The 72,089-nt window shown below is 32.6% G+C and overlaps 6 protein-coding genes across 7 annotated transcripts; 3 read left to right on the top strand and 3 right to left on the bottom strand.

The window, feature by feature from the left end:
• Nucleotides 1-975: 975 nt before the first annotated feature.
• Nucleotides 976-2,657, top strand: LOC108327209 (uncharacterized). Its single transcript, XM_017560939.2, has 3 exons — nt 976-1,864; nt 1,941-2,046; nt 2,144-2,657. Exons 1-3 carry the CDS (start codon nt 976-978, stop codon nt 2,655-2,657), a joined length of 1,509 nt encoding a protein of 502 aa, XP_017416428.2.
• An 11,506-nt stretch (nt 2,658-14,163) lies between these two features.
• Nucleotides 14,164-14,991, top strand: LOC108327208 (probable CCR4-associated factor 1 homolog 9). The gene has a single exon (XM_017560938.1). It carries the CDS (start codon nt 14,164-14,166, stop codon nt 14,989-14,991), a length of 828 nt encoding a protein of 275 aa, XP_017416427.1.
• A 12,105-nt stretch (nt 14,992-27,096) lies between these two features.
• LOC108329143 (uncharacterized) lies at nt 27,097-41,484 on the top strand. Its single transcript, XM_017563203.2, has 23 exons — nt 27,097-27,469; nt 27,921-28,028; nt 28,152-28,300; nt 28,881-28,962; nt 29,096-29,511; nt 29,737-30,169; nt 30,249-30,472; nt 30,723-30,918; nt 31,032-31,177; nt 31,553-31,727; nt 31,863-31,916; nt 32,706-32,885; nt 36,267-36,379; nt 37,059-37,238; nt 37,365-37,422; nt 37,882-37,941; nt 38,032-38,073; nt 38,174-38,301; nt 38,392-38,527; nt 38,619-38,696; nt 39,603-39,719; nt 40,824-40,886; nt 40,984-41,484. Exons 1-23 carry the CDS (start codon nt 27,323-27,325, stop codon nt 41,068-41,070), a joined length of 3,372 nt encoding a protein of 1,123 aa, XP_017418692.1. The 5' UTR covers nt 27,097-27,322; the 3' UTR covers nt 41,071-41,484.
• Nucleotides 41,485-43,496: 2,012 nt separating this feature from the next.
• Nucleotides 43,497-48,531, bottom strand: LOC108327207 (ferric reduction oxidase 2). 2 transcript variants are annotated; one of them, XM_017560936.2, is made up of 9 exons: nt 47,993-48,527; nt 47,007-47,239; nt 46,793-46,898; nt 46,477-46,665; nt 46,063-46,297; nt 45,061-45,388; nt 44,650-44,893; nt 43,869-44,551; nt 43,497-43,710 (listed from the first exon to the last, which is right to left on the bottom strand). In XM_017560936.2, exons 2-9 carry the CDS (start codon nt 47,197-47,199, stop codon nt 43,571-43,573), a joined length of 2,118 nt encoding a protein of 705 aa, XP_017416425.2. In that variant the 5' UTR covers nt 47,200-47,239; nt 47,993-48,527; the 3' UTR covers nt 43,497-43,570. The 2 variants fall into 2 exon arrangements, with proteins under 2 accessions (XP_017416425.2, XP_052728376.1); XM_052872416.1 differs by having other exon boundaries at nt 43,623-43,710; nt 43,843-44,551; nt 47,993-48,531.
• A 15,540-nt stretch (nt 48,532-64,071) lies between these two features.
• Nucleotides 64,072-65,813, bottom strand: LOC108329287 (probable receptor-like protein kinase At5g24010). The gene has a single exon (XM_017563432.2). The coding sequence runs from the start codon at nt 65,665-65,667 to the stop codon at nt 64,288-64,290; it is 1,380 nt and encodes a 459-aa protein (XP_017418921.1). The 5' UTR covers nt 65,668-65,813; the 3' UTR covers nt 64,072-64,287.
• A 1,114-nt stretch (nt 65,814-66,927) lies between these two features.
• LOC108329286 (uncharacterized) lies at nt 66,928-69,764 on the bottom strand. Its single transcript, XM_017563431.2, has 3 exons — nt 68,640-69,764; nt 67,333-67,872; nt 66,928-67,232 (listed from the first exon to the last, which is right to left on the bottom strand). Exons 1-3 carry the CDS (start codon nt 69,483-69,485, stop codon nt 67,134-67,136), a joined length of 1,485 nt encoding a protein of 494 aa, XP_017418920.1. The 5' UTR covers nt 69,486-69,764; the 3' UTR covers nt 66,928-67,133.
• Between the last annotated feature and the right edge of the window lie 2,325 nt (nt 69,765-72,089).

Genomic DNA, 72,089 nt, shown 5'->3' with positions numbered 1-72,089 from the left:
TATGTTATTAATTTAAATTAAAAAGTGTTATGTAAAACTAAATTTATTTATTAAGTTCCTTATTTTTGGTGCATAAATTAATTTATTTGCTGAATGCAACATTTGTTATAAGAATGCTTATTTTTATTTATTTTTTCCTTTTCTCTGGCTAATTACATATCGGTCCCCACCCATCCACCATAGGAGTAAAAAACTGGAAACTATGGTTAAATGTCTCCGTAGGTTCCTATTTTGGTCATGAATTTCAAATAGGTCCTCTTTCTTTTCGGCGTATCAATTGAGTCCTTGTTTTTGTAAAATTGAATCAATTACAGGCCTGCCGTTAAATTGGACAAACGGCCGTTACAGTATTGGTTACGTGGCATGGTTCAGTGCAGTTACTAATCAGACGTGGCATTTAAAACGATTTTTGTATTAAATAATTGGTATGCACAGATGTATATTCACTTTTGGGTAAGGGCATACTAGGAAAATTGAAAAAATTAAAGGGCAAGACATTTTAATTGAGGAATGCAACTGAGATTGGGGAAAGAAATTGAGGGTTTTTATTATTAGGGTTCGCGTGAGAGAAGAAAAATCGCGATCCTAAGTTCGAGCTGAAGTGGCAGAGTGCATGCAGGGGTTCGTGTCTCGGTAGGTCAGATGTGGGTCCTTTTGTTGTTGGAAGCAAGAAGCTGAAGCACGTGGTGAGTGGAGGTTAATCTCAAGGAAGGTCAGTGTTTCTGCTTTATTGTCTTCGTTTTTATTGAATCGAAACTACAATATTCGGTGGTGGTCCCCCATTGATGTATGGTTTGGTCTCTGGTTTTGATTGCATTTTGGTGGTCCCCCATGTATGTTTAAAGTTATTTGACTTTGTCTGAGTGCGTATGTTTAAAGTTATTTGATCTTTGTGCCTGTTTTAATATATATTTTTTTTGTCGTGATATGTTTTCATAATAGGTCTGTAGATATATTTATGTTGTGTTGTGCGTAATGGAGGACGCTATTGTGTGTGTTTTCCACCATGGAGGAAAGTTCATTAATGATAGTACCCTAAAGTATGAAGGGGAGACAACAACTTTGTCCTTTGACCCTGACATGTGGAGTTTTTTTGTGGTTGTCAGTGTAGTGAAAAGTTTACGATATGAGAATTTTAAAGATTTATGGTATTGTTTAGGAGGGGGTTTAGTGTTGGAAAATAGGTTGGAACAATTGATTGATGACAGAGGTGCCATGCATATGGCTAACTTAGCTAGGCTTAATGGTGAAGTTCATTTATACGTTGTCCATGTAGTTTCTGATCTCGAAGTCATTCATATGCTTGAAGACATTACTAATGATGAAGGAGAAGTTGAAGGTAATGGTACAGTACAAAAAGAGGGTGAAGAAGATGGTGATTCTGTTCAAGTAAATGGTGAAGGTGATGGTGACTTACAAGAGGTGAATGTTTGTGAAGAAGATGGTGACGGTGTTGAAGTAATTGGTGTAGTTGATGGTGACTTACAAGAGGTGAATGTTTGTGAAGAAGATGGTGACGGTGTTGAAGTAAATGGTGTAGTTGATGGTGACTTACAAGAGGTGAATGTTTGTGAAGAAGATGGTGACGGTGTTGAAGTAAATGGTGTAGTTGATGGTGACTTACAAGAGGTGAATGTTTGTCAAGAAGATGGTGACGGTGTTGAAGTAAATGGTGTAGTTGATGGTGACTTAGAAGACGTGAACGAGGGTGAAGAAGATGGTGGTGCTGTTGAAGTAGAGGTTGAAGGTCATGGTCACGTACAAGAGTTGCATGAGGTTAAAGAAGAGCAAGAGTTGAATGTGTGTGAAGGAGTTGTGGAGGATGAAGTTTATCTTTGTAGTTGGAGTACATCTACTGAAGAAGGTGATGTACATGGAAATAATGAGTGCTTAGAGGGCCTAGTAGATGTGAGTGTTGAATGTGATATAATTATTTTCAGGTCTAAGATACAGGTCTAAGATACAATCATTTTCAGGACCAATTTGTGCAAAGATCCAGGCCAGATTTACAAAGGAATCCCAAGCAACCAAGAACTGGATACCTAGGTAACTTTCTTCATAACTTCATAAATGTTTATTCATTCCTTGGTAAACTTTATGTTATTTAAATGTGTTGTTTAAATTTTTTTTTATTTCTTTATAGCTGGTCAGCACACAAACTCTTTGAAGTAAGACACGTCTCCCAAAGTGGAGAAAAATTTGTTGTAAACATAGACGAGTTCTCATGCTCGTGCAGGAGATGGAGCATCACAGGAATTCCATGTTGTCACTCTCTAGCCGCAATGAAGTTTCTTAATATTGATGGCCAACAGTTCATTCCGGCTTGCTTTCTAAAGTCCACCTATGAAGAAACCTATGCATCAATCGTATATCCCATCAACGGAAACAACATGTGGGACCTAACACCATATCCGGATGTCATGCCTCCTAGGAAAAAGGTTATGCCTGGAAGACCTAAAAGGAAAAGAAGACTGGAGCAGTTGGAGATCAGAAAGGATGATTCACGAGTGAGCAAGGGTGGTTTGCGGAAGAGATGCGGGCTATGTAGGGAGGTTGGACACAACAGGAGTCGTTGCCCCAAAGCAACCCAAGAACCAATCATGCCATCATCACAGTTATCTGAAGTTTGTATGAATGACCAGGAAGCTCAACTATAGATGTGTGTATAAATGACAATGATGCCAAGTTTAAGGATCTTATTATGTAATAGTCTAAGGAACAAGGTTTATGGTTTTACTGCTATGTAATTTAATGAATGACAATGATGCCAACTATGTATGGTTTTGGATGTATTACAATGTTTTGGATCTATTACAATGACCAGGAACTATTTTGTCAATGACCAGGAACTGTTTTGGATGTATTACAATGTTTTGGATATATTAGAATTTCCTTCTTTGACGTCTTATATAGAAGTGAGGCCGAACGGTATCGATCGTAAAGGTCGAACGTTGGAAGGCAGGGAGCAGGGGCTGGAAAGTGTACAAGAGAAGAAGGTGTGGGAGGGAGAGAGAGGGGGACCGAACGCTAGAGGGAGGACGACCAGACCGAACGGTTGGGAACAGGGAGGTACTTGGAAGAGCGATACAGGAGGGTGGACGACCAGACCGAACGGTCTGCAGCACGGAGGTAGTTGGAAAAGCGATACAGGAGGGTGGACGACCAGACCAAACGGTCTTGAACACGGAGGTAGTTGGAAAAGCGATACAGGAGGGTAGACGACTAGACTGAACGGTCTTGAACACGGAGGTAGTTGGAAAAGCGATACAGGAGGGTGGACGACCAGACCGAACGGTCTTGAACACGGAGGTAGTTGGAAAAGCGATACAGGAGGGTGGACGACCAGACCAAACGGTCTTGAGCACGGACGTAGTTGGACGAGCGGTAGACGAGGGAGGACGACCAGACCGAATGGTCTTGAGCACAGAGGTAGTTGGAAGAGCGATACAGGAGGGAGGACGACCAGACCGAACGCTCGGGAACATGGAGCTAGTTGGACGAGCGATAGACACGGTAGGACGACCGGACCGAGCGTTAATTATTATGTAACATTGCTGTGAATAAAATAAACATTAAACAATTTTCAAAAGGCCTTAAAACCTGCTACATTAAACCAAAACCTCAATTTATTATGTTTATCACTTCAGTAACACAACTTCATTCCTTCACATCTCGTCATATACATAAACAGTTCCATCCTTACAAACCGAAAAACCCGGCTAATTTCTTCCTAAGAAAAAGATCAACACTACTACATTATGGATTTATAATCCATATTGAAATTACAATAATATTAAGTAAAAAAATAAAAATAACCAATCCTGTCAACACCTTCATCCATTTCTCCACAACGTTGACAGATTTAATCAAATCACTCATCATCTTCGATCCACCTCCCATTTCTCCTGTCTTTGACAAACACTCATGCTTTTCTTCCCACTTCACATTCATATAGCTTTTGTCATTACCGTCTTCACAACACCATTTGAAGAAATTGCAACCACCTTCATGTCCAGTCTGTGAAAAAAATAACAATTAAAACGACTTTCTACTCAAACAAAACACTACTTCTACACGTTCTTACCTTGTACTTAGGGCAGCTCCAGAATTGCTTCCCTCTGTTCTTAGCAGTTCTAGCTATTCTTACCACTGTTTTCTCTCCACAGAGGCAAAGGGGTGATACACCATCAATCGTAGATACTCCACCACCACGAAAAACGACATCACAGTTTTGATTCCGCCACCCATTGCATGTCGAAGATGAACAAGAATGCGACTTCTGCACTTCATTATCCATCACTTCGAATCGAACAAAGAACGCGCACCCTCCCACTTCCAACTACATAATCTTCACCCACGAACACCAGCGCTTCGAATCGAAGAACGAATGGGATTTTTTCCCTCACGCGAACCCTAGTAGTAAGAACCCTCAATTTCTTTCCCCAATCTCAGTTGCATTCCTCATTTAAAACGTCTTGCCCTTTAATTTTTTCAATTTTTCTAGTATGCCCTTACCCAAAAGTGAATATACATCTGTGCATACCAATTATTTAATACAAAAATCGTTTTAAATGCCACGTCTGATTAGTAACTGCACTGAACCATGCCACGTAACCAATACTGTAACGGCCGTTTGTCCAATTTAACGACAGGCCTGTAATTGATTAAATTTTACAAAAACAAGGACTCAATTGATACGCCGAAAAGAAAGAGAACCTATTTGAAATTCATAACCAAAATAGGGACCTACAGAGACATTTAACCGGAAACTATAAAGCATTAAAGCAGGGAAAATGAATCGGAAACAAAAATAGAGAAATTCAAGAATCGAATCATGCATCTCTTTTAGAGAAGTCCTAGGTTCTCACTATCTAAAGTTTTGCACTTTTAACTAATACTTAAGATTAAGGAAACATAATTGAATACATTAACCTAAATTATTTTCTTATCATATGTTTTTGGTTACCGATATGTACATAATTTTTTTATATAATATTTATTAGTTCAATTTTTTTCTTGAAAATTTCGCATGTTTCCGTACACTTTTTTATTTAATTAAATATTTATCAAAGCATTGTAACTATATTTTTAGCCACCAATTCTTTTGTTTCTGTAAATAATTTTCCATTTTATTGTTGTCTCTTAAAAAAATTAACTTGATGTAAAATATCTGTTATATATTATTGTTATTTTATTTTAATTTTTTTAATATACCTACTTTTGTTGTCCCTAAAACATTGTGCTCATTTTAAAAGAAAATAATGTACACGTTAATTATAATCGAAAAGTTGATACATTACAATTATTAAAACAAAATGAGACGAACATAAATTAGAAGGATCAATAGTATAACAAAACAAAATTTGAGATGAAATAATATATGATTATTTTATGTAAAGTATGAATGAAATCAAACTCACGAATATCATTTTAGTCTATTAATTTAGATGCAAAACTAGTGTCAACACCCAATTTCGTGTCCGGGTAAGTAAATCAATAAAAATAAAAAAAAAAAGAAAATAATAATTAATGGTAGATAAAAAGGGATAAAATAATAACTTTAATACCAAACACAATATTTTTGAAATGTTAATTTAATATGGTAATAATTTGAATTAATATTATGCTAATAATTATAAACAATAATTAAAATAGTATATTGATATAATTTGTTGCATCAGTTGCTTTTAAAGAGGAAAATATGATTTTCTGACAATAATTATAATCAATGTTTTGAATATTATTTAATTTGTTTTCTGGCAAACCATGACCATTTCTTTCCCTATTTTGTTTTATTGCCAATTAATTCACAATTAAGGCAAGATTTCCATAATATTACAATGTGTGTATATAAATATGCACTCCGCTATAGATAGAAAGAGAATATAGAGAAGTATGTCACTTTTACACCATTCTTTTCCTCTTTTTATTGTACTCTGATGTTTTTTTTTCTAAAACCAAGGTTAATTCTTGTCGGGTTCATAAAACAAAAAATATTTTTTTTGTTTCTTAATAGCTTTTTTTATTTATTTTTTTTACTTTTTTAGGGAAATTTAAACATTTTGAAAAACCATGTTAACTTTATACATTTAATTAAAGGTACTGCTTTTGGGCAGGCATGATAGGGTGCTAATATCTTCCTTACGCGTAACCGATTTCTGAACCTGAAAATCTCTTTTCGTATACCATGTCTTATTTTTTGGTTTTCCCATAGTTCTTTCCATAATAAATTATGGTGGCGACTCCACAAATATATTTCTCAAACCCGTTTGTTTTCGGTTCGTCGTCCCGTCGCGATCTTGGTTGCGACAACTAAAATTTATCTTTTTTTTCAAAATTTTATATAATTTGATCCTTAAATTTTAAAAATAAATAAATTTAATTTTTTTAATGAAACTACTTTTATGTGATAAACTTTATTCAAGTTTATGTTTAAACGGTTTACATTATTAACATGTTTTCAATTTCAAATATCAGTTTAGAATACCATTTAACACTTAAAAAACAGTTCACGTTAGATTAAATAACTTATATTAATTTATTTTTAAAATTTAAAAATTAATGTATCAAAATTTGAAAAAATAAATAAATTTCAATTTCATATTGAGAAACTATAACTATATTTAAAACTTTAAAATAAATAAAACCATTAAATCAAACGTATAGTTAAGCATATATACTGCTGGTAAACTAAAAACATTTACTACATCATCAAACAGCATGTTTAAAAGACCAATTGAAGTAGACAACTACATAATTTATTATAGTATATATATATATATATATATATATATATATATATATATATATATATATATATATATATATATATATAATGTCTTACACTTTGTAAACATGTTGCAGAAATATTGAGCTGTCATTTCATTAAGAAAAATATAATGAATAAATGGTGATAGGAAGAAGTTTTTGTGTCTAATTAATTATGGTGTCAGTGGTTCACTTAATTAAGTACAGAAAGAAAGACAGGAGAGTTCAAACTTGAATCACACTCTAAACATTGGTTTATTCGAGTAAAGAAAACAACAAAAGTCGACATAATTTCGATGCAGATGTAGTTTCTGATGGTGAAACCTGGCCTACCTTGTGAACTGTCTCTGATCACAAACAAACACACACACACATAAATACATATATATATATATATATATATATATATATATATATATATATATATATATATATAATGGCTTGAACGCTGCTATGTTGACCACACGAAGAGAAAGATACAGATAAAGGGGGATTAACCTAACGAACAGACACACATGAGGGACCAAAGTGAACAGAGTTGGACATGTCCATTCAAAAGGACAAAGGGAATCAAATTTGAAAAGGCAGAAAAAAATGGAAATGGAGCATTGGTGATGATGCATATAGCAACATGAAGGGTTGCTATGGAGGACATGATCACCCTGATGAAAGTGATGAATGTGGCTTAAAATGTGTGCACCAGAATCAATGCATGAATGGTGTGAAGTGATAGGAAGTCACAGCTAGGGTTTCAGGTTTGAAAGAAATGTGAGGTTTTGACTATGCCTGGCCTCGCTAAGACATTAATGGCCCCAATGGTTAGAATTCCATATTACAAGGTTTAGCTTTTCTCTCAACTTTTTCAATGTGGCCAATTTTCTACATATGCTGACATGAAATTGAACTGAAATGTATTGCTTATGGCTCAGACATGATTGTCAATCATATTTCCAAATTTACCTCAAAAAAGTAAGCCATCATCATTTCCATCAACTAATAATATTCTTAGTTAGGTCAGGCTATTATTATCATTTTGTACATGCCCTAAGGAATCCCAATTTTATTTTTCAGAGGTTCTCACATTTTTTCTTATAAATGTTGAAAATTTTGGGAGAAGAAATTAAAAAAAAAAGGCTTTTAGAATCAAATAGTGTTAATGGAAAATTTATCACAAATATTTAATAATATATAAATGTCAAAAAGTGTTCAGTTCAACATAATTAATTATAATTCATTACTTTCATAAAAAATATTATAAAATATTCAATATATAAGTCATGCACGATTACAGACTTAAAAAAAACCACAGTTTCATGTACTGTTGTAACCATGAACTTGGTTATAACTTTTCTTGACTTTACAATGTAAGGGTGAAAAAATTTAGTGATGGCTGTTTTAAGAAAAATAACTTTTTCGGTATGATTTGATAGAAAAAATTAAAAGTAAACTAATTTAAATACGTGACATTGTGTAAATCAACACTCATCAGAGCATTTTTATTGCTATCAATTAGTAAAAGTAAAAACGCAATATTTTTAATTTATAATTTACAATTGATTTTCATTTTAAATTAAAATATTGAGTTTTAAGATATATGATTAAAAACAAAAGAAAAAAAGGAGTTTTTCATTTGTAAGCAACTAATTTTTTTTTAAATACAAAGCTTAACTATTTTCAATAAGAAATCCTCTTTCATATAGATTTGCTTCAATAAAGAAGACAGAAATATTGTATTTTAAAAGATAAGATACTCCGAACAAGTAATACTCTTAATTATCTTAATAAATGAAGCATGCAGTATGAATTAATTAACCCCCAGGTTTCCTTAATACAACATTCCCTTTTGAATGATAGCATATATAATTGAATGAACTTTACTGCTAGGCTACAGTTTTTGTCGAGATTTTTTTGGAAAAGTATGGCAAGAAACTATACATGTGCCAAAAACATAAAGTGGGGGACAGAAGAACAATTCTTCAAGTAAAGGTCATTTAAACAAAGACAGAAATACATATATTTATATATATTATGTGTATGTCTATGCGTATAAATATGCTGAAAATAGTACATATATAGCATTCTCCCAAACTTTAATTGAAGATGTAATTGTAAGAAGAATATGATGAGATTAAGTTGAAAATAATGGTGGTTATAAAAAGAATATTAAGAGATTTTTAAAGAGTAGAAAGTTGGAAGTCGACTAAAAATAAGAGCAAATTATAATATATAAGTGGGATATAAATCTCATCTTACAGGTTGGTCGGTTTTGTAGGGTTGAGTTAGGTTTAATTACACGTTATAATAACAAACAAAATTATAAAGATTTTAGAGAGAATAAAAAGAGAATTGCTATTATATAGTGATGTATGATTGGTTTAAGAAAGAAGAAAGAAGGGACCCAATAGATGAAACGAATACAACATATGTTAAATCTGTGTCTCCCATTCAAAGTTCACATCAAGCATGCAAACCCACGTGCCCACCTAAGGCATTACCTTATCCCTCCATTGCTAATTCTTTGACTCTTCATTTGGATCTTTTACTATCATGTCTTTGGGTGGTCCTCATCTTCTTCCTCTCTCTCTCTCTCTTTTCAAACTCCATCATCTTATTCTTTTTCTAACTCTTTTCATTTTCACAATCATTCATCATCTCTTCATCTTATCATCAATCTTGAAGAGTGATAATATTTTTTCAAAAACTTGTTTACAAAAGTTTTAGAAGGAAAAAAATAAGAAAAAAACAATGTTGGTCTTTTAAAAAATTAGTTTATGAAATTATTTTCTGTTATCTTTCTTAAAATTAAAATTTTAACTTACAACAGATTGATCTTAACTCATAAAATCATAAAAATTATTTTACTTTTTCTTTTAAATGTATTTAAATAAGTTTTCCTCTAAACATGTTTTAAATTAGAATATCCACTTTATTAACTTTATACACAAATTAGATTGTATTTTTGAAGCAAAATCAAGTTAATTAGGATAGCATCTAACCATCGAATTCGACTTATCAATCCAATCACGAAAGAATTAACCAAGAGTCATACATGAAACTTAACATACAAACATGGAAATATATATATATATATATATATATATATATATATATATATATATATATATATATATATATATATATATAGAGAGAGAGAGAGAGAGAGAGAGAGAGAGAGAGAGAGTTATCCATTTTGATAAAGAAAATAAATTTAGATAAGAAATAAGTGAAAAAATAAATTATTAATAAAGAAAGAGTATGAAAAATATTATTTTATTTATTGAATAATTGTTAATTTTATTTATTACTGTAATTAAAAACTAAACTATAATTAATTTGTTCAGTATAATCATGAGATTCCATCACTTTCCTTTGAGTTAAAAGGCAATTGGTTATATAAGAGATTATATTGTATGTATATCAACTTTACCTTCTTGCTTTTAGGATCATAAATTAATTGTCACTTTCTTTATGACATCTTATCCTTTCTTTAACTCTTTTTTCGGCAACTATAGTACGTAGCACAGAAACAAAAGATAAATTTAATATTTTGAATGAATTATAACAAGATCCCTCAAATTAAAATATTAAATGACCCATTTTGAAATAGCATATTATTTCTAATCAACAACATTGAACAAACTCATTAATTAAAGTTTTTGTCCGTATTATAAATAATAGGGGCTATGAAACAAGAAAACTTAATTATGTTTTGTTTCTTATGTGTATGTGTATTTGTACACATATCTACTATACGTATATCTAAGGTTGTGTGTGAGTGTGACCATGTATGTATACTGATGGGTATGTGTGAATATTTTCTAGATCTTAACTTTTTAATTATTATTTATAATTATTAAAATTTAATTTATAAGTATTCATAATTTAAATTATAATATTATGTTATATTTATATTTTCAAATAAAAATATTAATAATTTAAGTTATATTATTTTTATTTTTATTTTAGTATTGTATATACACATAATATAAATCAAAAACGAATAATTGAGTCATTTTTTTAGTTATAACTTAATTAGCTAAGTAAGTTATCACATATTAATGTATTAACAATGTTAATATCTAATCTATCAAATTGATGGTTGGCATACTAAACGGTAAACCTCAAACTTAACAGGAAATTAAATTTAAACTTGTATATTGGAAAAAATAATTAGATTTAAACCTGTATATTAAAAAAAAATGTGATTAACTTATTCCATGATCCTGTAATTGTAAAAAGACATGTTTAACTTTCCAATTATATATTAGTTTTGTTTTGGATTGCTTTAATACCTAAGAATGTGTAAATAATAATTATAATTTCATTATAAATTTTTGTCTACAAATTATAGGAGATTTATCTTTATTTTTATATTTTCATTATTGGTAAAATAATGATAATATAGTTTTTTTTCAATCTTAGTATATATATATTCGATTAAATCACATGTTTCTTTTAATATACTAAATTATCTATTAATATAGTTTGTGATATTATAACTCTTGTTAATGTAAACAAAAAGCACACTCAATATTTGTTATTATATGTATCGTCCTATTATATATGAACATAAAATATTCAACTAATATGTGTGAATTTTATTATATATGTATGATGGAGAAAACTTTTTTAACATTTTTTTATGAAATGTGTATACACCCATATCAACTTATGTATTCACATGTGTGTGTAACAAAGTTTAACTATATAAAATATATGTTTAACAAAGGGATTTAAAAAACCAATGTATTTAAAAAAGTTACATAAGTTTATATACATATCCATTATATCAAAAGGTTTGCAAAACTTTGCTCATCTCACTATTAGTTAAGCTTGAGGAATAAGGTTCTTAGAAAGAGAATCTTTGTGTCACTTCTATCACTCAAACTCCAAATTCTAACTTGAGAAATGATTATTGTTGGTCACTCAAATAATAATAGTCTATACTTAAATTCATGATTATCGCTTCAACGAGATATGTATTATCTCATATATTGATCATTATCACTTGAGTGAGATAACTTTTTACTGATTGCATGTAATTTTTCTTCATTTTTGTTGACATTATCTTTTATATATATATATATATATATATATATATATATATATATATATATATATATATATATATATATATATATATATATATATATATATATATATATATATATATATATATATATTTTGTTATTTTTAGACTTGTCTTCACCATAAGTTTCTTGTAAGTAGATTAGGATTATGATTAAAATAAGTTTGACTTTATTATAATATTTTAATTAACTCTTAAAAATAATATAAATTATGTACATATATAAAATTATATATTTTATTAAATAGTATATTATAATTTTATTATATTTAAATCAATATTTTTAAATCTTACTTATTATTTTATTATTATATTATTAAATAAAATATATAATATATATTTTAATATTGATTATAATCTATTTATTAATTTTATCAATTTTCTATAAAAGAAAACTTATAATATTTATGTAATAAAGTCTAAAACACAACAAAAAAAAACATAGAGTCTAGTCAAAATATGATAATATTAGATTAATTTTAATAAAATTTACATTAAAGTTTTTTATAATTACTAAATATATATTTATTATATATATATATATATTGATTATTAAATATAAATAAATAATTGGTAAAATTTATGTATAAATTTAAGTTATAATTAAAAAAAACAAATATAAACATATAATTAAAAAATCCATAAATTTATTATTTATAAATTTATTATTTTAAATTTTCAAATTAAGATTTTTTATTTAGTTTTGATTCAGCTAGATAAATTTTTCACATAACAAATTAAGTGATTATCTTATATACTTTAAAAATATATTTAGTCAATAAAAAAAATTAAATATATTTAATCAATCAAGAATTTCAACGTCTTATGTTATTGCATATTTTAACAAAACAAATATAAACATATAATTAAAAGATCCATAAACTTATTATTTATAAATTTATTGTTTTAAACTTTAAAATTAAGATTTCTTATTTAAATTAAATTAGGTGGTTTCAATCCGGGTGAGTCGAGTTAAAAACTAACTCACATAAAGAAATTATATTTTTTTTAAAACAAACCCGGCTCAAATCTGTTGTTTCAAGTTGTTTCGCGAGTTACAACCTATTTTAACATAGTAAGAAAAAATAAAAATTTCTTATTATTACATAGATAGGTTTGTGATAATTAGTTTTACTCATGTCAATCTCTACCATGGTTAAATTTGTTTAAACTAATAAAAGTAGTAGGTGTATTTAGAAGAGTAAGGACCGAACCCAGGACAAAGTTGCATACTGTTATCAAAGAGCTGGCGGCATATAGGCTATTGCTTCCTACACCCGTCAAATTTCTCATCAACTCCATCATGAAGCTTTCCGGAATTTTTTCCGTAACAGAAGAGGAAGATTCCTTTCTGGAAAAAAAAAATCTTTCCCAAAGTGACAAGCTGCTGGAAGAAATCTCATGGATGTAGAACCTTCACGTGAAATAAAAAATAAATAAAACTAATTATTTTCTATTTATCAAAATTCCCTCATTGAAATTTAAATTTATTTTGGAAAAATAACTAACTATGAAATAATCAATATACGTAATGAAAAATAATTACAAAAAATAATAAATTTGTTTAAAACTAAATATATCTATATCCCTTATCAAAACTATAAAAGAAAAACTAAATATAAAAACATAAATATTTAAGACATATATTTAAATATTATGCATGATTATGTTGAGACGTATCAGTTATATGCTTATACTATACATTAAACATTGTCTATGTATTTACGTGGCTTATAATGAAAATTAGATTTAAAAATATGCAAATGACATTTATTTATATAGTCAAAATTAAGGATAATAAGATTATGTTGATTATTATTTTATTTTTTACGTACAAACGTGGAAATTATCCTATTTGTATTTCTTTGTTTTTATCGTATACAACTCAAAATTTTCGTTTTCATTTTGAAAATTGACAATGGAACATAAAATAGATAAAATAATTATCTACCATTTAAATATAACAATCTTGTAAGATCTTATCAAATAGATAAGTTATCTATTATTTAAGTGTAATCAAATATAAAATATACGAGATAAATGGTTAGATTTCAATATATCACTTTAAAAAAAATCATCTACCATCTAATTTCATGCTTTAAAACAAATAACATAATATTATATACATATGTATTATCTATATCTATATCTATATTTATACTTATATCTATATCTATATATCTATATATCTATATATCTACACAGATAATTTATGATTTTTTTCACAATCAATCACTATAAAAAGTGTGAAGTTGTAGTTCTATTTCATTACTTTTGAAAAAAGGAATAGTATTAGAGATACTAAGATGGCCATGTCATATGGTGCTGTGATGACACGATCAGTGTGGTCTTGTAATCTTGAAGCTGAGTTTGAATTAATTCGTAGAGTGATCAAGTTCTTTCCTTTCATCTCTATGGACACAGAGTTTCCTGGTGTCATCTTTCAGTTGGATCCAGCCTTTCGACAACCAAAAAATAACTACGCGATGATGAAAGCCAACGTGGACCGTATGCATCTCATCCAAGTTGGGTTGACCCTTTCAGATCGTCATGGCAACCTTCCAACCTTCGGAACCTCGAACCGCTTCATTTGGGAATTCAACTTTTGTGAGTTTGATGTCACACGCCATCTTCATGCTTCACAATCCATTGCCCTTCTCCAAAGCCAAGGCATGGATTTTCATAAGAATCAAAGTTTTGGAGCCAACATCATGCGATTCGTTGAGCTCTTGATGTTCTCAGGACTCCTTTGCAACAATCACATTCACTGGATTACTTTTCATGGTGCTTATGATTTTGCCTATTTGGTCAAGGTATTGAGTTATCGTTTTCTACACATGCAACCACTTCTACCTCCCAACTTAGGTGACTTTCTACATCTCGTTAAATTCTTCTTTGGACAGGAAGTATATGATGTTAAATATCTCATCAAATTTTGTCCCAACCTTTATGGTGGTTTAGACAGAGTCAGTAAGTCCCTAGGTTTGGATAATAGTGCCAGAAAAAGTCATCATGCAGGGTCCGATAGTTTGGTCACTCTACATGTTTTTAATGAGATTAAAAGACTTTATTTTCATACAGATGATGACTTGAAAAAATATGTAGGTGTTGTTTATGGTTTAGAGATGTCTTGATATTAATGTTTTAGAATGTTTGTACAACTCTTACATTCATTGTTCTCAAGTTAAAAATTGTTTAAATTTGAGTTGGTTACAACAAATAACATCTCATTTGTGTATTCTTTTATCTAGCCTTATATTTATTATTTAATGATAATTTATTTATAATTATATAAAAGAAATTTATCTCGTATATTTCTTAATTTAAGTTTTTAACAAGTAGTTCTTACGAATTTTATTTTTTAAATGATTATCTATTTAAATTTAGGTATTTTTTTTACTTGTTCACTTTTTTTAAAAAAAATTAATAGTTTTTAAATTCAAATAACTATTTATAATAATAAAATTATCTACAAACTAAATAAATATTATTTATGATATAAAAGACATTTAAATTTTATTATTTTGTATTGTTATTGTTAATAAGAATAATATATATATATATATATATATATATATATATATATATATATATATATATATATATATATTATCTATAACTATATATATATAGATGATTTTATAATTTTGTCTACATGTGAGAACTTGAAAATTTGTTTTTTATGAGTAAATTTCAATATATTAGACTAATGGAGCCAGATTTTTATTTCAGTATAAAAATATATTTTGGACAAACTTGGTTCATTAGCTTACTTCCATTCTCTCTCTAAAAACTCAGAACTCCAAGTTCCTCTGCCTTCTCTCTAACCTTCACACTCACTGACTCAGTGCATGTCCGTTTAGGTGGTGTCCAAGCGTCCATAGCGGAGAGAGCTTTATTTTGAACCGATTATTTCTTTCATTCGGACCAGTAAGTAGTTCTCCCTTTTTCCTCCTCTGTTTTGGAACCTAGGGCATGCTATTCTACTGATTTCATGCAACTAGAAACCTTCTCCTTCAATTTCTTGTCAAAAGTTAGCTCTAAAGAGTTGTTCTATCACCCATTGGGTGGTTTGTAGGGTTTGGTTGATTTCTTGTTGAGTCAGGCACTGTTGAATCAAATTGTGAGCTTAGCTGTGAAACCCTAAGGTAAGGAGAGCTAGAATACTTTCTTATAAGTTGTTATATGTTAGGTATATGGACTGATTTATGCATCATTGTGCTGTTTGGGTTGCGTTTTTAAGTTTTGAGAGTATGAATGATATGTGTTGAAATGTTCATCTGTGAACCGTGAACTAATGCTTGTGAACTGATTTAAATGTGTTGTGTGACTGCAACTAAGGAGGTTAGATGAGTAAAATCTGAGGTAGCAGTTGTATGTTGAAAGTTAAGAGGATTGGTAGTGTTTTGGATTACTTTGAGAGGAAGTGAGGTAGTGACTTTGAGCACTGGAGGTTTTGTGTGTGTTTGGGTTGTTTGGGTAGCTCAGATAGGTCAATTTTGACTTGTTAGGAACCTCAAAATGGTCTAAAACGAGTTACAAGTAATGAAATTGGATTTGGGTCTCTAAGTTGTTGATTTTGGTTTTCTAGAGTAGAGATTGAGTCTTAATCACTTTAGAATTGTAGTAGGAATGTTTATAATCATCTAGATGAGTTTAATTAAGTATAAAACACAAATTAGGAGTGTTAGAAGTTGGGGAAAATAACTAGAAATGGTAAAGGGTGTGTGAGTTGCATAATTCTGCAGATTATGCAGACTCGCTATGCGAGCTGTCTGGCATAGCGAGACCCTGTAGAGGGTGCTCACTGTCTGGGTCATTCGCCAGAGGGTACTGTTCTCTGTTTGTGGATTCGCTTGGCGAATCCTGTCGCTATGCGACTGGTGGTGGTCTGGAACCACTGCCTTTTTAATTTGAAGGGCGAGATGGGCGCAAAGCGAGAGGGTTTGGGGGTGTGGTATCTGTCTAGGCTCTCGCAGAGCGACCTAGGTGCGCTATGCGAGAGGTTTAAAGTCTGGTGCAGGCTGCGAGTTAATTGGTTATGCGAATTAAGGGGTGCGCTGTGCGAGATCCTCTTGTCTCGCCTTGCGAATAGGGTGCGCTGTGCGAATCCTCTGAGTTCAGAGTTCTCTTTTGCTCTCTTTTTGGTTGAATTAAGTGTGTGGAATGTTTGGAATGCATAGTATGATGTTGGTAATGTGATTATATTGAAAGTATGCGAGTATGTGAAACATGTTTGGTGATTGAAAGTATGTGGTTTTAAAAGTATGGTTGATGGACGTAATTCCATGGATCTCAAAGGAGGTTACATGGTGGTGCCTTATGTTATTGGACGTAATTCCATGAATCTCAAAGGGAGATTACATGGTGGTGCCCTATATTATTGGACGTAATTCCATGATCTTCAAGGAGAAGATTCATGGTGGTGCCCTTAGTGTTTAGAATGATTTGCATGGTAGCTCAGTCTTGGGGGTTATCCTGAAACTACAATGGTCAATCATTCTCAAGTAGAGAGGATTGAATCATGTCGTGAGTAGTAGCAGGAGGTCCTAGTCTTGGGTGCTTCCAATATGGCCCAAGGTAAGTGATAACGGACTAACCTCGTGAGTGTGGTAGGGTGAAACCCATTGAGAATGGCTTTGCAAAGCAGTAGAGGCCACCACGAGTACATGACCCGCCATAGCTCGGCAATCATTCTAAGTCCGGACGAGTCAAGTTTAAGTGCAACAAGTCACGTTTGTGTAGTGTAGTTTATCTGTCTTTACTTGCATGTTGCTTGTGACTGCTATAACATGATTTTTGTATATCTAGCTCACCCTTGCTTCTGTGTTTGTGTTTTGCTTGGGTATGCTTTTCTTTTGCAATGATCATCCACTTGGATGTGAGCAGAGGCGGATGAGGTGCCTCTGGAGCAGGCTTTGGAGGAAGATGATGATGCTGCTTAGTCTAATTAGGACTCTAAGTGGTTTGTTATCTTTTGAAATACTCTATTATATTTAAGTTTTAAATTATGACTCAATTTGGAATGACTGTAAGCTTAACAACTTTATTTACAGTCTACTCTAACGGTTCTCTTACATTAAAATGTGGACTTACTATATTATATATAATCTAGGATGTTACAGTACATAATTCATATGTTTATTTTATCCCTCATAATATAAGAGTTGTTAACTTACTTTTTTTAAATTAATCAATATTTTGAATTTTTTTTAATAAAGTTAATAATGAAAGAAAATGGTAAACAATTTTAATAATTTAGTATATTTAATATCTTATTTGTATATTTATATGTAACTTTTATTTTTAATAATTTAGTGTATTTAACTTATAAAATTTAAAGTAATTAGTATAACTTGTATTGTTTTGTGAAGTTAAATACGTGATAAAACGAAAATAAAAAAATACGAAAACTAAAATTATTTATAATAATTTATTAAATAAATTAATTATGTTAAATCAAATAGATTTGTATAATATATTTTTTTCACTTTAAATATAAAATAAGTAGAACGATTATATAATAAAAAAATACATATCAAAAGTCAAATATATTAAGGAATCCTAAATTTCGTTTAATAAACTTAGAAGTGTACTAGAATATTATATTTTTTAAAACGATATTAAAATATTATAATAATGTTTAGTGATCATGGCATTATTCTAAAGTGATGTATCAATTAAAAGGGTGAGATAAAGAAAAGTGTAAAAAGAAAATTAAAATATAAATATGTGTGGATAAATTTCTTGCAAATATTTAAATAATTAAATAAGTTTTTTAAATTAAAGTTAATTTTTTATAATTAAAACTGGATTGGTATAAATTGCTATAGTTGTAATTAGTTTAATTTATAGAAAGATTTATTATTCTCTTTGTTTTTTCTTCTCTTACGAGTGTTTATATATCTTTTTTCTACGATGAACGTTTTTTTTCTAAGTTAAACAAAAATTTAGTTAAGTTAAACAATAAGACAATAAAGAATTCATGGAAGACACTATATCGAACGTCATCTGGTCAAAATCTTCCTGACCGAGGCACTCAACGAAGCCACGGGCGTTAAGGTGGCGGGTTAGGGCATTAATGATCCTAACGACATCCAACTCTTCTAGGTCATGCGACCACCCGCCCAAGCTTTTATTTTCAGAGGGTTTCTTGTCCAATAAAAAGGGAACAGAGGGAGACCCGCCTCGTCATGGAATTCAGACCGACCGACCTCTTTTATTATCACTTTAAAATATCGAGCCTTGAAATTTATAAACGACTCACTATACGACTTAAGTAGAGTTCGGCTAGGAACGGAAGAAAGCGACACCCATCCTCGTTTTGCCAATGACCGGACATTGAAATAATGAAGGAAAACCGACACAGACTAAGTAATTCCCATCGCGGCACAGATTGTTACGAAGGCTTGAATGGCCGCCCAGCCATTGGGGTGAAGCTGAGTGAGGGCAACGTTCAACTCACGGAGAACGATCGCCTGAAAAGCTGTGAACAATATTCGAAGGAACAGTTGGTTGAACATATAGTTGTACACAAAGAAGAAATCTTCTTCACTGGCCCATCCGTACCCTTTGATGCGTGACCAGCCCTCAAACGGCTCAACGACTTCTTGATCTATGCGAACGCCACCCTTCAATATTAAGAGAGACATTCCATTTAGGTTTAAACCCTTTAGTTGTCCCTATTTATGTGAGTTTTTTCCAATTTGATCCCCGACTTATTAGAACCTCCAATTGAATCCTTAAAAATGCTAATTTGAATCAATTGAGCCCTTACTGTTAAATTTACTTAACAGAGTTAAATTTTTGCACAGGTGGAAGGTGATGTGTCAATTTTTGAACACGTGGCTCTCTGATTTCTCTACCTCCTCCCTCACGCCCTTCCCCATCCCTACATCGGCGTCACTTACTCCGCTCCCAACGACTCCCCCAACCATCACTCCTAGGAGGTGGGGCACATCTCCAGTGGCCTCCGGCAACTGAAGGCGAGATCCCTCAATCTACCAAAATGCTACACAAATCACCCAGTGACCTTTTCAAGTCCTATGCGAGTTATTTCATTAATTGGGAAAAGTTGTAACTTTATTTTTGAGGAAGTGAGCATTTCTCCAGGATGAAGTTCGATAGCCCCTCTGTTTTATGTGATAAAGGTATTTTTGTTCAGAAGTTCTGAGCACGTACTCATAGGTTCCTTAAACACAAAATCTCGATTCTCTTTATCATTCAACAACTCTTCACTACAACCTAAACAATAAAATATTTAACTGTTAAACAAAATGAACAAGATAGTGGCAACTGAACATTTCTATGAAACTGAATAGTGTCCCCACATCCAAGAAAATAAGATGTTCATTTCTTCTGGCCCTGTCAAAATCACCACCATCTCAGTAGAGCTCTACACCGCCTTGTCATCCCCGTTCCCGACCTCAAAGGCACAGTTTCAAGAACCCCTGGGATCACACTCTTTGGTCCGCTCCTCCAATTCTTGCAGGATACAGATTCCTGCTTCTTGATCAACCTCTAGCCTTACAACCTCTGCCCTTTGAACCCCGAGATCCCCCTCGGCATCGCGCTCTTCCAAGAATACCCTTTCAACTTCTGCAACGACTTCACCACCGGCGTCCACTACCGCAACCTCTTCGACGTCATGGTCGACGTTGTCATCGCCCTCGTTGTCGCCGGCTACGAGACCATCCCCCTCGTCATGATCGAAACCGGCTGGCCTAGCTTTAGCGCCGTCGGGAACGAGTTCGACACAAACTTTATCTACGCCGGGATTTACGAGAAGGGCCTGGTGAAACACCTGAAGTCCGAGATGGGAACGTCGTTGCTGAAGGACGGTGTTCGCGAGGTTTTCGTGTACGAGATGAAGGAACATGAAGGAGTTGGGGGATTCTCTACGCCAAAGGAATTGCGAAGGACGGTGTGCGCTTAGGGTTTTACTGTTTGGAGAAGATGAGCTAATGTGGCAGGAGTGATGTGGCAAAAATTGACCACGTCAACGTTTCAGTTTATCGAAAATTTAATTTCGTTAAGTAAATTTAAAGGTAAGGGCTCTATTGATTCAAATTAGCATTTTTAAAGATTCAATTGGGGATTCTAATAAGTCGGAGATCAAACTGGGAAAAACCCACATAAATAGGGACACCTAAAGGGTTTAAACCTTCCATTTATGATCCTTTCACCCCCATAAAATGATGATTCTGATCCTGAATATGCTTCCCTCTCGGACTTCTCGAGAGAAGACGACATCGAACTAGGAGACCGAGCGTCACCAACTGCCACATCCCCACCACCCTGGCCTGCCAACTCTTCAGACGACGAAATACTAACTGAAGACATTATTAAGTTACCTGGGAAAAAGAATGCACCGAACGATTGGAAGAAAGGAGAATAAAGAGTGAAAATGACGGTCCATGGCATCCATATTTATAGAAAATTTTCCAAAACCGTCGCATCTTCACAGTTGTTGAGATCAACCACGATCAACGGCCCAGATCGAGTGACGCTCCCACCACTCGAGAAGGTGTCCGCGTCCCGTCATGACATGTGTTCTCCCGCCCAAACAACATTTTCAAAAACCAGTAGCAAAGCTCAACCCCCTAGTCGATCCGGACGACCACTTAAACCCAATGTCACCTCCGTTGGCTAGGGCTTGGGGGGCCTAATGAACTATATGGTCGGACGGTCTCTATTGCTCACAAGCAAGACATGACCGTCTGGTCAGCAAAGAGGAAAATTGACCGGTATGGACGGCCGGTCTCATAAGTGAACATGAATGATGATTAGGGAGCTTAAGGCAAATTACGAATTAAGCTTACTGGATCAGGATTGGGCCGAGATTAAAACATCGCTAATCCTAGGCCCACGCCAGAAAACTATAAATGTAAGTAAAAGGTAACAGGTAGGTGGACACATTCACTGTGCATTAATTACTGCCATTGTTGTATTGGATAATCGGACGGTTCAACTACTGACTTTGGCATCAGAGTATCTTTAACAGGTACACACCGGCCGAAATAGCGAACTAAGGACACAAGGAGCAGGACCAGACAACAAGGAAGGACAAATTGTGAAGGTGTTTAGTGACTCAGCCCATAACCGAAATAATTATATATGATTATGTTGAGACGTATCGTTATCAGTGATATGCTTCTACTATACTTTAAGTCTATATATTTACGTGGCTTAATAAAATTGGATTTAAAAGTAGGCAAATGACATTTATTTATATAGTCAAAATTAAGGCATAATAAGATTATGTTGATAATTATTATATTTTTTTTTTTACAAATTGTATTATGTGAGGTAAAGATTATCTTGTTTGTATTTCTTTATTTTTAAAATATATATATATATATATATATATATATATATATATATATATATATATATAAAATAGTTATTTATCATTTAAATATAACAATCTTATAAGATCTTATCATATATAGAAGTTATCTATTATTTAAGAATAATCAAATATAAAAATAAAATAAGATAAATGGTTAGATTTCAATATATCACTTTAAAAAAAATTATCTGCCATTTAACTTCATCTTCTAAAACAAATAACATAATATTATATAGGGTTAAATATGTTTTTAGTCCTTCAACTATCAAGCGTTTTTGTTTTTAGTCCCTCTTTCAAAGTAAGGTACATTTTAGTCCTCCTCCTTAGGAAAACTTAATTTTTGGTCCTCAAAAACTAACATAGTTAAAAACCAACTGATGTGGCTAACGGTGGTGTGCCACGTCGTTTTTTTTTTCTGACACCCGTTAATCTTTCTCAGCTCCTCTCCCTCCCTCTCGCTCCGACTCTACCATAGCCACCTCTGGCGCCACCTCGAACATCTCTGGTGCCACCATCAACCACGAAACCCCCATGCACAACCACCCTCCACCACGCTCACCTCCATAGCCAACATAAAACATTCATCTCCACTGCCAGAAATCCAGTACCTGTTCTTGCAATTGACATTTGATATTCTCCCCCTAATTTTAATCCTATTTTAATTTCAGAATAAATAAGGTAATAATAAATTATCCTTCCCTTTTATTTATTTATCTCAGGGGGGGGGGGGGGGGTCATGAGTGGAAATTGCAAAGAGGACCTTTCGTTTTGATTGTTGTTAGAGAGAGAAAGAGTGTGTGAGATCGAAGATGAGAGAGAGATGAGGGTGAAAGGTAAGGTGAGAATGCCAATATCAGTGATGAAGGCGACGGTTTCGTGAGAGAATTGGGTTTTGATGTGTGGTTGCAGGTTGGTTGCGCGACATGGTGGCGATGGTTGAAGATCGATTCACCATTGTTGATGGTGCGACGACACGTTGGTGGCGCGATGATTGATGAGGGAGGTCGCGACGTGGTTGTGACACGTTACTGGGTGGCGTGATTTGGCTGATAGGGTTTTTGGGTTTCCTCTGGTTTTTCTGAGTGCAGGTGGTGGCTCTCGTAGAGGAAGATGACGATTCTGACTTAGGGTGGGTTCTGTAGCGGAGCGGCGCGTCGGCGCGGTTTCACGGTGGCGGCACAACATGGTGGTGGTGAGGGTGGTTCTGCTCTCGCGGATGGTGGCTTCGCGATGAAGAAGGGGAAGTGGTGACGCGATGAGCAGCGGTGGTGGTCCGGTGAGAAAGGAGGGAGAGGAGCTGAGAAAGTCGGAGGGAGAGGGAGGGAGATGAGCTGAGAAAGAATAACGGGTGTAAAAAAAAAACAACGTGGCACACCATCGTTAGCCACATCAGTTGGTTTTTAACGGTGTTAGTTTTTTGGGACTAAAAATTAAGCATTCCTAAGGAGGAGGACTAAAATGTACCTTACTTTGAAAGAGAGACTAAAAACAAAAACGCTTGATAGTTGAGGGACTAAAAACATATTTAACCCTATTATATACATATATCTCTTTATATCTATATTCATATCTATCTATCTAAATAAAAATAAAAATAGGTTGTTGTAGGATATGTCCTGAAAAGGTAATTAAAGAAAGTGAGTTAAAATCGAGAAAAAAAAGAAGATTGTTGTAGGATATGCCCATGAGGAAATGAATTAAGTAAGTTGTTGTGAAGATGAAGATGGGTGACAAAGAAAAAAATTGAAAAAGATACGAAAATGTATTAGGTGTGATTTAACGTGGATAAAAAAATTACTTTTTTTTAATCTACGAAGACCTTATATATTAATTATGATTTGAATAAAAAAATATCATAATTAACTCTTGTTAATTCAAATTATAAGTCAAATAAAAAATATTTCATAATTCTAACATCCTTTTTAGTAGTATAAAACTATTAAACTAAAACATTACATAAATAATAAACAATAACTTACCAAGAATTATAAACTTCCAGTCAATGAGAGCTTATGAACAAAACTCTATTTATGATTGTTGCTATTCTCTCAATCTCACGATGAAAAGACTAAAAAGACATTATTCCTAAACTCACACCATTAAGGTAATCATTGCAAAAAAGAAAAACATAGACAAAGACAAACAACACAAAAGCAAGGGTAAGCTAGTGTACAAATAAAACCTAAGATAATAATTTAGTTTAACATATTAGCAACATTCAAGAACAAACAATTTATACAACCACAAGACCACTATACTCACTTATTCGGATATGATGCTGATATAGACTATTGCAGACATGCACTCATGGTAGTATTTATACTCTATAGAGTTATAAACAAGGGTAACTTGACCTACTCACCATGATGTAAATCTTCTACTCCTATAATCCAGAGGGCTTGGGTGAAGATCCCCTGTCATTCTCTCTGCCATCCCATCCAACTCTACATGAGTTAAATGGTTGGTAGAATATCAGGATACCCGTGTACCGCAGTCTCTCTATCAAACATTCTCTTACAACTTGCTAGAAAATAGTATCTCTCCTTGAGATTCTTCTCATAACACACTTTTCTCATTCTCATATTACATTACACACCACTTTCATTCTCATCTAAATCATATATTTATATATACATTGCATACAAACATATATACCATTGATTATACTTCAAAGGACCATAAACAACCCCAACAAGTCGTCACAAATCACAAAAAACAATTGATGTTCAAGATGCAGAGTTGAAACTAGAGAGTTCCACAACCTAACTATGAACATTTCCACAACCTATGGATTTGTTTTGAGAGAAACAAATTGAAAACCAACAAGTTCAACAACTGAGTTGTGACAAATTTCACAACTTGTGGATTTACTTTAGGAAGTGCGAATTTGAAAATAGAGAAGTGCACAAGCAAATTGTGAATTTTTCCATGAGTAGTGGAATTGTGCAGAGCAGATACTAACCTCTCATATTAGTCCCCCAACTGCATAACAAAGTTTCAAATGACTCAACAACAGACTCTATACCATCCAATTCAACATATACCTACTCCTTTAGAGATCCACAACTCAAACCCCCTTAATTGTACCCAAATTCATGCAACACAACCTTATCAACTCTCTACTGCATTACACCAAATATTACTGGGTTGACAACTCTCACAAGTCTTGAATAACTTCAAACAGTCCCCAAACTTTTGTTTTACCCAACCAATCTTTTACTAAAAAACTCACATATCAAAACCTTCAATTTCACTCCAAGACAAGTAGTAATTGAACTCATGTTCTTTCTCTCAACTCAACACCATAACTTAACCATGTAAAAATGTAAACCAATCATAAAACACCCCTAAAACTTACCAAACCGTAGGTTCCACTTTAAACTCAATACTCCAAGAAATTGTATACTAATTCTCCTCAATTTAGACCACCAAGTGATATATTAACCTTCCTTTTTTACCAATAACATCATCAACACAATTTTACAATCCAACCGTTTTCATTTCAGCATACATACACTTGCATAACATTCATATATTCATAAAATCTCAAGGCACATAATTAATCACACACAAATACTATTTTTATCAGAAATCACATTCCATCTCATCATTCATCAGTTTTCACATCAATACACAACATATACAAACAACTCAACATACTATATTTCTTAATTCAATGCAATTTCACAATTCAACCAATACTTCCCCATACCAACATTAATTATGACTTTCCTAACAAACAAAATCAAATAAAACTAGCTTTAATTATCTTTTTAGAAAACCAAACTGTTATAGAAGTCCTTATACCGCTTTCACAACTCAAAGAACTCTATCTGCACCTATAGACCACAAAATCATGATATGGGTACTCTGTTAGAATCACTGATCAACAAAGAATCTAAAAGAAGGCTAAGACCACACATGTGATAGAGAGAAACCCCACATGCATTGAAAAATGTGAAACCATAGAAAAAGAGTAAAAAATTGACTTACTCTATTTGAGAAATTGATTGCGTAGAGTTGAAGATTTTATCGCGAGGAGCACACATGCGATCTCTGATCTTCAAACAAATAAACAAGATGCAAGAACCTTAGAAAGAAGACAAAAGACTCTAGAAAAGTGATTTCTAGAAATGAATGTTTTAAAATAATGAAACTCGTTTATAAGAATTCCTTTTATATTAAAACCTTCTAATACTAAAATAGTAGAGTCTTATTATTTTTAACTCCTATCACTTCTAAAATATCATTTTCTAGGTCTTAATTACTTTATCAAGTATTATGGCAAATGAATTATAATTAGCGTAATAAAATTATGATTTTAAATTAATGATATACACAAACATACGTGTTTATAGATAAAATGCAAACAATTTTTTCTTTCATTCATACGTAAGTAGTCATAATGGTAAATAATATTTTATAATATACTATTTCTTTTGTGAAAATCATATATAAAGTGATCTGAATTAAATGATAGTGTAATAATCTATAAAACAGTATAAACTTTATTTATACTCACACTATTTTACTTTTAATCTTTATATATAGTATTTTTAATCTCTTCAATATTTTTATAAAATAAAAAAAAGTCATTACAAAATATGTATCAAATTAGAAAAATAAAATTACACGTGCAAAATTATAGGTGGCAAATTTTAAGAATAATAATTAAAAAATAAAATTCCACAAATATACACATTTTATTGTAAGTTAAATCAAATTAATGACGAATTAAAATTATATATATGTATATATTAATTGTATGGCAATGTAAATTATTATAAAAAATCTTTATTAAGTGGCATATAGGTGGATAAATGGGCATTACAATGTATAAATTTATTATTTATCAGTATTACTATGTATACCATTTTCTGTAATACAAAGGTTATTCTAATTTAATTTTCAGTGTGTTGTTGGGGATGGCCTTGTAGTTGAACTTGGTTGTTGTTCCCAATCGCAAATCAGAATCGTGGATCAAAGCTGAACCATTGGCATTCTCATGAAATGCTCATGATCTCGGTTTTGCAGTCCCTCATATCGCTCTGCTTATTCTAGATCCGTAACAGATTGCAACAATCAAGCGAATCTGAGAAGAGAAGAGGCAAAAGATGTATATGGCATATGGGTGGCCGCAGGTCATCCCTCTCGAGCAAGGACTGTGTCCATCTGCACAGAAGATTGTGTACCTCAAAGTTATCAATCGCACGTTGCTCGTTGTGTCCCCCACTCACTTTGAGCTTTGGAGCACTTCCCAGGTACACGGATCCGTGTTTTACCGGTTGTGTGGTTGGGTTCTGTGTAATTTTTTTTGTTTGTTTTTGGGAGAGAATTGATATGGGTTTTCCTGGAGGTGGGATTCTGCAATGTGGGTGTTTGAAACTTAATGTTTGTTTGGGTTTGAATTAGTGTGTGTGTGTGCTGTTTTGGGTGTGGACTGGTTTTCATTAAGGCGAGTTTATTGTGAATTTGTGACTATACTCAATTGTTTTAATATTTATTTTTTTGGCAAAAATGTGAATTGGATTTTGATGGAGGTGAGTTTCTGAAATGCGGGCAATTAAAGTTGAGTGTAATGGATTTATTTATGTATTTTTAATTTTAGGATAAAAGATGAAGTGGGTTTCATGGGGCTATGGGGATGATTGCTTTAATGTGGGGTATAAGGAGTTTGGGCTTAACAGTGTTTATGATTTTTTGTTGGTTCAGCATAGAGTGAGACTGGGGAAGTACAAGAGAGATTCAGATTCATTGCAGAGGGAAGGAGAAAACATGCAGGCCGTGTGGAGCCCTGATGCCAAATTAATTGCTATTCTTGTAAGTTTGCTAGTCTTTTGATACATGATAAGATATATTCTATGAATGACCAACTTTACATTCTAAGTAGAAATCTTCAAGTCATATTCATCTTCCTTATAAATCTATGTTTTCCGTTTGCAGACATCTACCTTCTTTCTTCATATTTTCAAAGTCCAGTTCTCAGATAAAAGAATACACACTGGTGGTAGACAACCCTCTGCTTTGTGCCTAGCTATCATTTCTCTTCTGCTTACAGAGCAAGTTCCTTTTGCAATAAAGGATTTGTCTGTGTAAGTTTCCTGCTCGTTTTAATTTTATAATTTTCTTCATCTACATGAGATGAATCAATTTGATTGAATAAAACTATTAAACTACTACTAGTATGGATTGTGGATTGTGAATTGAATAGGATTTTTTCTTAGTAATTAAAATTGTATATCGTCCATTTTATGAAACCAGCAAAGGTATGTTAATTAGTTTTGTGATAGTTCAAATAGAGTGTAATGTTTCATTATGAGTTTAGGTATTTGTAAATAAAAAGTAGAAGAAGTATTATCTTGGCTCCGAAGAATACGCCACTTGTAAAAGTCTGTATGCATTTGATTGTTAACTGCCAATGCTTTACAAAGTAACTATTGGTATCAACGGTAAGTGTAATATTATGGGTTTTTGATTATTTTGGAAATTGGGTGTCTACATGATTTCTTTTTAACCCACTGGCCTTATCTAAGTTATAAACTAATGTTGTAATACCTCAATGTTTCCTAGAAAGTGTCAAATTTCTGTGATTCACTCTGTGTATCATAGTCTAAATCTGAAGCCATTTGCAGTGTGATATTGATACTTCTCTTTATTCTACTGTTTTGTCAGGAGCAATATTATCAGTGATAACAAACATATGTTACTTGGACTTTCTGATGGAACTTTATACAGTATATCTTGGAAAGGGGAGGTAATTTAAAATACTCGACTAAACAATTTTGGACATTGTATGGTCATTTGTATCTGGCAATATCCAGCCGTGTATGCAATAATATTTCTTTTTTGTTTTGATTTTTAACAATATTGCTATCATTTTGTGACAGTTCTTTGGGGCTTTTGAATTTGATCCACAACCCACTACTAGCTTTGACAATTCTCAAATGCCACTTACAATAGAGAATGGTCTTTCTCCTAAATCTCACCCGAAGGCTCTTATGTTCAATCACGTTATTCCTAGAAAGTCTGAAATCAATCAACTGGAACTTTGCCTTCCATTGAGGTTGCTATTTGTCTTGTATTCTGATGGGCAACTTGTCTCATGTTCTGTGAGTAAAAAAGGCTTAAAGCAAGTTGACTGTATCAAAGCAGAAAAGAGGTTGTCTGGTGGTGATGCTGTCTGTACCTCAGTAGCTCTAGAGCAGCAAATTCTTGCTGTTGGTACTAAAAGAGGAACAGTGGAGTTGTATGATTTGGCAGAATCAGTATCACTTATACGGGCAGTCTCTTTGTATGACTGGGGGTAAGTTTTGTTTATTATACATGTAATAAATCAGCATCAGATTGAAACATTCATGATCTACTTCTCCATTGAATTTGAATGTTGTAAGATCATGATATATACCTTTTTAAAACCAAGTGTAGATACACTCTTATTTGTACACTTTAGATACAAACTCACTCTAGAGGAGTATTTTCCTTTATTTAGATGGAGTTTGGTTTGATGGCTTGGAATATTATATTGCAGATATTCAATGGATGACACTGGTCCTGTTAGTTGCATTGCTTGGACACCTGATAATTCTGCTTTTGCAGTTGGGTGGAAGTTAAGGGGGCTTACAGTTTGGTCCGTTTCTGGTTGTCGCTTGATGTCAACTGTACGACAAATAGGCTTAAGTTCCATGTCTTCTCCAATTGCTAAACCAAACCATGATTGTAAGTATGAACCATTGATGGGTGGTACCTCACTGATGCAGTGGGATGAATATGGATATAGACTTTATGCTATTGAGGAGGGGTGTTCAGAGAGAATTCTATCATTCTCATTTGGGAAATGCTGTCTTAGCAGAGGTGTTTCAGGCACTACATATATCCGTCAAGTGATTTATGGAGAAGACCGTTTACTGATTGTGCAGTCAGAAGAGACTGATGAACTTAAAATGCTACATCTTAAGCTTCCAGTTATGTGTTTGATTGTCAAATTGTGAACATGTAATTTGCTGTATGGATATCTCTTCTAAAGTTGAAAAGTTTTTGCAGGTTTCTTATATTTCCCAAAACTGGCCAGTTCAACATGTGGCAGCTAGCCAGGATGGGATGTACTTAGCTATTGCTGGTCTTCATGGTTTGATATTGTATGACATACGATTGAAAAGATGGAGAGTATTTGGAGATGTTACTCAAGAGCAAAAGATTCAGTGTAAAGGCTTGTTATGGCTGGGGAAGATTGTTGTTGTCTGCAACTATATTGATTCATCCAACACGTGAGATACTTTTGTCACTTAACATGTTACATGCTGTTGATACTTCACAAATTTTAGTGCTTTTCAAAAATATCTTTCATAATCAAGTGGTGTTCAACAATGTACCTGTATGAAAAAGCCTAACTCTAATACATGCCCATACACAAGAAAAGAAATAGGTCTCATTTAAATTATGTCTTTTCTGTAACATCATGCAACACCATTTTGTTCTAAATTCTTTGTCTCTTGTGTCTCCACATTTTATCTTCAGCTATGAATTGCTCTTTTACCCAAGATATCACCTTGATCAAAGTTCATTACTCTGTCGAAAACCATTGCTTGCTAAACCAATGGTGATGGATGTCTATCAAGATCATATGCTTCTAACTTATAGACCATTTGATGTCCACATATTCCATGTGAAATTATTTGGTGAATTATCTCCTTCAGGAAATCCAGATTTACAGGTAAATGCATACTTTCAAATAGTTCTTGTTATGCTCCTTTTCTTTTTTATTTCAATTTTTCTTTTGCAAATCCTGCATTGTTATACATTTTTAAGTGATAACATGACAAACAGCTTTCTGCAGTACGAGAACTTTCAATTGTTACTGCCAAGAGCCATCCTGCTGCAATGCGATTCATTCCTGATCAACTTCCTAGAGAATCTATTTCAAACAATTACAGTTCAGTTTCATCAGATTCATTAACAAGAGAGCCAGCAAGGTATATGTTCTTGTGAACAGCCTTACTCACTTTCTCCACTTTGTTTTTCTATTTCTCTTATTAAATCATTTCAAAATACCACTATCCATGAATCTGAATGCATTACAACAAAGTATCCGTGTAATTATTGTCATCTCATAACAATTTAAACATCTATGATGTCGAAATAAGTTGTTGGCTTACTGAACTTTGTTGTTTTTGTTACTATTCTTACAGCCAATAGTGCTATTTTTCTCTCACTAATAATTCATCTTAAAGAAATTTATTTCCTTAATATTTTTTGCCAAGACAAATTAACTAGGTTGAAGCACTCAATGCAGGAGGTGGGATTATATTTTCATATTAATTTCCTCATGAAAGTGTTTTTTGTTCTAGATGTTTGATATTGAGGGCAAATGGGGAGCTTTCACTTCTTGATCTAGATGATGGACGGGAGAGAAATCTTACTGATTCAGTTGAACTATTTTGGGTCACCTGTGGTCAGTCTGAGGATAAAACAAATTTGATTGAGGAAGTTTCATGGTTAGATTATGGTCACCATGGAATGCAGGTAACTCATTGAGATCTTTCCTATTCACTGTATGTACTTCCGTAAATTTGACGAGGTTTATGACTTTGATTCACCCTTGGTGTATTTCCTCTTTACTTGTCTGATAGTTTTTTACATGGAAGTTTACTGTTGCAGGTTTGGTATCCATCTCCAGGTGCTGATCCTTTTAAGCAGGAAGATTTCTTACAGGTATGAAGAAAGGATGTTTACAACCTTGTAGGCTGCACTGAACAGAATGCGTTACTTCATACTCATTTGATATTGTATTCATTCTTTCAGACCTTTTTGTGTATATTATACTATAAGCTTAATAGTATTTTTGGTCCCTATACTTGTAGCAATGATTCAATATTTTCCCTATATTTAATTTTGACTAATGTGGTCCTTATATTTTTTAATAAGACTTAATATAGTCCCTTTCATTAGATCAGCATTAACATCTTTTAGAGGATGATGAGTTAACATTTTCTAATACAATCACCTACTTTATTTTACGCATTTATTGTCCAATTCCAAGGAAAAAATAGGAGGAATGACGTTAACATTAATAATTTAACGAAAGAGATCACATTCAGCCTTTTAGAAAATATAGGGATCACATTGAGTAAAAAATAAATAGAGGAAAAACATTTCATCATTGCTACAAATATAGAGACCAAAAATGCTATTATGTCTTGTACTATAATTATGAAGAAATCACATGCAATTGAAGGTCCACATAGTTAGTGTATGTGATTGGCTTCATATTCTTTAGAATACTTTGGTTTTACCCTAAATGAAGAACTAGACCCAGCACGTCTGACTTGTTATCTTCTTTACTGTTTCCTTTATTGAGTAATTGCTGCATTGTCTTACAATTTATCTGGTAGATAATAGATCTTGTAAAGAAAAACAATTTATTCCATTTGAAGCAAATAAATTCAGTCATTCCTTCATTCTGAAATCAGTTAATTTTCTGGTATTTGCCACAATTTTTAGCTGGACCCCGAGCTTGAGTTTGATCGTGAGGTTTACCCTTTGGGACTTCTTCCAAATGCTGGTGTAGTTGTTGGTGTTTCCCAGAGAATTTCATTTTCAGCAAGTGCTGAATTTCCATGTTTTGAACCATCTCCTCAAGCACAAACAATACTGCACTGCTTACTACGACATCTTCTTCAGGTACTGCATTGAGTTAAATTAAGATTGTTATAATTTCTTGAACCATTGGTTCATATTCTACTTTTGGGACATTTTGGTCTCTTGGTTGCCTTTCTCATTCAATTCTTGAAAGAAATTTTTTTAGTATGGCATCCATTCACTATACTGACCAATAAATATCATCTTGCAATCAAAATCAGGATTTTACCTTAAATCTAGAAGCGGGTAATCATTGTCAAACTATAAAAAATGGAGAGGTGCTGAGGTCAACCTGTGTGATTACGAGACAATGCATGTGCTTTATTTATATTGAGAAAACGGATTTAATATAATACATAGAGAAGATTTGGTATACTCTAACAATAAAAATATGATACGGGAATAAATGAAAAACGTTATTAATAATGCATAATTTAGGTATTGCTCATTATAAAAATCCTGTGCCTTATTTCTGTAATTATAACACTTCCTCTCAAGTTAAAACATGCAAGTCATATGTGCTCATTTTGCTGCAAACATGATTGTTCTTTGGTCTTCTTAAAAAGGACTCGGTGAATTTATTGGCAGAGTTGTCAAATCTAGTGGTGATGTCTCCAAACTCCAACTTTTCTCATGAAATGACAATTTACCTTGATATGTTTGGTCCTCATAAAAGAAAAAATTTAGAGGTAATGTGTAATGCTGCCTAGTTGTCACATATAAGGTGTTGTCACATATAAGGTGCATTTGTGAATTTTCTTGAAATTTAAGCTCTTTGAGGATTTACATTAGCCGTATGAGCTAACAAGTGGCTGATGACATTGCTCTGTATTTTGCTTTCGCAATTGATATTGTTACAACATTTTGTTTCTTACTTCTCCACTATATTAAATCACATCCAACAAGAACACAATAATATGAAGTGGAGCATTTATCGCTTAGTGACCTTGCCGATCAACATTAGAATACCTAACAATTTGAGTATTTCCCTTACCTTCGTAAATAAGGTCTTTGTCAAGAGCATTTTTAATCCATTTTAGGATTCGTACAACTATATCCCGATGATCTTGATAAGGAAATTTTAAAAATTGACTTACTACGCTTATTGCAAATGCAATGCCAGGACAAGTCAGAATGGGGTAATTTAGCTTACCAACTTATCATTTGAATCTCCCATGGTCAGAGTACGACTCTTGGTTAGCTACAAGTTTGATGCTCAGATCCATTGGTGTGTACACAAATTTAGCATTTAATATCTTTTTTTCTTTTAAAATGTCTAGAGCATTCTTTTTCTGAGATATGATCATACCATCCTTGGATTGTGTAATACCTATACCAAAGAGACAATGCCTCAATGTTCAAGAACTTTTGTTTGGACCTGTTGAGCAAGATATTGCTTTAAATGGGCAATACTTGCCGTATTATTAATTGTGATAAGAATGTGGTTTGGGTAGATACATCATTGGAAATAATGATTAACATCACTTTGAATCCTTCCAAACCATTAGATGACAGTATGAAAATGTCCAAACCATGCACTGGGTGCCTGCTTGAAGCCATACAGGGACCTACAAAGACAATGGACCATATTAGATGACTCCTTATGAGCAAAAAAATAGGAGGTTGTTGCATGTAAAATTCATCATCAAGATCACCATTTAGAAATGTATTTTGGATGTCAACTCGAAACAGATTCCATTGACAAATAACTGCAATGGAGAATAGAAGTCGGATAAATGTCATTTCTCTAACAGGAGTGAAAGTTTTAGTATAAGTATATCTTGTTTATAGATTTTTGTGTATCCATGGGCAACCAAGGTAACCTTATAGCAATCAATATTACCATTAGGACTTGCTTTAAAGAGTGTTCAACCATTGATCCCCAACAGTTGATTTGCCAGTTGGAGAAGGAACCAACTCCCAAATCTATAAATCATTGTTAAACTATACGAAACAGGTAGACATTGAGTTGATGCCATGTGTTTATGAGACAATTGAGAAAACAGAATCATTATAATAAATAGAGGAGATTCGGTATTCTCTTATAATAAAGATATGATTGAGAATAAATAAAAATGTTTATAATAATACGTACATTTATAATCTAGACATTCTTGATTATGAAAACTGTCTTATATATATATATACACACACACACATATACACAGGCATATACACACATTAGTATATATAATCCGTACTTCATAAACGTCAATTGTCATATTCATAAGTAACCATAAAGTAGTAAAAATCTTAACTGGAAAACACAAATTCACTACAGATCAAGTTTTGGACAAGTTACAACTCATGAAGCATAAAACGTAAACACCAAAGTAATAGAACTTTTATCAGAATTGGGGGGTTGCAGCTTTGCTCATATGGAGGAAGAATAATGGTGGTTATGTTCAGGGTTTGATTTAACAGCAGCATCTTTGATGTTAGGGTTTGCAGTCATGCAGAGACAATGAAGAAGCTTCAAACAGCATGGCTTCAAATCTAAGGCTCTAACTTTAAAACTGCGTCAACAGATTACACTGGGTCAAAACCTTTGAAATGGATCAGATCATGAAGTTGAAAAAATTCACTTGAATTTCCTAATTTTATGACTTTCCCATTTTACTTAAGATTTTATATTGCCTGTGACTTCATGAGCGATTTGAATCCTTCAGAGGGATTATAATCGTAAAATAATGCAACTTTATGATTTGAATTCTGATTGACTACCATTTATATGCCCCACTCTGGGGCCACGTATGAATATTAAATTTAAAGAAAGGAAGCCAAAGGTATATTCTTATTAGGCATCTTATGAACATAACAAGTATTTAAGAAAGAAAAAGAGAAATTGCAACGTTTCATTATTGATGTTGATCCTTGAGAAGTTTGTTAAGAGTTGCAATTTTTTACTTTCAGGAGCTACATGAGTTGAAATTGATCTTTAATCTTGTTGAATTTGTCATAGTCTTTATTTTTATTTGCCATAATTTGTGATCCATTGCTTTAAAACATGCAAAGAGTTAGATAAGAAAATAGTTCAAAATTATCACAGAGGATGTGAGAATTGTCAAACAGATTTTGTCCTGTTTTTGTACTAGATGGAACATATATGTCTTTTTTATATTTCTGATAAGGATTGCCTATTGTCTGAATTTCTAATCTTCTTATTTGTCACCTCTATTGTATAAGAAACAATAGATTCAACAAGATATAAGGCCTGTCACATATTCAAAATGTTTTGGGAGCCTGCAGTTGTCTGCTTATAGTTGGGGTTTCGTTTTGTTGCTTATATTTTTTTTGATTTTGTTTTAGAGGCATGTTGGACCTTGTTCTTTTAACTTATCATTTCTCTCTTAGTAAACTCTTGTTCTATAGAGAAAAGATATATTTAGCTGATTATGTCCTGTTCATTTATGTTTCTTCCAGAGGGACAAAATTGAGGAAGCTTTAAGGCTGGCAGAGCTATCAGCCGAGAAGCCTCATTTTTCACATTGTCTAGAGTGGCTTCTTTTTACAGTTTTTGAAGCAGATATATCAAGGTACTTCAATCTGGAAATGTTAATACTCTAAAAATGGGACAGGATCAATGAACACTTATTAAGTAACAGACTATGTATAATTACACTTTTCAAGAAGTAAATTTCATCAATGCAATTATTGAATCATGGGATATTATTCTTGTGATCATACAAATCAAATTTTACATATCTAGGCATTTGTAGGTGTGTACTGTAATCTAATAGTAGCTATTTACTTGTATTTTAGATTGGATATTGTATAAAGTATCAATTAGTTTTTAATTATACAAAATTTTGTAAGACTTGATTTATGAGAACCTTAAATATAACAGTTAGATCGATAAAGTTCACATTTTTGTAAATTTTTCATCCTGTGTGCTCTCATTGCTGATTTTGATGCCTTAAAGGAGCCATTTACCTGTAACAGCCTTTATAAAAACAGAGTTTAATTGCCTATATCAATATTTTGATTTTCTTCAGACTGAAAACCTGTCTAGAAGTTATAAACCTCAAACACTTTGAAAGTTACCTGCAGAAGCCCTCATTAATAAGATCAATAGGACTTAATCTCATGATCAAATCATTCCTTTAATCTGAAATATGATATTAATTTGATCTGACGAAGTTGATAGTTGGAGTAAAACTTAGTTGCCGTATGGTTTTTGTGTTAGCTGTTTAATTGCCACCCCAATTATTACAGGCCAAATGTGAACAGGAACCAGATCTCAGTTGTTAAACATGCTAAAAGCTCTCTTTTAGAGAAGACCTGTGACCTGATCAGGAATTTTCCAGAGTACCTTGATGTTGTTGTAAGTGTTGCAAGAAAAACAGATGGTCGTCATTGGGCAGATTTGTTTGCTGCTGCTGGAAGATCAACTGAGTATGTCCTTCTAGCATCTATAGTTTTCATTTTAATTTCAACTTTGATTACTATGTGGAACTGTGTTGTAAATGTTTTTTCATTGTATATTTTGGATGTCTAATTGTTTTGGGGGTTACTGTATAGATTGTTTGAGGAATGCTTTCAACGTAGATGGTACCGCACTGGAGCATGTTATATACTTGTAAGACTCACTTGCCTTTCTCAATAGGTCCCTTTATCTGTGGGAATGTTAATATCTTATCATTCTGTTCTGGTAATATATATATATATATATATATATATATATATATATATATATATATATATATATATATATATATATATATAATTTTTCTTTTATCTGCCAAGTTTTGCTGATAAGAATTGTTTGATTCAATTTTAATTCATAATTAGGAGGTTTTTTATTCATGCCAGGGTTTCTCCTTTCTGACAATTGGTTTATGAATTGAATATTGCATTAAGGATGACAATTCTGACATTTATTAGGTTTTAAATTTTCTGACTTGTTAGACTATTCTCTCACATTGTGCACTCTTACTCTTAAAAATATAAATAGGATTTTTTTCTGTTATGATTGCAGTATTAAGTATGTTTTAGACTTGCTTAGTTAAATTTAATAAATTTCACATGAATAAAACAGGTCATCGCCAAACTGGAAGGTCCTGCTGTCAGTCAGTACTGTGCTTTACGGTTATTACAGGTTTGGGGTTTTGATTGCTTAAGTTTTTTTTTTTGGTTTTATTTAATGAACTTTAGTTGCATCAATAATGTGATTATCAAAATTCTACAGGCAACACTTGATGAATCATTGTATGAGCTTGCTGGGGAGCTGGTATTATTTTGAAATGCCATTGGACTATCATTTTTTCTGGTCAAGTAATAAATCTTGTGCAAGTTCCGTCTTTGTTAACTATTTTGTTTTGGGTTCTAAGGTGCGTTTCTTGCTGAGATCTGGTCGGGAGTATGATCAAGCATCAACTGATTCAGATAAACTGTCTCCAAGATTTTTAGGCTATTTTCTTTTTCGTTCTAGTGAGAGGAAGCAATCATCAGATAAAAGGTTCATTTAAACTTTAGTCAATTGTATTTTTTTGGTTGCTCTACCATCAAAGTTGCCAACCATACTAACTAGTAATTACCTCTGGAGCAGCTCCTCATTCAAAGAACAAAGCGCCCATGTTACCTCTGTTAAGAATATTTTAGAAAATCATGCTAGTTACCTGATGGCTGGAAAAGAGCTCTCCAAGCTTGTTGCATTTGTAAAAGGCACTCAATTTGGTTTAGTGGTAAGATCATACTGATTAATTTGTTCTAGTACCTGAGATAACTTTCTTTCTAGTTTTAAGAGTTTAAATTGTTCAATGACACCAATTGTAGGAGTATCTACAACGTGAAAAAGAAGGGAGTGCACGGTTGGAGAATTTTGCTTCTGGACTTGAACTATTAAGCCAAAAGGTTTTGGATTTTAGCATTTCCATTTCTTTAGTTTTTCCATCACCTTTTCTCTTTTCAATCTCCCTTGGTATAGTTGTTGATGCATAAAATCTTTGATTCTTGGTGTACCTTTCCTTGTTTTATTTACTCATGCCTTATTTGTATTCTCTGATTATACCACAAACTGTTTGTGGCCTGGTATATTTTGGTAAAAGTTTTGTGGTTTAGACATGGGTTTATTAGATAGGTTTCTTATGCTAACTTAATGAAATTGATCAATTGTGCTCTAAAGGTCTTGTGATGTTGGAGCATTCTTAATCCTCTTGTTATTTTGTTTTCCTTCGTTTCTCTCTTTGGTAAATTTTCCTTTTCTATGGAAAACGTTGTGATATCAGGGGAAGATGTAAGTGTTGCTTGGCTATGTGTAATATTTTAAATTTTGAAATTTCTCACATTTTTACAGAGGGAAACAGATGTGCTGGTAGACTTGCTAATTTGGGAGTTGAGTCTAAGATTGAGTTTGTGTGGCTGGATGTTTTTCCTTCTTGTTTAAGTTTTTATTTTCTTAGAAATAGGTTTGGTATGCCAGAGTATAGATTTTCTTGATTCATGGATTTTGGTTCATGATTTTTTTGTGTAGTTGTTTCTTTTTCTCTTTTATACACATATTCTTGGGAGAGTAGGTGACTGGTGAGATATGAGGTACCAACCTTAATGCGAAGTCATGTTCTCATAGTGATGCTTTATTAGCAACACAGTAATAAAAAAATAACCATGTATCATGATTAAGGTCTTAAAAGGGGTAACTGATTTCTGAAGCCAATTTTGAATACGCAATGATCATTTGGCATGAGCTTGTATAGATATATACTGATATTTTATTTAGTTTTGTTCTTCTTCATTATTGAACATTATTTTTGTTTTCAGTTTCAAATGGGAACATTACAAAGCCGCTTGGATGCTGATTTTCTCCTGGCACATATGTGCTCTGTGAAGTTTAAGGAATGGATAGTTGTCCTGGCTACTCTCTTAAGACGATCTGAGGTATGTTTGACTTTTGTCTGTAAAGGACAGGAAGATCTGAAATTATGCTGAGATGAATTCATCAAAACTAATGTTGAAATTATAAGCCAAAAAAAGAAGAGAGAGATTTGGAAAGTTTAATGCAATGGGTTACGAACTATTGAACGTAATTGCGATGTGTACCCAAATTTTACATTAGAAATTGGTGGGAGGAATTGTTTCTGAATGTAAAACAAACAGGCCCTTAAATATACTTTCTTTTCTGGGTGGGGCCTTCATCACTCATCACATTGCATGTCTGAATGAGCTAACATTACTTTTTTTTCCATCTTTTCCATCGTAGGTACTACCACCCCAACCTTTTTTCTGAAACATTTCTAAACCCATTTTGTCCAGAATGTTCACTCATTCAGTGCAACATACGTCATCTGTTACAGAATTTATTTTCTAATTAACTTTTCGTCGTTTACATTTATTTAGTTCCATATGACATTTTAGGCCTTATGGTTGTGGTAAAAGTTGTGGTCAAATTTTCCTTTTCCTTTGAGTGCTACCATTTTGTTATAGAGCCCTTAAAGCACTCTGATTGATCTACCCTGCTTGAACCTATGGTTTACATCTCTATCTTTTTCGCTGTCGTTGTATGTGATGAATTCAAAATACCTAAGTTGTGTGACTTGTGGAAAGCATGATCTCATTTTTCCTTTCTTGTCTCTTTCTTTTGACATAATTGTAGTTTGAGAAGCTCCTTCATTATGACATGCTTAATAAGTTAATTGGTAAACCAAAGAGAAAACCGTAATCTTTAGTTTATGTGTGAGTGTGTATCCTTGGTAATAACTACCGCATAAACTTATTACCCATTTAGTTATTTGACGGAAAGAGACGAGGGAATGTGCATCCGGAATTTTTTGGGTAACTGCCTACACATACAAGTTGTACTTTTGGATTGTCTTGCCGGGAACATGCTTCAATATGCCACATTTGTATTTTTTTTTTCTTTTAAAGAGGTTCCCAAATGTATCTAAGGGAGATATTTTTGTGCAATTTTTGTCACATGTGGATCTTTTTCCATTTCAGAAAGGGTTCACTTTTGTTGACAAGTGTATTTTTGAGATGTTTTAGGTTCTTTTTGACTTGTTCAGACATGATGTTCGGTTGTGGAAAACGTACAGCACCACTATGGAGGTATATCTATTTGTTGTAGGCTATTGTCTTGGCATCATGGCATGTACACTTGAATGAATTAAATATGATGTTCCTATCTGTTTCCTTTGCACTACAGTCACACCCAGCATTTACAGAATATCAAGATTTGCTGGCAGACCTGGAAGAGAGACTTTCATCAGTCCCAAATGTAGAAAGAAAGTAAAAGTGAATATAGATCTCACATTTGATTCCTGCTGAAAGATATCTGATTGATTGGATGGTTTTCTCATTGGCTACATATGAATCTCATTGATCATGTCACACGTAAGGACTATGCATCCTTTCCCTTGGATATGATTGTGGGGACCAGAATTCCAAGTTATTATTCCCTGGTTTACCATGTTGTTGACAACAAATTATTTTATGGTGTTAATCCAATGAATCCAGAATATAGTACATGTAGATAGAGGTTAGTAATATCTGTAGGGAGGCTTGTGCATGTCTGAGGATTTCATTATTGTTTTCACTTTTGATCACATTTTGTAACATGTGTTTTTGTAAAAGCATAAACAGATCTCGCTGTATATATTAGTTATATGCCGTTGATCAGCCTAACATTCAAAGTAGAATTTATGCACTTTATTTTCTCCCATAATTGAGCTTATCCTTGAATTGTTAGTTTCTGTTCCGTGTTTGCTATTTCTATTTCTTTCTGCACTTCTATTTTCAGTTCTATTTTATACATTGCATTATTTCATATAAACATATCTTATTGATATATACACTATTTCTTTTAACTTGTTGTGGAGTGTAGTCAACTGAACATGATCGCAATTAACAAATGCATGTGTGGTTTCAAGTTATTTGAAGTTTTTTTACGAATTTCAATATAAAAATGTACGTTCCAATGCATGAATTGAGGATGAAAGATTTACGAATTTCTATTATTTCGTATCGATTACCTGCGATAGTTATATTTGAAGATGAATTTTCTCTCCATTATAACATTCTTTTAATGTTCCAACAGGCTATTCCATGAAATCATTCACTCTAGAATAATAAATTTCATATATATATATATATATATATATATATATATATATATATATATATATATATATATATATATATATATATATATATATATATATATATATATATATATATATATATATGAATGTATGTATGTATTCTTTAAATGTAATTAGATTAAAAATTATTAAAAAATGTAGTATTTGTTATGAAAAGGTTAATGTGCTAAAGCATCACTGCAGAAACTTAATGTCTCATCAAAATTGATTCCTCAAATTTCACATAATTCACAATATATCAAATGCATAATAGATGAAAAACAAAGGTACAGTGGATTAAGCCAAAACTCAGGAGGAGAAATTAGACAAACTGAAAAGTATTTATATATACTTTTTATGGTTAATTAACTAATAAAAACTTACCTATTACTTATTGATTTTAAAATAATCCTATAATATTAATCTAGTGATTATTTTCTCAAAAAAATTTACAAGTTGGTACGTGACAAAATAGATTGAACTTGTATTCGCCACTAATTTAGTAGGGTGTAATGACATTTTCAACCTTCATAATCCGTATTTTCACTTAAAATTTAATTTTTTTAAATACTTTTATATTATATTATTTAAAAAATATAAATGTGATAATTTTGTAATTTAATTAATTAATACTTCAAAATTTAAATTTAAATTATTAATTGTAATAAAGTAATTTAATATTTAAATATAACAATTTTTTTCATTTATTAATCAATTAAAAATATAAAATATAATTTTTACTTTAAATAAAAAATAAAAGGTAACAAAATTAAAACATCAAGAAATAAAAACTCCACTCCATCCCAACTCTAGTAAAGTCAATAATAGCTGCACAAACACGTGTACATTACTTTATAACAAGACTAGAGACAAAATATCAATGTTTTTTCATGAAAAAGAAAAAAAATTTAAGGACAAAAAATTGCTAATATAAGGTTGGGATGAAAACGTAAATAAAAAATTTATGAAGGATAAAAAATATGGGAAATTCTGTTTTCCAGTACCACTGTAAACTTAATGTATGAATTAAGGAAGAACCAAAAAACGTTAATTTAAATATAAATTTAACCAGTAATTATATTAATTTAATAAAAAATATTGCACTAGTTTAATTCATATAGAATGACTATGAACCACACAGAGGCGTACGTTTTGTCATTTTTTCTAGGACCATGATAGTTTCAAATTATCATTCTTTTATACTTCTATTTAACAATCATAAATATGATTATTTTATTGATACTTATTTTTATTAGTTAAATATAAAATAGGTTGTAAAAGAAGTAAAATAAAAAGTGGCGTATCTTTTTTCTATTCTTAATGGCATGACATGCCTACAAGTTGTGAAAAAGTCATAAGGTAAGCTATTATAAGACAAATGGCACCTTCATATAACATAACAAAATCTAATGCCATGATAGAATACAATCTCATAATCTTTTCAATCATATCCTCCACTGATTCACATTTCTGAGCCAACCTTTGCATTGTATTTACCCATTAATCACAATTTTTAACTGAAATTTTATTTGTTTTTTGTATAATAAATTTCTTAGAAGCAATAAATAGGACCTAATTATTTCTGTATAGCTAATTTACATTAGAATTAATGTAACAAAACTGCTAAACCCTTTTACAGAAGTCCCTGTAAAATTACCAGCTAAAGCTATAAGACTTAAAATGAAGATTTTCTGCTAAACCAGATGAGCAAATGGCTGCAACCTCCTGCTTCATCTTCTTTGGTCCCGAAACAAAAACTCCAACTCTTGTTCCTTCAACTTCCATTAGCATTCCTGGAAAATGAGAAAAAGAAAACAAAAAATCATTGAATGTTCATTTGATTGATGAATTTCTTGGCCATGTTTAAAATGCGTGAATGAAAACTATTTCTGACTAATTTTTTAGAGTTCTAAAACGCATTTTACCTTGAAGTGATAAACAAATGACTTACTTCTGAGATCAGGTCTTACACCAAAATGCACTTTTGTAGCTTGAACAAGGGATTGGTGGGGTAGGCTTTCCACTTCTTTATCTGCGGATGCTGACCCTTCTAAGTTCTGAATCTGCTTTGCTTCTACATCGTTGTGTTTCTTGTTCCAAAGAAAAGCTACACTAGCAGTCATTGTTATGGACACACATATTGCTAGCATGCTGAGGAACGATCCCAAAGATTGTGAAAATATTTTATTAGAATTGTAGTCTACGGGGAAAATGATGTATCGTGTAATGATCCCAATTAGGACAAGGAAAATAATGAACGAGGATGAGATTATAGCACACAGCCAAAGCCAACTGTTAGGACCTAAAATAGCAGATATGGGTGCATCTGTTGCCTTGGGCTTGAACCTTATATCTTGAACGTGGCTTTGAGTTTCCAATACATGCTCCTCCTCTCTTGTGATGTAGGCCTCAATTTGTAGTTGCATGTTAGAAATATCAAAAGGGGTGCCAGAATTTGGAAGGATTAGATCCAGCATTGATAGAGAGGAAGAGTTCTTGAATGCACAGATTAGGACAACTTTTGGGGTTCTGCATCTGAATGCTGTGCTCAAATACAGTAGCTCCCGAATGATGGAGATAAAGGGAGTGATTCCACTCCCTCCACTAACCATCACAAGAGTGTCATAATCATACCTAGTTATATGAGGAAATCAAAACATTTTCGGATATGAAGCCACAAGTGAAAGGGTGGAAATTGCATGTAAATTTTCTTTGGTTCATTAGATGCAGACCTTAGATAATTGGTTGATGCAGGTCCATATGGACCTTCAACAGAGACACTGAGATGATCAATTGCTGAAGGGGTTGAAAGCAGATGGTAGAGCTTCTGGGACCAAGTTCCTTCACCTTTGATGACAACACTCAACACTTCTGGCTCCAAATTACTATTAGAAGTAATGGTAAATGGATGCCATTGTAGCTTGGATATGCTTGGTATATTTATGAACATAATACTTGAGGGGCTATAAGTTAAACCTGCCAAAATCCAAAACATGTCAGATAATATCTGATACAAAATATCTTACTAAAATATCGTCATATTTTTTCTAGATCAGTTCACAGCAACAGGTAGTGAATGTATAATGTAAAACAATAGTGACATATATATAGGAGTGTTGTGTCAATTATATAAATATATATACCATGGCTCTTGGAGAAGTTGAGTTGTAGAGTTTGACAAGGCAAAAGACGAGCAGAAATCAAAGGAACTTGGTATCTTGATTGCAGAAACCTTAGGTAGCGATCAACTAAGAAGAGGTAGAAAGCTGGGAGCATGGTGCATGCATAGGAGAAACCAACGTGAAAGATGAAGAAGAGAATGAAGAGGATGTAGAGGTAGTGAGTGTAGAAGAAGACTTCAAAAGCTTTACGCCTAATACGAGGGATTGTTGCAATCCACATCAACAAACCAGCAACCAAAGATACCTCTCCCCCCACATTTGAAATCCCTTTTGTTTTCCATTCCAACATCTGCTTCATAGCTCCAACATAAGAAACAATCATGTCTCCAAAGACAAGACAACAAAATATATCTCAAATTGAACTATGAATCAGAGTCCATGTATAGCTTGCTACTGTGATTTTTTTACACTGTCAATAAAAGTCATGTGATGGTTTCTAAGATACTTATCACAGAAATTTGGTTTATGCTTCATAGACAATAAGCTATAATTAAATCACAGTTTTACGTTGTTATTACCTGAGATACTTTCTGTTATATATGCAGCTATTGTCGTTTGATTTATAGAAAGAAAGTGTGAACATCAACATTTATATCCTTGAGTGTAGTCAGTGAGAGTGAGCACTCATTTCAATGGATTATTGATTATTTTCAGTGTATTCCCTATTCACTCTTTATCTTCTTCACGTTCCCAAGAAAAAATAAAATTGTCTCCGTTTATTGCGTTTATTGCATTGGTGCACTGCTTTTTAGAAGTTTCATGAATACATTAACTTTTCTGGTGATAGTAATAATTTCTTACTGCAACAATTTCCACAGTTTAACTACTATTCAATGAAGAAAACATTAATTATACTTCGTATTTTAAAATTTATAGAATTTTTATTTAACATTTACCACTTACTCATATTTCAAAAGGCACCAACGGAAAGAGATATATAGTAGGAAGGATATGAAGATGAACCTTTGAAAGTTGATGAGTAACTGCCCAATAGATGATGGAAAGAATACCATGAGCTGTGAAAAGGGTCATGGCAATATGTCCTAGCCAAATATGGTATTTGATGCAACTCTCTGGTGTTAGTCCAACCAGTGGTAGCACTGAGGAACTACGAACAACTGGGAAAAACAAGAATGCCAAACATATGTTCCCAACCAAACCCAATTTCACAGCTGCACTAGCTAGTCTCTTCTCCCAGCTGCAAAAAATGAATATAAAAAGTGAAAAATCTACCACCATCACCACCACCACCAATCGTTTTCATGAATATTAAGAAAGAGAAATCATTAGAAAAATAGTACTAAAAGTCTAAACCTTGATGCAAAGGTTACATGCCCATGTTTTTGAAATGTAAGTGGTTGATAAGAATGTTCTTACACTTTTACACCTTGTTCTGCTGCTGATTTGTGGGTGATTTTGGCAAAGCCATTGTGCAGATAGATTGAAAAGGACCATAAGAGGAGAACTATGAACATAGACAAGAAGGCCAGTTCTGTGGCAGAAACTATGCCAAGAGGGCCTCTCACAAGAACCAAACGCTTCCATATGGATACCTCGTGTTTCTTTCTGCGTCATGGACCAAATTAATAAAGCCAGTTATCAGAACAAGTTTTTAACAAAATAAAGCTCTTGGCAGAACGAATATGATAAGAAGATCGAAATGGGGGGTTTCAATAATGAGAAAATATTGGACCTTTTTTTCATGTCGGAATCCTTTCCTTTGTTGGCTATGTGAACGTAGACACATCCCAAAGCAGCTATGAACAAGATTGGAGAAGTGTAAACCAGAAGATTTGCACCTGCAAAAGAAGATCATTAATTGGACTTTGGATATCTAATATAAACATGAACTGAATTTGCTCCTATATATATATATATATATATATATAGCTGAATCAGAAGGAGACCTTGTGTATCTAAAACAGATTCAGTCTTTGCTCGAAGGCAATGCTTCCATTTTTGCTGGTAAGTGTTTGTAGGAGTCATTATCCATACGAAAATCCATCCCAGAAACACAACCAGCACCAACCACCTTATGACAGATTGAACCCTGCCATATTTTTCTTCAGAAATCGACTTTTTCTCCACTTCTACATTCATCTTTGGTTTCTCTTTCCCTTGTCTCCTTCTGCCTTATACTCTACACAAGAGAGAATGGTGACACAGTTTGTAGAGAGAAAAAAAAACTGATATTTGTGTGACTATATATATATATATATATATATATATATATATACACACACACACACGAGTGGCAATTACTTACGTATGGTGGTGAAAACTAAAGCGATTTACAAGACCAATTGACGATGAATTCGAATAGAACAATAATCTCTTTAATTATGTAAAAGTATAACACTGCATATATATTCTTACTGTTGATAACTTCACTTAACAACAGCATTTAGTTTTAAATAAGCAGAAATGAAAAACAAAGTCAAAGTTGGAGTCTCTGTCAAGAAGTTTACTTTAAGCCTAACTCAATCCCATCAGTTTCTAAGGTCAGGTTTGCATCCCACTTATATGTTATAATTTGGTCTTATCTCTAGTCGATATGGACTTCTAACACATTCCTTTCATACTGAGATATAGACATCTGGAGCGTGATAGTAGAAATAGATGGTCCGATAGTAACTTGACAATGAATGAAATATGATAGGCTCTAACCATGGTTCTCATATCATATTAAGAAGTGAATTTTAAGCCTAATTCAACCCCATAAAACCGATTTGTAAGATAAAGTTTGCATCTCACTTATATATTAGAAATTGATCTTATCTCTAGTCGTGTCAACGTTTCAAATGTTGCAGTTACTTAGAAAACAGTATTATATATCAGAATCTGTTAGAAAATCATGTGGGTTATAGAAAGTTGACAGGGTTAGAAGGTAAACCTCTTCAATGTGGTGAATCGTCCCAGCTGAAATGGTGGAAACTGGAAAGTTGGTATCGCTCCACCGCAAATATTTGGCTCTATATAGCGAGGTAGTGTGTTGTGTTCATTTCTGGTGAGTGTTGAGAATTCGATGCTGAGTCTAAGTAGGAATAATCAGAGATAACTTGGGATCACTTTAACTGAAAATTTTGCGGTTAATAACTAAGAAGAACAACCTTCGTAGGCTCGTGCCTGAAACAACTTCATGTTGGTCTGCGCGTGTTTCGAGTGTGTGGGCGTGTGTGGAATTTTGTGTGCACAAGAAAGAAGAGAAGCAAATATTAATGAATCATTTCTTAAAACAACGAAAACCAAATTTTGAGATAACTGTTTTACACAGTTGTATGAAAAAAAAAATGTTAACTTTTTATACTATTCTACACCCTTCAATCTCCTACGTCATTTGCATATCTGATAAAACATATACACTCATACAAAAACAAAAAGGAAAGAAGTGAAAAAAAATAAATTAGTGCAGTTAAACATTTTCATAAGGACACTGAGCGCAGAAGAAAGAAAAATAGTAGGATGAAATAGAAAGAAAGAAGGATGATGTTTATGATATGATGAGGCAGATAAGAAAATGATGAACACCACATTTTGTTAACTAGTCATTTGTATGGGATTAAAATATTGAATATAGGACTTAATTTTCATATAGATATTCCTTGAACATAATATTGGTCATCGAAAGAATTTCAAAAGAACACGAAAATTAAGATTTTTCAGAAAATAGATTTCTATTTAAAGAGTACATAAATCCATCAATTTAAAATTATTAATATTAAGAAATAGATTTTAAATTTAATTCAATTTTACCAACACATAATTTATATATTATAAATTAATTTTATTTTTAAATTGACGTGGACTTCCAACGAAATTAACAGCGATAAAAAAACATATTAGGAATTAAAATTTATAGCCTCTGAAAGAGATAAGTAGGTACATAAATGGAAATGCAGAGAGTGCAGAAAATTGAAAATTGTATGTTTAAGTATTTAATGGCGGTAGCAGGTTGTGTTCTGGGTCGGTCTGCAGTTCTTTAAGCATTATGCATTCAAATTTGACCCAAGCATTATTTTACTAATTAAAATAATAAATTTGATTATACGTAATAAATTAAAAAATATAAAATCATTAGCTGTTTAAAATTTCTTTTACATTTTTCTATTAATCGCAAATTGATCAGTGATGACATGAAATAATAGAGATAAAAAATTCCATTTTTAGTTACTTTTACAAATATAAAATCAAACCGTAAAAGTAAAACTAAACTTTAAAACTAGCTTAAACTTATTGTATATTGTTAAGATATTATTACAAGTGAAAACAAATATAAGAATATAATAATACACTATAATAAATATTTTAAAAATCAATTATATAGAAGAGTTTATGAAATGGAAAGGAAATATTAGTTTAAATTAATTTCAGATATTTCTCGGTATAAGTTGTATATTTTTGTTTTGGGAGGAGTGGGAGAGATGGGATTTGATTTTCCTTTTTAAGTAAAAACCAAGAATAGCACTTTTCTTGGGGAACTGTGTTTAGCTATTTTCAATTTATTCTACTCAATTCATTATTATATCACAATCTGAATGTATTGTATCATTATTTATTTCAATGTCTTTACCCTTTAGTTACGAGTAAAGATTGCATTTTCTTAACCCAAAACGTCGTTTTCCTAAAAAAAAATGTTGTTTCCTGTTTATTTTATCATGTAGTTTTTTACTAACCTTCCACAATTAATAATAGTATTTATTGAATTTTTAATGTCAACCAACACTACAAAAATGAATTTTAATATAAATTATTTTTCAATATTCTATATAAGATAAAGATTCCATGTAAACATTTTTAATGTAGAAAATGAAAAAACTTATTGTTAAATTATATTAATATTTAAGATTGGTTTATGTAATTTAAAGTATAACTTTGATGTACATCTAATGTGATGATTATTAGAATATAATGTATTAAAGTTATAGGATTATTTTAGAGTTATTAAAATTAATCTCTCTCTTCTCACTTCAATAAAGGGCATTTTGATATTTTATTAAAGTTGATTAAATATCATAAAAGAGGAAAAAGGTTGGACTACGGTTGACAGGTTAAGTTTCTGAAAAGAAAGAAAGAAATGTTACGTTCTCTGAAAAGAAAAGAAACTATGACATCCCTCAGAATTTCTATATCATCAAGAAAGCATTAAAGAGGAGTAAGAGAATGGATACAAGTGGTATCAGAGCCAGGTTCTGAATTTTATGATTCTCCATTAATGGTACTTTTTTCAATTTTTTGAAACCCTAATTTTTGAATTGTAAAATTTGGGGATTTTAAATTTTCATATGTCTAATTAATTTTATTGGCATGAAATCCAAGCCGTAGGGTTTTATGATATCAATTTTTTTTTATTGATGAAAGAAAGTTCAATTCACTTTAACCTGAATTTTACCCTGGAAGCCAAAAGTTTAAAAGCAATTTTACTGTTGCATGATTGTTTCAATTCACTATATCGTGAATTTCGAAGCCGCAATTTTTTATTTATTTATTGTTGCAGTGGAATTCCATTTTGGAAGCAACTTTATTGTTGCGACACTGTTCTCAGTATTTTAATCTTGTGCTTATGTATTTTTTAACACTGTTCTCAGTATTTAATCTTGTGCTTATGTATTTTTTAACATTGTTGTGCATTGAATGAAAATTAAATGTGAATTAAAAGTTTAAAGGTTTCAAATGCTTTTAATTTGAAAAGTGCATCTACTGACATGCATGGTATAATTTTTGTTTAATGAATTATATGTAATTGTTTTTATTAATCTTGGATGAAGGAAATTCAATTAAGTTGAATTTCGGGTCAGTTATAATTCTAATCAAAATTAAAAGTTTAACAATTTCGCTGTTCTTTTAAATTGCTTATGTTATTGTGAAAATTATTCATAATATAAAGGATGTTAAATTATGAATATATATAGAAATTAGTCATTGATATAAGGATATTATGGATTACCCAAAGGTGAACCATTGTTTAGAATTGATGACATTAAAGTGAGACATTTCATGTACTTAGTAAATATGTTTGTATATCCAAAGATAGCATACATATAGACTTAAGTATGATTGATTGTTTATTAAAGTATATATGGAGTTTGTCAATTTAAGAATCACCCAAAGGTGAACTTAAATGAATGACTTAAATGATTACCTATAAGTTTAAGTGTCACCCAAAGGTGAACTTGAATGTATGACTAGTGTAGTAATTTGTTTGAATCCATTAATTTTATCAAAGCATTAATGTATGAGTTTGTGTATTATTTCCAGCTTACATGAATTTATCAGGTTTGAGCAACAATGTGGTCAAGTTTAATGGGCTCAATTATGCTGATTGATCAGAACAAATCCAGTTCCAACTGGGTGTGTTAGACTTGGACATGGCAATTATGATGGATGAAATGCCCGCAGTCATTACAGAGACTAGTACAAGTGATGAGAAGTCTCTTTATGAGGCTTGACATAGGTCTAACAGGCTGTCACTAAACTTGATGTGCATGTCTATGGCAGAGAATGTAAATCCTTCTATGCCTAAAACAGAAAACGCAAAGGAATTCATGAAACTGATCAAGGAGTACTCACAATCAGACATAACTGACAAGTCTATTATAGGAACTCTTATGAGTGAGGTGACTACCAAAAAGTTTGACTGGTCACAGCCCATACATGACCATGTAACTGGAATGACAAATATAGCAGCAAGATTGAAGTCTATGGGAATGGAGGTGAATGAGTCTTTTCTAGTACAGTTCATCATGAACTCTCTTCCTCCTAAATTTGGCCAGTTCCAAGTGAACTATAACACTCTTAAGGATAAATGAAACTTTCAAGAAATCAAAGCCATGTTGGTACAAGAGGAAGGGAGATTGAAGAAAATTAAAGATCATTCTATCCATCTCACAACTCATGAAGTTGCTAGCTTCAGTAAAGCTAAATCAGGAAAGAAGAACAAGAAAGACAAAGCCCCAATGAAAGTGGGCAATATCCAGAAGGACCAGAAATGTTTCTTTTGCAAGAAAGTAGGCCACTTCAAGAAAGATTGTCCAAAAAGAAAATCTTGGTTCGAAAAGAAAGGTACTTTTTATGTTTATGTAAGTTTTGAAACAAATATAATTGAAGTGCCTAATAATACCTGGTGGTTGGATTCTGGAGCTACCACTCATGTTTCTAATATTATGCAGTGATTCCTTTCAATCCAGCCCATAAAAGGAACTGAAAAGTATTTATATATGGGGAATAGAATGAAGGCACCGATAGAAGGAATTGGGACTTACAGATTGATTCTAGACACTAGTTATTGTTTGAATCTTGAAAGGTGTCTTTATGTTCCTTGTTGTGCTAGGAATTTAATTTCTGTTGCAAAGTTGGATTATTTAGGTTTTAACTTTAAGATTGAAAATGGTATTTTTCATTTGTATAAACTTTCGTACTATTATGGTTTTGGTACATTATTGGATGGTTTATATCGTTTAAATCTTCATGTTAATTTTTCTGAATCCCTGTTTAATGTTGAGCATGTTGTTGATAGAAATTGTGATGCAGGAAAAGAATGTTTTGCTTTCTTATGGCATAAAAGATTAGGTCACATATCCAAAGAAAGGATGTTGAGGTTAGTTAAAAATGAAATTTTACCTCAATTGGATTTTGATGACTAGGATGTATGTATTGATTGTATTAAGGGTAAACAAACAAAACACATATCAAAATATCCCGCCACAAGAAGTAGTCAACTTCTTGAGTTAATACACACTGATATTTGTGGTCCTTTTGACATTAAATCCTGGAGTGGTGAAAAATATTTTATCTCCTTTATTGATGATTTCTCACGTTATTGTTATATATATCTATTACATGAAAAATCTCAATCAGTGAATGCCCTTGAGGTGTTCCTAAATGAGGTGGAAAGACAATTAGATAGAAAAGTAAAAGTGGTGAGATCTGATAGAGGTGGTGAATATTATGGTAAAACTGATGAGAGTGGACAATGTCCAGGTCCATTTGCAAAGTTTCTTGAAAGTCGGGGTATATGTGCACAGTATACAGTGCCCGGTACACCACAACAAAATGGTGTAGCAGAAAGGCGGAATCGTACTCTTATGGATATGGTTAGGAGTATGTTAAGTCATAGTAATATTCCTTTATCTTTGTGGATGTATTCATTAAAGACTGTTGTATATCTGGTTAACAGGGTTCCTAGCAAAGCAGTTTCTAAAACTCCTTATGAACTATGGACTGGAAGGAAACCCAGTTTGAGACATCTTCATGTTTGGGGTTGTCCGGCAGAGGTAAGGTTATATAATCCACATGAAAAGAAGCTTGATGCAAGAACCATTAGTGGTTACTTCATCGGTTATCCTGAAAAATCAAAGGGATATAGATTTTATTGCCCTAACCATAGTACAAGAATAGTTGAGTCTGGAAATGCCCGGTTCATTGAAAATGGTCAATTTAGTGGGAGTGAGGAATCACGAATAGTGGATATTCAAGAGCATACTAATAGTGTTTCTACATCTAATGTCTCTTCTGAAGTTGTTATCCCTCTTGTTGTATCACAGTCACACAACAAGCAGAGACAACAAGTTAATGTTCCAATCCCACAAAATGAACATATAAATGTTGAGCCAATTGACAATGAGCAAGTCACAAATGAGCAAGTCATAAATGAGCAATTGATAAAGGAACCACAAGAAGCAGCATTAAGAAGGTCTGTAAGGGAGAAAAGACCTGCTATTTCGAATGATTATGTGGTTTACTCTATTGAACATGAATGTGACTTAAGCATTGATGAGGATCCAATCTCTTTCAGACAAGCCATGGAAAGTAATAATTCAGAGAATTGGTTGAATGCTATGAAAGAAGAATTGAAATCAATGGATGACAATAAAGTATGGGATCTAGTTGAATTGCCTAAGGGTTCAAAAAGAGTCGGTTGTAAATGGGTCTTTAAGACTAAACATGACTCAAAAGGCAATATTGAAAGGTATAAAGCTAGATTAGTCGCCAAAGGTTTCACTCAAAAGGAAGGCATTGACTACAAAGAGACCTTCTCTCCTGTTTCTAAGAAGGACTCTTTGAGAATTGTTTTGGCTTTGGTGGCTCATTATGATTTAGAGCTTCACCAAATGGATGTAAAGACCGCTTTTCTGAATGGTGACTTAGAAGAGGAAGTTTATATGGACCAACCAGAAGGTTTCACAATAACAGGAAAAGAAAATTTGGTGTGTAAATTGAAGAAATCAATATATGGACTGAAACAAGCTTCCCGAAAATGGTATCTAAAATTTAATGATACCATAACTTCATATAATTTTGTAGAGAACACCGTTGACCGGTGTATATATATGAAGATCAGTGGGAGTAAGTTTGTTATATTGGTTCTATATGTTGACGACATTCTTCTTGCTACTAATGATGTTGGTATGTTACATGATGTAAAGAAATTTCTCTCTAGCAACTTTGAAATGAAAGATATGAATGAGGCATCTTATGTGATAGGAATAGAAATATTCCGTGATAGATCACAATGATTGTTAAGTTTGTCTCAAAAAGGCTATATTAACAAAGTGTTAGAGAGATTCAAAATGGAAAAATGTTCTCCTGGAATAAATCCAATTCAAAAAGGAGACAAGTTTAGTCAAATGCAATGTCCTAAGAATGATTTGGAACAAAAGGCCATGGAGTCTATTCCTTATGCGTCAGTGGTTGGGAGTTTGATGTATGCTCAAACTTGTACTCGGCCAGATATCAGTTTTGCTGTTAGAATGTTAGGCCGATATCAAAGTAATCCCGGAATGGATCACTGGAAAGCTGCAAAGAAAGTTCTTAGGTATTTACAAGGTACCAAAGAATACATGCTCACCTACAGAAAGTTAGATCATCTTGAGATGGTTGGCTACTCGGATTCAAACTATGCTGGATGTGTGGATTCAAGAAAATCCACATTTGGTTATGTTTATCTATTAGTTGGAGGAGTAATTTCTTGGAAAAGTGCAAAACAATCAGTCATTGCTACTTCCACCATGGAAGCTGAATTCGTGGCATGCTTTGAGGCCACGGTTCATGCTTTGTGGTTGCGAAACTTTGTATCGAGGCTTGGCATTATTGACACTATTGCTAGGTCGATAAGGATTTATTGTGATAATTTCGCAGCCGTCTTCTTCTCTAAAAAATGACAAGTACTCAAAGGGTGCTAAACACATGGATTTGAAATACTTGTCGGTCAAAGAAGAAGTGCAGAAACATAGAGTGTTAATTGAGCATATTGGTACGGATTTGATGATAGCAAATTCGTTAACTAAAGGTCTACCGCCCAAAACTTTTATTGGCCATGTTGAAAGTATGGGCATTATGGATAAGTCAATATTAACATAATGATGTTATCTATCTATATGGATATGTATAGTTATATGCTTGTACTGTCATGACACTTGTGAATTCAATTAAAGTTATGTTTCTCTTTATTCTATTGTTATCCACATTAAGTTATATACATGTATTATTGATTGTGGTAACATGTTATATCTCTTTTAGAGACATGAAAGTTAAAAGATTGATTAAAGTTATGTTGAGTTGGTTTGATTATGTGATACATGGAAGGAATCTTGTCGTTCATGACTTTTGCCCGCCATGATCCGATCATTTCAATTCATATAAGGATGATGACTTGATAATTCTAATGAATGGTGCACACTTAAAGTTTAGTTTTAGATCTTCAAGTCATCACATGAACCAAGTGGGAGAATGTTAAATTATATTAATATTTAAGATTGGTTAATGTAATTTAAAGTATAACTTTGATGTACAGATTCTAATGTGATGATTATTAGAATATAATGTATTAAAGTTATAGGGATTATTTTAGAGTTATTAAAATTAATCTCTCTCTTCTCACTTCAATAAAGGGCATTTTGGTATTTTATTAAAGTTGATTAAATATCATAAAATAGGGAAAAGGTTGGACTACGGTTGACAGGTTAAGTTTTTGAAAAGAGAGAAAGAAATGTTACGTTCTCTGAAAAGAAAAGAAACTGTGACATCCCTCAGAATTTCTATATCATCAAGAAAGCATTAAAGAGGAGTAAGAGAAGGAGAACATTGACAGGAAGAAACTATACAATGGATCCAAGTAAGTTCTTTTCCACTGTGTATGAGAGAATAGTGAGTATCATGAAAATTCAAGATCCTGTGTGTGTGTTTTTCATTCAATTGAAAATTAAAGAATTGCTTACATTTATACGTCTACTGATGTAAAAAGAATGATCATATAATATCAATTAGACTTTTGTCATTGAAATTGTACTAAATTTAATTTTATATGATTCTACTTCTAGATTGATTAAAACTTGAAATGATGTAATATATAATATTGGTTCCTCCGCACATCCATAATTTGAAAATATTGAAGTTGCATCCAATGATTAGAACAAAAATCAAATAAATGTTACCTATTATCCATACAATAATAATACTTTGACACATTTTAGTTTTTAACATTCATTTTACATAGATAGTGTGGGGTTCATTTTTCTTTAATTTTTAGATCATCATAGTGCATAATTTTAAAATTTAATGATACTTGATGTATCAAATGTACTTATCACGTTTACTTGTCGCTACTCATTATCCAATGTTTCATGTAGTTAGAGGTTATGCAAGTATGTTTTTAAAACATAAAATAAAATTGAGTGGACTAGATACTAGTTTTAAGTGTGAGTGAGGGATTTATTTACAAAGAATAAATGAAATTAATTATGTATTATTTTATAAATTTCTATAGATTTATTGATAAATGTTAATCTCCTTGATATTTATTTTGTGAAGCTTGTACAAATGATATAGGTACTTTTTAAAATATAACAACTTGTAATGTTGATCTTTCTAAGTCTTGACATAGATCCAATAAAAACAATAAAAAAGTGATCTTTGTTATGAAAATTATAAGACGAATTAATATTAAAGACAAAATTAAAAAAGAATTTTAAATGTTATTTTATTATATATTGTACTTGATCATATTAATCTTTTCTATAATTCATCAGTCAATAACAGAAAAAAAATGGACTATCCATAGTAGAAAACTAGTTAAAAATCTTGATTCAATTCATAAATTTTTCTTTTCAATTTAGTTTTTTAAATATTTGATATATATATATATATATATATAATCATGTTTTTAATTTTTTATTCATTAATCAATGTCTTTAATTATATAAATTAAAATAAGTATTACTTTTACAAATTAAATTACTATTTTATTATTAAAATACATAATACCTTCATCTTTCAAGTAATACAATAAAAAAACTAATTTTTTAAATTATTATTTTATTTTAATTTTTATTAAAAAAAATAGGTTTGTTGTGAATTTGAAAGATTAGATGGAATGAGTCAAAGTAGACTAGCGAGTTAAAAACTTCAACCAATCCACAAAAGTTTGGTATACAAGTATATGAGTTAAAGTCTACTTTACTATTCCTAATCATGTGATTAGAAGTGATAAAGTGGACTTAATCCATCTTTAGAGAAACAAAGATGATATTGAAACTATGTATATTAGATAGTGAGTTTATGCCTAACTCATCCCCACAAAACCGGCTTGTAAGGTGAGGTTTGCACCTCACTTATATATTATCATTTGACCTTATCTCTAGTCGATGTGGAACTTCCAACACACCCCCTTCACGCCGAGGTATAGACATCTCGTGCGTGATAGTAGAAATTGGGTGGTCCGATAGCGGCCCGATTGCGGGTGGAAGAGAAGAATAGAATGCCCACTTAGAACTCGCTAGGATAGGCTCTAACCATGGCTCTGATACCATATTAGAAAGTGAGTTTATGCCTAACTCAACCCCACAAAACCGGCTTGTAAGGTGAGGTTTGCACCTCAATTATATATTATCATTTGGCCTTATCTCTAGTCGATGTAGGACTTCCAACAATGTAGAAAAGAACCTAAAGGAGATAATCAATTTTGTGTTAAAGAAGGTAAAAAACATTTCAATTCTTACCTTAATCATGATAATATATATGATAATATATATGTTGTAGAAAGTTCTTCATGAGGTAGATAAGAAAATGGAAACCAAGATTAAAGTTGATCATATCTACTAAAAAATGGTGATTAAGACGTTAAAATATCCACATTTAAATATAGTAGTTTATATTGGTAATAAAAATATATATTTTTTGTGAGCCATAAAATTGGTTAAATGTCTTATCAATAAAACAATCACACCACAAAATTGTGGTATGATTATGACAATTTCCAAAACTTTATTTTTCATATTCGCATATAATTTTGGAAGAAGCTTTTAAGGTTTATAAAAAAAAAAATTTTAAAAACTCATGCATGAAGATTATTGACCAACTTATATTGATCAATCTTAAATTGCATATTCAAATAACTTCACATTATTAATTAATGTTGTTAGAATAATTAAACTCATGTGCACATAGTGTATGTGTGAGTTGGTTAATTAGTGGAGTCTAAGTTGTGTCTATTGTATTTCTTTGTCATTATTAGCTATTAAGCCCTATAAATGCATAATTAATAAGAGGAGTTAATTAAGCTACTCTAAGACTTCAATATAATTTATCTCTTTATTGTTTTAAGTTGGTACCATAGTAGGTTGACCCTGTTCTATTAGTTTGTCATCTCTAGTGCATTTTCCATCGTCATGTCCGTTGTGGGCCATTGTCGTAGTTTTCATTGGCGACCACCGAATCGAGGCCACCTTTTCAAGCAGTAACCAACATTGACGGAATCAGAGCAAGAAGCCTCCCCATACGTTGTCACATATATTGATTACAGACATTGTCTCGAGTTGCATGAAGCTCATGCGTCACCTTCCAATCACCGGATCTTCTCCAAACGACCACTGTTGGACTTGTCGAAGCATTCCCAGTACGTTCCTTCCACTTTTGTCGTGTTTCGAGAATTTTTAATGGACTCTTATTTCGAGATTCTCTCCTTGTGGTTTAAGTGTTTTTCTATCAAACCCAACTTTTGTCTTTAAAGTTATTATTTTGTCTTCAAAATTTATTTTCAAAATGTCTAATGTTGGAGAGGCTTTAGATGAAATAAAGAAGATATTTGAAAAATACTATATAATGATGATTCTTCATGCTCTACATCTACCATCTCAAAGACCAATTGTTAATCAGTCATTAGGTTCCTTCCTTGAAAAGCTTGATCACAGGTCTCCTTCGAGTTAAGCCTCAAAGCAAGGAAGTTCATGAACCTGTGGAACCATCTGCTATGGTTGCCACACTAGGAGGAAGAGGACAAAATACTAGAGGAGGACGTGGAGGTTGGGATGAACTCAATGCACATATTGTAAAAAGATGGGCTATACCCAATTGCATGATTTTCCTACTAAGGTCGGCCATGTCTCTAAGGCAAAAACTACCAACTCCAAGTTCATTGATGAAGAATATCAAGAGTTTATAAGGTTAAAATCTAATAGCTTCGCACAAACATCTGAAACTCCAAGTATATCAACAACTTTCATATCCCAATCATGGAAAGTTAAAATTCATGAATAATTGACTCAGGTGCTTCTAATCACATGTCTAGTAATACATTTTTGCTCTCATCTTTTTCTTTTAAAATAAAAAAATAACATTTCATAACTATGGCAAATGGCTCTAAAATTTCCTCAAAAGGAGCTGGTCAAGTTTCCATTTTCCTTCCTTAAATCTTAAATTCATTCCTTTTGTTCCTAATTTTCCTTTCAATTTGATTTCATTAAGCCAACTAACCAAAAGATGAATTGTTCAATAACCTTTGATAGCAAGTCATTTGTTATACAAGAACATGGTTCAGGGAGGCGAATTAGAGAAGAATATCAAGTTGGACTATATCATTTTGGATCTAGTAAGCATTTATTATGTATTACATCTTCTAGTCTTAAATTGTTACTTGAATGGTTAGGTCATCATCATTTTTCAAAACTAAGAAAAAGGTTCTTGAGCTTATTAGTATTCAAATCTTAGAATGTAAGTCCTGTTAACTCGAAAAACATGTTAGATTTATCTTTCTTAAAAGGTTTAAATCCAGGTGTAAGTCTAGTTTTTCTATTATCCATTCTTATATTTGGAGACCTAGTCGTGTCTCATCTTTTGGTCTCAAGTATTTTGTTGCATTCCTTGATGAATATTTGAGATGTACTTAGGTTTATCGTATGAAAGACTGTTTTGAATTATTGTCTATCTTCACACCCTTTATGAATGAAATTAAGAATCAATTCGCTCAAGTAATTAAAATATTAAGGAGTGATAATCCCAAAGAGTATTTCTCATCCAATTTTTCTGTAGTCTTGATTTCGCATGGTATATTACATTAGTCCACTTGTCCTTACATGTCATAATAAAATGGTATAGTAGAAAGAAAAAATAAACACTTAGTTGAGATTGCTCATACCTTACTACTTGGTGCAAATATTCTTGTTCATCATTGGGGGCTGTCATCCTAACTACATGTTTTCTTATTAACCAAATGTCATCCTTCTCTCTCAATAATAAGGTTCCCTTTTCCATTCTTTTTCCAAATGACCCTCTCTTTTACTCGTGTATTTGGTTGTATATATTTTATTCATGACATGTCTCCTTGGTTAGATAAATTGTTTGTTTGTACTATCAAGTAGGTCAGAAGTTTAAGAGTATTCTCGTTACTGTAATTGATAATCAATTATTCCAAGTGATAATCAATTATTAGTATGTCTTTTCAAAAATCATTTTTGATTTGATAATCAATTATTCCAAGTGATAATTGATTATCACTGAGCCTTTTCCAAAATTACTTTTTCCTATCATAATCGATTATCCCAAGTGGTAATCGATTATCAACTAGCCATTTTCCAATTCTGAAATAATGCTTCTTTTTAGTCTCTCTAAGTTGTTGTGCATCTTTTTATACTAAGTCTAATATACAACTACAAAATGACTTATGGCAAAAACTTTAAATTAATCAATAACTTGAGCAACATATTCTTCTAATCTTGAAACCCAAAGTTAGTTTAATCATCAAAACGTCCTTTACTTCAGTTCTTCCTTTGTTGCTAACACTATAAAATCCAGACTATGAAGTTGTATTACAACAATCAAATTGTTTTCCACATTGAATCAAATCTAGTGTTTCACAAGAAAACAAAACACATAGAAATTGATTGTCATTTTGTTCAAGAAAAATAATGACAAAAGAAATATGCATTAAGTTTATTGGATCAAATGACCAACTAGTAGATGTATTGACCAAATCCTTCAAAGCACTTCACATTGAGTTTATTTATTCCAAACTTGTTACATATATTTTATATATATCAACTTAAGGAAAATTATTAAAATAATTAAACTCATGACCACAGTTTGTGTGAGTTGATTAATTAATGCAATCTAAAATATATGTGTATTATATTTATTTGCCATGATTAACTATTAATCCCTATAAATATATAATTAAGAAGAGGAGTTAACTAAGCTCTTCTAGAACTTCATTATAATTTCTCTTTATTATTATTTTTAGTAATTTATTCTAATTAATTATCATGTTTAGTAATATTTGCAAAAAAAAATTATGTCTTTCATTCAAATTATAATTACAAATTAATTATTATTTATTATTTCAATTACTATTTTAAAAAAATACAATTTCTATATTATAAAACAATTTTATTATTTCAATTACTATTTAAAAAAAATACAATTTCTATATATTGTTTTTAATATCAAACAATTTTAAATTTTTAACTTAATATTGACACAACTTTTAATAATACATTTAAAACTCTAAACATTATTTATACGATATTTTCAAAATTATAACTCTAAAAGAAATATTTTTTAAATTTTTATTAATTACTTTTATGATGTTAAAGATATAATTTATATTATTTTATGTCATAAAAGTCCCTTGTCACATTTTAACAAAGTGTTTCACATTGAATGGAATGAAGCAACAACATGAATGCATAGTTATGACAATAAACGATTACACATTGATTCAAGCTCTTCTTATATTTTATTAGCACATTTTTTTATGTAAAAAATCTCTAGCACAAGTAAGGAATCTCACCATCAATAATATTTTGAGAACAATCCCTCATTTAATGTGGATTGAATTTAGTGTGTCAATTATGATACATTTGATTGCTTGAAGAAGGCACACAAATTAAGATATTTGTCATTCAATAATTGTAATATATAAATTGAATAACCTTTTCACACTAAAATCATTGTGTCACATCCATCCTTCTCTTAATCAAAGAAATTCACCCTTTTGTCTGTAATGTGTTCTTCATACATCACAGAAAATAAAGGATAACCACATTCAATGTTTTTCTCCTAAACTCTTTAAGATTTCATATGATTTCATCTTCTTTAATTTGAAAAAAAATATATATACATTATTTTGTACTTGTATTACCCTCAGACTAAAATTAGATATCTTATTATGAAATATAATTTGGGCAAACTCATAATTTAATTTAATAGAAAAAAGTCAATTGAACATTTCCACTTTTTTATAAATTCAATATAACTCAAGAACCCGTCCCTCATTAGATTAAGTTATATCAATTAAGTCACAAATTTTAATTTCGTTTTACTACACAATTATAATTCCAAAATATTTTTATAATTTTTTAGAATGTGTTTTTAAAATAAACTATAATATTTAATATTGAAAAAAAATTAAAAAAAATATACATTTAATTTATAAAAAACTAAAAGTATTTCAATAATAATTATATTAATCTTATTATTATTTAATAATTTTGATGAAATTAAATTAAATGTCTAATTTAACAAAAATTTATCACTTAACAAATTACTATGAGTTTGATCCAATCTTTAAAAGAAAAATCTAAACTAATATGCTTGAGTTGTTTTAAATTAAATTGAATATTGGAAGAAGTAAAGTTAGAATCCATAAACTAATCCGACCTATCATAATATGTGAACTAATCCGAGCAATCATAGATTCAAGATAGATTGAATTAAAAAAATTATAAATTTTGACACGAACGAATTCAACCCATTAAAAACTCAATTTTCCAAGCCATTTACAAATTTTAAATATTAAATTTATTAATAAAAGAAAAACCATAGATGCTCTCGTATTTCTAACCGTATTAGGATTGTATTATATTTTTGTGATTTTAAAGTATATTTAAAATTTAACATCATTTTGAATTATATTTGATTTGAAATGAACTTATTATATTTCAATTAAAAAAAATTATAATGTCTTTTGAAATTGAAGAAAAAAAATTATAATTAGACAAGTCGCACAAACCTTTGGTTGGTAGGTTTAAATTGAACTTGTTAATAAATGAGTTGAATTGAAGTGATTCACTAAGTGATAATCCAATAATCCGTTTTAACAACAACTCTATCTAAAGATAATATCTCATTCCCTTCCTTTCCATCCCCAAATCGCTACACTTAGAACTTATTAGATTTTAATCCACCATTCTTCACCCCAAAATTCAAAGCTTTAATTGAACTTCTTTGGTTCTATGAGTTAGGTAAAAGACCCTCTTTCATACTCACAAACCTTTTGCATTAATTTCAAATATTTTAAACTGTGATTCGGATGTTTCATTTTTAATGCTTGAAAAATATAAGAGTTCAAATGGGAATTCAAGTGTAGTGTGAAGTCAGAAATCCAAGAATTTGTGAACTGTTAGAGATAAATGCGTAACCAATTATCCAAATGAGCAAGAAGATCAATTTTCTAAATAAATACTCAGAATTGCAGAAAATGAGCAAAACAAACATGCTCATGGAATAAGAAATGTGCTTCATGATTCGTTTAAGCAATACTCAGTGCAAGTATAAACCGAAACAGGTAATTTGGTGTATCAGTATAAATTCATATAACCACTCAATATGATAGCTACATAACTGTTTCCTTAAGTTCAAACAATTAAAGATGAAAGCTACAACATTACATGATAGAGCAAAATGAACAATGACAAGAAAACAAAGTGGCAAAAGGAATGCCTTCATATTATGATATAAACAATTAAGGCAACACAGATACAATACAACAACCTCTAAAAACTCTGTATAAGTCAGACTTACAATCATTCTTTTCTCGAGAAAGCTACCTATTATGGCTAGATTTGCCGACAAATTTTACACATAACTTGTTCACTTTCTGACTAAATATTGCCAATTTTTTCATCTTATCTTCTGATATAACTAATTCTTAACACTATAATCTGATGAATTCGAAGCCAACCTTGACCACGACACAGATTCCCTTGATCCAAGCAACTTCCTACGAATCACTATGGACAAGCTCAACACAATGCAAACAGCAGCCACCAGAGTAAACAACATACCTGTATTATTCCCCGTCGACCAGCTCTTCATAACAAAATCAGCACAAACCTCTCCATCAAGACTACTGAAAGAATTGTTCAATTTCATGACCTCAACTGCATTCAGTATACCATCAACCACATACGCCATGCTTCTCTGCGAGGGACCTACACCAACACTCAAAGCTCCCTCTCCTCCATCAACCACAAAGTCAGCGTAAAACGGTGAAGCCAGCGAGTTTGTCATATAGGAGAGATCCAAATCTTCATAAGCCACATGCCCATTCACATACACATTGAAATAAAGCAAACCGAGCGAAATGCTAGCAATATCACAGAAATGCAACCGAACCAAGTACTTGTACCCTCCAACAACAGGAAACACCCAAGTCATATTAACACTAGGAACAGAATCATTCCTACTCCTGATCAACCTAGCACTGTTATAGACATTATCAGGCCCAACCTCACGACTAGCCCCACCAACACGGTACTTGATCCTACCACCAAAGTAATACTTCTCAGACCCAACACTTGTCTTGAAAAACCCATCATCAGGAATCCAAGTTCTCCAAAGGGAATCGTTAAAAGGGGTAACTTTAACACCCCCAACAGTGACCCTGTACACAACCTCAAGAGACTGTTTGTTTAAACCCTCAAATTTCTCTACTTTTGATGGGCTCAAATACTGTGCCGTTTCAGGGACAAGGTCCTTGGGAGCAGAAATCACCTCAATGGCGTTCACAAACGCCAATTTCGAATCTTTATTGGGAACAAACACGACCACGAGGCTATCCGCATCGACCCATATTAGATACTCCACGATTCTAGGGTTTCTTGAACCACTGGCCAAACGGGTAAAGTTGCTCAAAACGACACGGCCGTTGACCAAGACATGAAATTGAGCTCGACCCAGATCTATGTTGGAGGAGTTGAAGGGGTGGAAGTGGAGGCGCACGATGTGGGTGCCTTTGTCGGTGACGGGGAAGGAGTACCTGGCGGGGCTAGTGAAAACCCTAGCGGTGTGGTAGATTGGGAGTAAGTCGGGTAGGGGGTTATAGTTTCGGAGTGAAACGGCACGGGGGAAGGGAGAGCGGTGGTCGACAAGATCGCCAGCGAAGGGGCGGTGGTCGACGAGGGTGGAGGGAGCGGCAGAACCGCAGTTGATGAGGTAGTTGTCAGGGGGAGAGAAGAGGTGGGAGAGGCTGGGGAAAGGAAGGAGAAGGAGGAAGAGGAAAGAGAAGAGGGTGGAAGGCATGTTGTGATGTGGTAGAGGGAATTAGATGGTGAAATTTGGGTGGGAAGAGGAAGAAGAAGAGAAGAAGAAGAAGACTGAGTCAGAGAACGTGGAACGGACCCACACGCTCTCACAACCTGGTAACTCACTGTCTTGACTCGTTCTTTCGTCGTGTATTTAATTTTTTAAGGTTTGATTTTGTTTAGAATGTTTTCTTCTTTTTATATTTTTATAATATAAATGATGTATAGTCACGTAGATTTTTTTTACCGACACATATTGTGTTAAGAACTATGAACTAACGAGTCAATAATTACACAGTTTTTTCAATTCTGTAAAAGTGTATATAATTTTTTAGTTAATTTCTAAAAATATTAAAGTTAAAATTTAATATTATAAAATAAAATTTGACATTCGGTCGTTAAGTACAGAGTTATTATTACAAAAGATATTGAGTTTATATGTTATTTTAGACACATTTTTCATTATATCATTATTAATTGATTTCAATAAAAGTTTATGTAATTATTATATTTATTAAAGAAACAGCTCACTTGTATATAAAAACAACTCATTTTATGGTTAATGTTTCTAAAATAAGGATAAACTTTGGAACATGTGTTAAAAAAAGTTTTCCGTTTAAAAGGATGTAAAAATAAAAAGAAGTTAAATAATTTTTGTAAGATGCAAAACATATCAACATGCTGTAGTTTACAGAGGTTCATGTGCAAAACAAATTTTAAAAAAATGTTGGTGTATTTTCAGCATATGGTTAAGTTGATTGCTAAACATTGTTAAAACATTCTTACTAAAGAAGATGAAGATAATATAATTTTGTTGAAATATGCAAGTCTTCCTGTGTCACAAATTATGTGTGAAGAATTAAAAAAAAAATTGAAACATAGATATCTTTTTGTTATCCCAAAGGATATTTATAATTTGTCCATTAAGATTCATTGAATTGTTTTGATTGGTACAAAAACTTTTGAGATATTGGTAATCTTTGATACCACATACATGATTGATGCATGTGACATGTCCTTTTATGGTTTTATTGGATTGAAAACCAGATAATAAGTATATTAGTTGAATGTGTAATTCTTCATAATGGTAATGTCTTTTTCATGGTTAATGGAATATTTTTTAGTATGTAATTTTTTTAATTATCCAAACGAAAAAGATAATTAAAATTTTAATTTCCTAACATTACAAATTAATTTTTTTTTCTCATTTCAAATCCTTATGTTTTAGTTCACCTTAGACAATTTTGATTAACAAATATTCACACAGGACAAAAGTTATTCTTTAATCACATCGTACAAATCTAATGTAAATTACAATAATTTTACATCATCATAAGAACCCCACCCAAATAAACGCCAATTTACACACTATGAAGTTCTCAAAATTATTTGAAAATCACAGATAAGAAAAAAGAAAAATGAAGAACACGATTAAGAATATTATTAGCTTAATCCTATTAACCATTAATTAGCAAATTCATCTTTTCTGCATTCTCCCACTTCAATCACCATACTTCCTTCCTCCTCTGTTGGTCGAAACCTGCAACAATTTCTCCTCGGAGACTGCTCAAACAACAACACAAACCAAAAACCCTTTTAAGTAAGCAAATTCTCCGTTTCATTCATCAATATAAGGTGAAACTTGAGAAAAGAAAGAACATACCTTGTCCCACAAATGCGAATCGAGTTTCTTATAAACCCTAATCATTGAGATTTGGGTCGGATCTGGCATTTTCCACCTGCAATCCGGGTTGGGCTGGACCCGAACATAGTCACTGACAGTCTCATCAGCAACCCCATCGTAGATGGCATTATCCAAGTAGAAAACAAAAGGTTTCAGGCAAGCATTCCGGCTGAAAGGGCGCGTGTTGAATGGAAATCCGGTATAATCCGCCCGCCGGATCCAATTCAGAAAGGTTCTGCCAGGCATCTCCATGTCCCGGGCCAAGAAAATGCCCCGGAATATTTGAACCGCATAACCCCATGAAACGGAAACGGTCCAGTGCCGGGCTCTGTCGTAGCATATGGATTGCTGCATGAGCCCATACGAGTCCAGTCTCATGGGCCCAATAAGCTTCTGTAGGGCCTCCACACGGTTCACGTTCGGGAATATGGGCTCAACCACGTCCAAGTGATGCATCGAAACTAAAGGTATAACGGGATGTGCTGCTAAGAGCCCAAACACGCTGCCATATACATCAAACTGAAAACAATATGCAAAATACACTTTTATATTGTATAAAAATAAAAAATATTAAAGTGTTTTACGAAGAGTTTTTGAGTGTGAGAGAAAATTATGTGACAATGTGGCAGCTATGATGCATGCATGTGATTATGTGGCATCACGTAATTTTCTTTATGAGTTATGATAGGACACGTGTGCAGAGCAAGAGTGATAAAATCAGCCACGTGCATCACACGTGGAGGCAACGCATGCATTGGATGTTCTTAAAAGCTGGTGTTGAACGTATACAGCAAAATTAACAGTCAAAAAATAAATGAGAAAGGAAAAGGTAGAGGAAGCAACAACATTTCGTAATTGCTTTTTTGGATCGTGGGAGATGAAAATGACACTAACAGTGCTGATTTTGGTTTTGTTTGGTAGAGAAAATCCTGCACCATTTCCTAGGCATCTTAAACAACAATCAAAACTTAACCTCAAATATTGTATTTAGTGTATGCCACCTTAAAGAACAATTAATGTTGTTGTCTTTTTCTGTTTTATGGCCTTATTGTTGTATTATTGAATCCAGGCACGATATTGTCCATTAAATTAATGATGATAATCATCCTTCTCATCTGTCTATTTTGTTTGGGAACTGAACTGCATCTCAGTCATATACTACTGACAAACTTCATGCAGCAAAGGACCTACTTGATTAATGCTAAAACAGTAACAGTAAATGCAAGTTTTGTTTTATAACTACAGAATGCATGATATTGGAGTGAAGAAGAGAATTACTAATTAACCTGGTGAAAGCCAATTTCCTTGGTGAGAGGGACACCAAGCTCTGCCATACAAGCCTGGATCCTATCATCTGAGCCGAACAATGCAGGGTATCTCTGGAGGCACTGGTCCTGCATTCTCTCCAATGCCACAGCCAAAGGGTAACTTATGGCAAAACCTCCACCCCCATAAGCCATGTTATAGGAAAAGTGAATGTTCTGCAAGTGGCTCTCTGAATTGGCCCCTATGTAATAGAACTGCTTGTGATCATACTTCTGCAACACCTTCACCAAATTCTCAGTCACAAAGAAAGTGTCATCATCTCCCATCACGAACCACCTCACATTCTCCATCCCAAGCCTCACTGTCTCCGACACAATTCGAGATATACGAACCCCCAGCTCCTCACGTGGATTCTTCACCTTGAACTTTGAGACATCACTCGATATTCTCAATGTTGGTAAGAGGGTCTCATCACCAGGTTCACTTTTCACTTCTTGGTCTAGCCACACTATTCCCCTTGTCTCGTTTGGCCTCCACCATAGCTTTATGTACTCTTTTCTTTGCCTCCAGAGCCTGGAAGACGCTGCTATGCCAAACACTATGTGTGAAATGTTGGTTTTCTCAGAGGGTTTTGCTGTGTGCTGAGGTTGTGGAGGAGCGGTGGTGCTGTTGGAAACGTGTGTGGTTGTGGAAAGAGGGTAAGGCTTTTTTGGAGGACAATCGTGTGAATGAGTGATGAATCCGAGGGAGTAAAAGAGGTAGGAGATGGAAACCAAGAGGAAGAAGGAGGTGATTAGTTTTGCTATGGTCCATGAAGAGTGGAGGTAGTGTTCTTGATCCTTGAGGTTTCTTTTCATGGTGGACATGAATCAATGGTTTCAAGGTTTGTAGTTGATTTTCACACCAAAATAATGAAACAGCAAAATGTGCAAAGAAGAGGCAGAAAGAGTGAAAAAAGAGAGTTAGCAGAAGAGAACAAAAGGAACCTCTTCTGGGCCCCTTATTATGCAGATCTATCTCTGCATAATTCCTGTGGAGTTCATATAAGTCTCATCAATTCTTAGTATATGTTTAAGGTTTAATTATCCTTTTAGTGGTTATGATTCTGATAACAGTTGAAGTTAGCTGAAATTTTGAGAAGTAAAATCTTTTATATCTGGTAACAAAGTTGAGAATGGGTTATACTTTTCAATTTCTGGACAAACATTAGTGATATAATTTAGGTTTAATACCCAATTTTGTCCCCAGTTTGGTTTGGAAATCTCAATTTATCCTTCTTTATAAAACTAATTGTAATGGATCCTTTGGAAATCTCAATTTATCCTTCTTTATAAAACTAATTGTAATGGATCCTTACTTGTAATTATGTGAGTCAAATTAGTCCCTTCTGTTAAATATAGGCAAACGGAGTTAATGGGCTGATGATGTGGCAGTAGTCACTGGTTAGGTGTCTAACACGTAATTGTGTGCGTGCTTACGTGGTGTTAGGGCAACTGATTTTAAAATTGGGTTTTAATTAGAAATTGGGTTTATTTAACTGTGTGCGTCCTCCGTCCTCTGTCACCCACGACCATGCCTCAAACATCACCTAAACGGCCACCGCAGACCACTGCTTCTTCGAATCGGCCATTGCGACACCACCCTCTACCGATCTCGGCGTTTTGCTTGGGGGCGCTGTTGCTGAGGGAGGCGAGAGCCATGGTGAGGGCGGCGGTGAGTTGTGGTAGAGAGTGTGCGACGGAGGACGGTGGAGGGCTGGAGGAAGGAGCGGCGGGGACAGAGATACGCAGAGGTAGAAGATGGTGGTTCGGTGGCTTCAGAGTGGAGTGATGGCGATCGGAGTTGGGCTAGTGGCGAGAGGAGCGGGGACCTGCTACTGATGGCGCTGATCAGAGGCGACGGAGGCGACAACCCTTGATGTTGAGGGTGCTTGGTTGTGCATTTGAGTGGATCATTGTTAGCGTCTCAGCATCTGTAGGGGTTGGGATTGGGGATTGTGGTGGCAGCCATCAGAGAAGAATGGTGAATCGGGAGCGAAAGGGAAGTGTGGTTGGGGATGATGAGCAGAGAGGGGCGGTTACGGGTGAGTAGTAACGAGGGAACCAGTGCCCCTGGGCTGTGGTTATGAGGTGTTTTAGACTAAGTGTTTAAGGTCAATCAAAGAAGAAGATGATGGAGATGGTGTTGTAGATAAACCCAATTAAATAAACCCAATTTCTAATTAAAACCTAATTTTAAAATCAGTTGCCCTAACACCACGTAAGCACGCACACAATTACGTGTTAGACACCTAATCAGTGACTACTGCCACATCATCAGCCTATTAACTCCGTTTGTCTATATTTAACGGAAGGGACTAATTTGACTCACATAATTACAAGTAAGGATCCATTACAATTAGTTTTATAAAGAGGGACTAAATTGAGATTTCCGAACCAAACTGAAGACAAAATTGGGTATTAAACCTATAATTTACAAGCAAAACCCATATTCTATTGTATATAAAAAAAATATATATATTAATATTTTTATTTTCCTTTTCCTTGTCACATGACATGACACTTTCCATTTCATGTTCACTTCTTTTCCTTATGACAGGTTAGATTTTTTTCATTTATGAACAGGAAAACATTTTTGTAATTTACAATCAAATGACTACATCCGGTTAAATTTGAAATAATTATTGATAATTTTTTTATTTTCTTTCATCACATTATACGCTTTATTCCATACTTTTCTAGCGTTTTCTTTATGACAAGGTTGGTTACAAGAAATTAGTATTTCAGTAACATTATATACAATGCATATTTATTTTTAAGTAAATGAAAATGTAACTTTTAGTTGTACTCCATCTTCAAAATTTTAATCCTTTTTTATCATTTTTCTTTTAAAAAGTTTGAGATATAATCTTTCTGATCAACTCTTTTAATCTTTTTTCTGACGTGACTTATATAACAATAACACGATGTTATATCATTATCTTTTCCACCAAAAATCCTAATACCATGAACCATTATCGGCCACCATTCATTGATACGAGCGACTACTTCGTGAACTACCGAGAATCTTCAACCATGGCGAATCACAGCCACAACCCATTGACGTCGGTGATGCACTAGATCTTCGCACAAACCTCGCCTTCTCCATTATTGAACAATTTCCACCATGAACAACCAAAGCGCGAGCATCCATTTGATTTTTACCAAAGCAATAACAAACGAAAACCCTAAATTGCAACAACAATCACAACCATTGAACCTTAAAGGCAAAACAAACACATGCAGCAAGCTACTTCACAATAGTCTCACGCCGCCACCATAACCATCAACCCAACGTCAATCACAACATCCACCATAGAATCGCACAACTTTTCACCCACCTACAAAAACCCAACACAAAATCCAGACCTGTTTGTCCATCACAGTGTCGTCTTAGACAACTCCCAAATTGAAACCCTAATCGTGAGCGAC

This window comes from Vigna angularis, chromosome 2 (genome assembly GCF_016808095.1).
Source record: "Vigna angularis cultivar LongXiaoDou No.4 chromosome 2, ASM1680809v1, whole genome shotgun sequence".
Lineage (NCBI taxonomy): Eukaryota > Viridiplantae > Streptophyta > Magnoliopsida > Fabales > Fabaceae > Vigna > Vigna angularis.
Note: the sequence above shows the minus strand (reverse complement) of the source record. Positions and strands in the feature narration are given on the sequence as shown.

Bases quoted from the DNA above. Each gene is read 5' to 3' on its own strand.
- LOC108329143 (XM_017563203.2), top strand. From the start codon at position 27,323: ATGTATATGGCATATGGGTGGCCGCAGGTCATCCCTCTCGAGCAAGGA. The intron at 29,512-29,736 runs GTAAGTTTTGTT...ATTATATTGCAG, and splicing joins GTCTCTTTGTATGACTGGGG to ATATTCAATGGATGACACTG. The intron at 32,886-36,266 runs GTACTGCATTGA...TGTTTCTTCCAG, and splicing joins TACTACGACATCTTCTTCAG to AGGGACAAAATTGAGGAAGC.
- LOC108327208 (XM_017560938.1), top strand. From the start codon at position 14,164: ATGGCCATGTCATATGGTGCTGTGATGACACGATCAGTGTGGTCTTGT.
- LOC108329286 (XM_017563431.2), bottom strand. From the start codon at position 69,485: ATGTCCACCATGAAAAGAAACCTCAAGGATCAAGAACACTACCTCCAC. The intron at 67,873-68,639 runs GTTAATTAGTAA...TATTGTTTTCAG, and splicing joins AGGAAATTGGCTTTCACCAG to TTTGATGTATATGGCAGCGT. The intron at 67,233-67,332 runs GTATGTTCTTTC...TTGTTTGAGCAG, and splicing joins ATTCGCATTTGTGGGACAAG to TCTCCGAGGAGAAATTGTTG.
- LOC108327209 (XM_017560939.2), top strand. From the start codon at position 976: ATGGAGGACGCTATTGTGTGTGTTTTCCACCATGGAGGAAAGTTCATT. The intron at 1,865-1,940 runs GTGATGTACATG...AATTATTTTCAG, and splicing joins GAGTACATCTACTGAAGAAG to GTCTAAGATACAGGTCTAAG. The intron at 2,047-2,143 runs GTAACTTTCTTC...ATTTCTTTATAG, and splicing joins ACCAAGAACTGGATACCTAG to CTGGTCAGCACACAAACTCT.
- LOC108327207 (XM_017560936.2), bottom strand. From the start codon at position 47,199: ATGAATGTAGAAGTGGAGAAAAAGTCGATTTCTGAAGAAAAATATGGC. The intron at 46,666-46,792 runs GTCCAATATTTT...TCCATGACGCAG, and splicing joins GATTCCGACATGAAAAAAAG to AAAGAAACACGAGGTATCCA. The intron at 46,298-46,476 runs GTAAGAACATTC...CATTTTTTGCAG, and splicing joins GCAGAACAAGGTGTAAAAGT to CTGGGAGAAGAGACTAGCTA.
- LOC108329287 (XM_017563432.2), bottom strand. From the start codon at position 65,667: ATGCCTTCCACCCTCTTCTCTTTCCTCTTCCTCCTTCTCCTTCCTTTC.